Raw genomic sequence first — 72,089 nt, 5'->3', positions numbered from 1 at the left:
GTCAGAAAGTCTGGTTGTCGCGATTGTTTAAATGTGCTGAGATTGGTGGTCATAGCCATTGGCAGCCCTGAGTCCATTCGAGACATTCCACTTTGTTATTATAGATTTAAAACGAATTTCTTTCGAATAGATGTTTGTGTTTAGTCTGTTGACTTTTCCTCCACATCTCAGATTAGCACGGTTGGTGAGAAAGAAGTTCAACATACATACATACATCATGCAAGAGTAACAATGACCATCATAATGTTGGGGGGTAACACTGTGATTAGCGCGCTGCACTGTAACTGCCCCCTGCCCCCAGATCTTTGAGACGTGAGGTATTTTCTGAAGAAAAAAAACGCGGATACATTGGAGTAATGATGTAACGTCCTGTAGCAGTGGATAACCCCCTGGCTAAGTTTCTGTGAAATCTACAGTTGCCTCTGATAAGAGTTAATCAAAATTGGTTTCTTGTTTTTGTCCTGAATACCCCTCAATTGATTTTTCACCACTTTTATAACTGAAGTTTGCACGTGAATGCGACTCGAGCAATATGTAGGAACTTGTGCATGTGCCCCCATTCGCAGACAAACCAAGTGTGAGCATCGCTGGCTACGATGGCGAATGGTACGTGGATAAGGAAGCAGCTTCGTTGACTTGTGAAGCAGACGCGAACCCAAACATCATGCACTACCTTTGGGGCAGGTAAGGGACCACAAGAAACTGTCAATACAGCTACCTCTTGTTTTATAGCGTGTAACTCTGTTGGAGTTAAGGATAGAGCAGACTATAAAACCTCATTCTCACATCCACATATTTCACTAGTTACCATACATTATATTTGCAATACTACCATACATGTATTACAGATAGTGACATCCTATTTAAATAAAAAAAGTAAAAAAAATATTTGTACACGTAGTGAGATGTTTGAATGTGGCGGCGTAACTGGGGCTTGTGGAGGGTAGGAGTTGAGAAAATTGGTGGGATTACTGGAGAGAGAGAGGGCAGGATGATGATGGTAATTAAGATGATGGTAATGGAGATGATGGCGTGTTCGAATGTGTGCACCAGGAAAAGTTCACGTGGACAAGATCTTCAAAATAGCACACGAGAATGAGATGCTGATGCCGCTTCCCACCCTTGTGATTGTTGTCATACTGCTGCACCTCAGGCAGCATTGCTACTGAACTTTGCTGCCTGACTAACGATGAGCTCGCAAACATGTTCCGTACACCATAGTCAACGCGGTAGAGCACGTCATTTCAATTATAGTACGCGAAAAACTAAAATAAGTGTAAATTAGTCAAACCCGCTATTTCACAATCGCGTTACATAAACGCGCATAAAACGCGAGGCGACTGCATTTGCCATTGTTACAGCCCTTTCTCAAACAGTTACTAGATGTAGTTCTTCCACCCCCTATTCCGTGGCTGTTATGCAACATGTTTTGCCATACTGCTAGATTGAAAACTAATTTCTTTAGAACTGCTTGTGTTTAGTTTGTTCTTCTTTCCCCGCACCTCTGATTACCACGGTTGGCTACCAATATGGTCCAAAAAAAGTTTAACATACATACTGTACATCTAATTACATTTCTCTTCGCAGTTTTTGCAGCAGTGTAATCACACGATGCTGACCGTGTGTCGCGCTCCCTGTGGTGCGGTGTGGTTGCTCGTAGGCAAGACGGCTCCCTGCCCAACGGGGCCGTTGTGAGCGGCAACTCCCTGTCCTTTGAGCGGACGCTAGTGGAGTCAGACTCTGGGTCCTTCTCCTGCTGGGCCAATAACTCTGTGGGCTGGGGCGAGGCGGTGGTTATCATTACCATCCGGTCAGGTACAACCACCGCTGCTACAACCACCGCTACTACAACAACTACATCCACTACGCCCATGGCAGCCACAACACCAGGTATCAGCGCAGATACATCAGCAGCTGCTTTCCTTTTTGACTTCCCACTGGGCCCCCACTGTTACAAAAGATGCGTTGATAACCAAAGAAACGAATTGCTGGCCAAAAACTGATGTCACCGTTTTTAAAACAGTAGCCACATTTTAAAGACAGACGGGCAGAAAAAGCTCGCAACTGTGAAATGCAATAAGAAGTGGGTTTGTTTTTTATTTGTTGTGAAGTCTTTAAATCATGAGAACCAATAACAAGCATTACGGCAGGCCAGAAAAGCAAATAGATTTAACAAAACAAACACACACGGAGCACTGTGTTGCATGTACACAGGCTCTCAAAAAACGTATTCGAGACAAAATGGCCACACATTCAATTCTTTTGAACCTGTGGTTTCGCATCATGCATTGAGAGCTTTTATACATACAATGCACATTTTTGGGCTTTAAAAACTCAGAGCATCTCTTACATATAATTCAAGATATTACGCTTAACCTTAATGAAAATCTTGTACGTTTTGATGTGACTTCTTTGTTCACCAGAGTTCCGGGCAACAAGTAAATTAAATTACTCGATACTCTGGAAACGAACACTGGTTTTGCAAAAGATATCCCACGACTAGCTGAACACCTTCTTACGAACACCTATTTCTTGTGGAAAGATGATTTCTATAAACAAAAGGAAGGAGCAGCAATGGGCTCTCCATTGTCTCCTGTGATTGCAAATTTATACGTGGAGTTTTTTTAAGCAAAAGCAATAGCTTCAAGCACACTAAAACTCTTTGCTTGGTTTAGATATGTGGATGACACACTGGTGGTCTGACGACACGGCAAATATACATTTAACGAATTTCTAAATCATCTCAACTTGCAAACCCGCCCATCTAGTTCACCATGGAAGTGTAAGTTGACAGAACTCTCCGATTTCTGGATATTCTGCTCGGGCACGGTCAAAATGGCAAAAAAAAATACACAGCTTTTACCGAAAGAAAATGCACAATGATGCCTATCTGAATGCAGAACCACACCATCACTCTGCACAGAAATCCGCTCTTATCAAGATGCTCATACATCGAGATGAGAAACTGTCAGATGGTGAGAGGTCTGAGAAGCTAAATTAAACATGTTAAACTAGAAATGCTGCAATTTAAATGCATGCCTATACAGATCACCATACATCAATGGGGATTACATGTGTAGTGACTGACTCAGAGACACTAAGAGTAGGAGGCACTCTGTTTATTAACAGCCTTAACAGTTCACACTTAGTAACTACAGCTCCCAGTCAGGACAGCTGGCAGACTGCCTGACTGACGATGCCGAGAAGGTGAAGACAGAGATGGCAACGAAGACTCCAGCAGCAAGACGGGATCACACTCCAAATGACAGCCCCGAGCTCCTGCTCGGGGCCCCCTTTTATCCTCCCAGCGTTGCCTCAATCTGCCCCGGCCACGCCCCTTTTCTAGAACCTACTAGCGTGTTCCCGGGCTTCCCTCATGTGCCCCTTCTGTAACCTTTCCCCTACATCCCTCTCTCTGGTCTATCACATGACCTGCTGTCAGTCAGGGCTGCTGTAACTGCAGATCCCCTCCCCTTCCAGCAACAAGCACTATGCTGCCAATGACCAATTCTACGTCACTATACTTGTGTAGTGGAGTAGGAAGGTGTGTAGCACAAACAGCATGATTACATGATCACACAGACAGTACGGGTTATCTTGGGTCAGTCTGTAATGAAGGCGAATACAGTGCAGGTTATGTTGAGGCAATTAAGCTGGGGTAGCCGTGGACGGCTGCGATTGGTTGGTGCTGTTGCCGGGGCTGGAGAAGCGTCTGGAAGTCTGGCGAGAAACAGGTTCGACGGTCACGCGGAGCGCCGTTGGGACGCGGGTTAATTAATTGGGGGTGTAATGAGAGCGGGTATAAGAGCGGGAGTCGGAGTCAACAGAGGGGAGTTGAGTTGAAGGGAGTGGAGTTGAAGGGTGTTGAGTTGAAGGAGTTGAGCTTGGAGATGGGTTGAAGTTGGAGAGCTTAGGGGAGCTGGAGTGAAGAGTTGGAGGTTGGATTTGCTGAGTGCAAAGTCGCTGTGTGCGAAGTCGCTGTGTGCGAAGACGCTGTGTGTGAAGTCGCTGTGTGCGAAGACGCTGTGTGCGAAGTCGCTGTGTGCAAAGACGCTGTGTGCGGAGTTGCTGAGACGGAGTTAGAGACAAAGCAGTTAACAGTGGAGTGAGCATAGTGATGGTGATAGCGGTGAACAGAGATGAAGCGGTTAGCAGTGGAGTGAGCATAGTGACGGTGATAGCGGTGAACAGAGACAAAGCAATTAGTAGTGGAGTGAGCATAGTGACGGTGATAGCGGTGAACAGAGACAAAGCAGTTAGCAGTGGAGTGAGCATAGCGACGGTGATAGCGGAGAGCGGAGATGAAGAAGTTAATTCTAGATTTGAAGCTTTCGTGACTGTAAGGATCCATTCTCTTTGGTTCTATTCGGTAACGTCATGTAGGTAAAAAATAAAACAAAAATCACGACGTTTCAGCCACAACACAAGTGGCCTTCATCAGGTGAAGGGACCGTACTGTCCAGAGGACAGCATTGGAGTGAAGACAGCCAAGCCCAGGTCGCATCCTTTAAGCTGTGTGAGAGGAAACAAACGCCTTGACAAAGGAATTAGCATAACATGCTGTAGAGGACCGGCATGGGGGGGGGGAGTTTAAAAATGTTGGTGTGAAGAGAAATAAGCTGGGAAACAAAAAACGCCTTGACAAAGGAATTGGCATAAAATGCTGTAGAGGACCGGCATGGGGGGGGGGGCGGGGGGGGGGAGTTTGCAAATGTTGGTGTGAAGGGAAATAAGCTGCTGTGAAAGTTTGGGATACACTACCTGAATAAATATACTGTACCATTGAAAATTAGTTTAATGTTTGGTATGATTTAGAACATCTTTCCAATGATTGCTTAATTTTAAACCATCTTCTCGGTTGAAATTGTGTCTGTGTTTGTAAATCTGAATTGCCTCGTGGATAAATATCTGATAAAAACCCGTGGGTTTGCAGAGGACCTTGGTATCGGAGAAAATTATATCGTGATCACCCACAGCATTGTAACAGTGATCAGCTACGGCAGAAGAATTCGTTCTGCCGTGTTTCAAATCTGATTTGTGCTCGCGAATTCGGTCAGAGACATGTCGTTTCGTCTCCCCGATATAGCAGTCACCACAGGTGCAAATAAATTTGTAAACCCCGGGGTACTGTAAGTCATGAATGACATCCTTTATATATATTTTGTTATTTTGTTGTTTCTCTTCAACGTGACTTTACCGAAAAAACTAAGAATATGAATTACTGCAGTCACGAAAGCTTTAAATCAAGAAGGGATCAGGTCACGGATTTTGTGTACTGTATTGAACCGGACCAGGATCTTGTGTTTGTTTAGAATTTTGGAGATCTTTTTAGTAACGCCTGCTATATATGGAAGTGTGTTGGTTTTGATCGGAGTATCAGGTGGTTGTTTCTGTATGGAGGGAGAAACAGCTTGGCGGATGGTACGGTCAGAGTATCCATTCCTTTTGAGGGCCAGATGTACATGTTTTAATTCACTGGTCAGGTGGTGTTGGTCCGAAATGCAATGAGCCCTGTGGTATAACGTTTTGATGAGATAATTCTTTAGCGTCAGGTGGTGGTGGGAATCAGGTTTCAAGTATGAATCTGTGTGGGTGGGTTTCCTGTAGACAGAATGTCCCAATGAGCCATCAGGTCTCCTCTCGAACAGAACATCCAAGAATGGCAGCTTGCCATCTTTCTCCACTTCCATGGTGAATTTGATAGCGGGGTGTCTGGAATTAATGTGGTCTAGGAAAAGGTCCATAGCCGGGAGGCCATGTGGCCAAATGACGAAAGTGTCGTCTACATATCTCTTCCAGAGGGAAGGTCTGAGAGTGGAAGTCTGGATGGCGTCTGATTCAAATTTCTCCATGAAAATATTGGCTATCACTGGTGACAAGGGGGATCCCATGGGGGTATCCTCATTCTGTTTGTAGAAGGAGCCATTTCAAGAAAAGTAGGTATTGTTGAGGCAGTGCCTAACCAGTGCAGGTGTATCGGGGTCTAGTCCATGTTGGACCAAATTTTCAATTATTTCAATGGTATCAGGTACTGGGACCTTGGTGAACAAAGAGACCACATCGAAGCTGACAAGGATATCGTCAGGGGACAGTACAACGTCTTTGAATCATAGAGACCAATTGGGCTGAGTTAAGTACTGCTGAGGGCTTGTTGTCAGTGAAAGGTAGCAAGGTATCTGACAGAAAAAGGGCCAGTCTATAGGTAGGGGAGTTGATCGTGGATATGATGGGTCATAGTGGGTGCCTTCTTTATGAATCTTGGGAAGACCATAGAATCTAGGGGGTTTTGCATTAGAAGGTTTTAGGGAGGGACGTTTAGTTGGGTCGATTAGGGAGGTCGAACTTGTGATGATCTTGTTGGTTTTTATCGCTAGGCTATTTTTGAGTAACTTCCATCGTTGAGCAGATTTTGGATTTTGTTGTTGTATGAATCTTTATCTATAATATCAGTAGCGATTCCCTTATCGGCTGAGAGGATGACTATGTCACTTCTGTTTTTTTAAATTCGCGAGTTCACAGCGTTCATTTTTGCTGATGTTGCTAATGGGTTTCTTAGCATTCTTAAGAATAGTGGCTATTTCAGCTCTCGCGACATCTGCTTGGATGTGTCCTACGCCTTTGAGGGCTACATCGACCTGAGAGATGATATCATCTACTGGTATGTGTTTTGGGGTGACAGCAAAATTTAGCCCCCTAGCCAGTACTGTTTTCAGATTGTCCGAAATTGGGGTGCTACTCTGATTAATGACGATTTTGTTGACGTCTAGTTTTGTTATATGTGGAACTGTGTTCTTCTTTGATAGGTGGTTGAATGTAGAAATCAGCTTAAAGGACGCGACCTGGGCTTGGCTGTCTTCACTCCAACGCTGTCCTCTGGACAGTACGGTCCCTTCACCTAATGAAGGCCACTTGTGTTGTGGCCGAAACGTCGTGATTTTTGTTGTTTTATTTTTTACCTACATGACTTTACCGAATAGAACCAAAGAGTATGAAGAAGTTAGCGGCGGAGTAAGCGAAGTAATCGTGTGGAGTGGAGAGACAAAGGTGGCGAGCGAGTCGAGTGAAGCACGGCGAGCGAGCCATGGCGACCAGGATACTGTGGAATGTGGAGGACATGCTGAGAGTTGTAAATAAAGCGGTGTTCGAAGAAAGGCAGAAGTTGTCCGAGTGAAATCGAACACTACATTTGGTGTCAGAATGTCTACGAACCACACCGACATGTGGAAGACGTCGGTCAAGAGAAGGGACGTGCTGACGGACTCGTCCGACGACAACGAGGTGAACGTGATTGCCGCATCGGGGCAAGTGGGTGCCGCTCCCCCGGTGGGCGGAACGAGCGTTGCCGACGGGGCTAAGCCAGCCCGCTGCCGTTCTCGCGCCGCCGGGAAACGTCGACGACGGAGCCGCACCTCCCATGGCGCTGCACGCGGGGCAGCAGGACGCACAGCACGCCGCTGTTTCGCCGCCAGCGCGAGGAAGAGCACCGAAGCTGGAGGAGAGAGAATGCCGCCGCCGCTAATGTGGGTGCTGGGGCGGGAAAATTGTGCGCATCGTGCGCGTGCGATCGCCATCGTGGCGGCCGGTCGGGACGCGGTTCCCGCCGAAACGCCGTTCCCGCCATTCTCAACGCCTGTGGAGGAAGATGTTCAGCCGTCTTGGTGGCATCCTGTCGCAAGAGGATGCCGTGGTTCAAGTTCCTCACAGCCTCTCAGGCGAGTCGTGACACAACGCACCCGGCCCTAAACACACACCTCATCCATCTTGCGTGTGCCGGGTTATTGTTTTTGCATATGGGATTTTGTTGACCGTTGGGCTGCTGAACGAGGTTCTGGCTGTGTGAATGTAGGATGAACGGAATGTCTGTGCTCGTGTGTGTGGTTACGGCATCGGGAGTGTTATCTGATGGGGATGTTAATGATTAATTCGTGTGTCAAGCGCGATTGTTATTGTGTATACTGTATGGAGCTTTGCTTGCGATTGGTTATGTGAGACTGTGAGAAACTTTGATCGTTATTGTTGCCAAGGTATAGATTGTATCGGACTGTATATGCTGCGTGTACTGTATTACCTCATTCGGCGATTCGTGGGATTGTGTATAGTTGTTTTGCTCTCAACTCGGTTGGTACAGCTGTGTGCTACAATGCGAGTATCTGACATAATGAGTACTGATGCGGGATGTGAAGTGTATTGTGGTGACCGTTGGGTATTTGAGATCGTCACAAATTGTGCGTGCCTGTTCGACATTGGCGATGGTGACATGCTGCCATTGATTTGGCAGTTCTAGCTGTCAAATCTCTTGGGGCGCAGATCCTGACCAGGATGGCCTAGTACGTGTTGAGTGTCTAACACGGGTGTGTGGTCCCATCATGCTATGAATGATGGTTTGACCAGATGGCCCAGAGGTTGAGGCCCTCCGTGGTGCGTCTGAAGCTATACGATGGAGCTATAGGCTCGCCCTGGCGGCCCAGAGTTCGAGACACTCCGAGGTGCGTTGAAACAGTGGGCTGGAGATGTATCCCTCAGTTGTCAGGGTGCATGTTGTGCAGTGAGGTAACGATGTGTCTTCTAAACTCGGTTGGGGCAGCTGATTGCGGCAACGCGAGTCTTGGAGAAACACTGGTTTAAAATTCCCCCGCTATGGCCGATTTGTGCGATGAATGGCGGCAATGCGCAGAGGCATCGGAGGGTGCGAAATTCGCTGTCTGTCATAATTCCCAGAGCAGTATACTGGGATGGGAGTGTGGGGAGAACCGCGGAGATATGCGGGTGCGCGGGGATTGCGGCATTGCCGTCCAAGCATGCGGCTGACATTTTGTGTATGCATGGGTATTTGTGTGATTTTGGGCTGATTGTAGAATGTGTATTTGGTTCCTTCCGCCGGGCGGAATTGATCATCTCCACTTCCCTGGCCAGGTGACTGTTGTGTCCGACGAGCCGAGGCGAGTGTTCATCGAGTGATGCCTCAGGAGGGTTGATTTCTCTCGTCACAGGATTCCTGCACCTGCCGCCCTTGGAGTCGCCGGTTGTGCTGGCTGGATGTGGACTTGAAGGGGGAGTGGAGCACGTGCTCGCCTCCCCTGTGGGCTCGGCCACGCGAACTCATTGAAGACTGGCCGCTGGAACTTGCTCCCGATGAAGAACTTTCTATTGACTTTTACGCCTCGTACGGCTGTTGTACATATGTTTCCGTGATGCATTGGTGTTGTTGTTATGTTGTTGTTCATTGTTATGTCCGAGGTACTCCACCACCCAGAGGTCGAAGTGTCGTCGAAGCCGGGACGGCTAGATTTTTTTATCACGGGGGGGGGGGGGTGATGTAGTGGAGTAGGAAGGTGCGTAGCACAAACAGCGTGATTACATGATCACACAGACAGTACGGGTTATCTTGGGTCAGTCTGTAGTGAAGGCGAATACAGTGCAGGTTATGTTGGGGCAATTAAGCTGGGGTAGCCGTGGACGGCTGCGATTGGTTGGTGCTGTTGCCGGGGTTGGAGAGGGGTCTGGAAGTCTGGCGAGAAACAGGTGCGACGGTCATGCGGAGCGCCGTTGGGACGCGGGTTAATTAATTGGGGGTGTAATGACAGCGGGTATAAGAGCGGGAGTCGGAGTCAACAGAGGGGAGTTGAGTTGAAGGGAGTGGAGTTGAAGGGAGTTGAGTTGAGGAGTTGAACTTGGAGATGGGTTGACGTTGGAGAGCTTAGGGGAGCTGGAGTGAAGAGTTGGAGGTTGGAGTTGCTGAGTGCAAAGTCGCTGTGTGCGAAGACGCTGTGTGTTAAGTCTCTGTGTGCTGAGTTGCTGAGATGGAGTTAGAGACGAAGGAGTTAGAAGTGGAGTGAGCATAGTGACGGTGATAGCGGTGAACAGAGACGAAGCAGTTAACAGTGGAGTGAGCATAGTGACGGTGATAGCGGTGAACAGAGACAAAGCAATTAACAGTGGAGTGAGCATAGTGACGGTGATAGCGGTGAACAGAGACGAAGCAATTAGCAGTGGAGTGAGCATAGTGACGGTGATAGCGGAGAGCGGAGACGAAAAAGTTAGCGGCGGAGTAAGCGAAGTAATCGTGGGGAGTGGAGAGACAAAGGTGGCGAGCGAGTCGAGTGAAGCACGGCGAGCGAGCCGTGGCGACCAGGATTCTGTGAAATGTGGAGGACATGCTGAGAGTTGTAAATAAAGCGGTGTTCGAAGAAAGACAGAAGTTGTCCGAGTGAAATCGAACACTACACTTGTATGCAGACAATACCTGTATTGCACACAAACGACAGGAGGTACAAGAATAATGCATATGCATAATGTACTTGCATAATGTACGTTGATTACCATATGAATAACCCAACCAAAAATGAACACCCATTGTAACTTATATGCAAACATTAATTTCCTCCTTCACACGTGAAGGGCTCACAGAAGGACAACTGCATATCTGCTATAGAAATAATAAAGACCCTCCGTGTCATAGCGCAGCTCAATCTCTCAGCATGAAGTCTGCTCAAATCTCAATAATGATACAGCCGCTTATCATATCGAATAACATTTAAAGTACAAACATCTACCCAAAATATCTGTAATACCTTCTAAATTTCCTAGTTCCTGATAATACTACTTAAACGAACAAATACGTACTCGTATAATAAATTCAAATTTTACATCGAATTATATGAATGTGTAAATTAGATATGTCATATTTTACTGATGGTAAACATAAACACGATTATTCTTTCCTATGCAACGAAACCTCTGCAAAATACCTATTCTGCTCACCCCGTTAGCTAAATGTTAAAATCAAGCTCTAAGTCAGCCATTTTGTGCCGTCCTAATGAACAGCACAACGCAATGATGGCAAATGTTTTCAACTATTACAAAAACATCCTCGATTTTCAACACCAAAACACTATTATCATCTTCCAACTCTGCTATATCGATTGATTCTAGTTGGATTAATCAAAATAAATAAGTTATTAACACTCGTATATATATAAAACACTGTAGCAACAACAAAAAGTGTTCCTGGGTAGTAAGAGTTATTTTCTAATTACTTATGACTCAAAAGTACAGAAAATGGCTATCATTCCCCACAAACTTTGCTTTTGTGACCAGGACACAAAAGCAAAGTGAATAATCCACTCCATTAACAACACTGTGTAACAAATGTATTATGTTTTTGTCCTGGGTAATGTTATTTCCTAATTGCTTATGCCTCAAAAGTACAGAAAATGGCTATTCCCCACAAACTTTCTTTTTGTGACCAGGACAGTGATATTTAGAAATTTGAATGAGAAAACGTGTGCATTTGTGTCACTCCTTCACATAAAAGTCCTGGTTACAAAAGCAAACTTTGTGGGGAGGGGAATAATAGCAATTTTCAATACTTTTGAGGCATAAGCAATTAGAAAATAACACTTTCTACCCAGGGACAAAAATCGTGTAATTAGGTAGCTTGCTACGAAGCCGACGCCATCTTATTCATTTCACGCGCAAAAACGCCAAACAATATACTAGTTTAACACATAGGCTTTCGCGACCAATATCATCCATAAATCAGATTTTTTTGGGGAAAGATCGTGTAAATATATAAATGTGTCATTAAACCTGCCACCACCCGACACAGCCAATCATTAAACACCCCCCCTCCCCCCATTTCGTGCAAATTTGCATGTTGTTTACCTGACAAACCTTACTAATTGGCTGTGTCGGGTGATGGCGGTGTGGGGGCCAACGTCCACCTCCCCGCTCCCCGTGAGCGTGCGGGGCGTGACGTCAACCCCCTCCATTCCCCCCTCCTCCTCTCCGGCCGTCTCTCTCCGCGCCCCCGCTGATCGGGTGATCAGTTCTGAGCTCTGAGCCAGATGACATATTTTTGATGCGAGTGTGAGAAAAGTTAGCTTAAACGAGCCCTCTCGTGTGTACGTGTAACCATAGTAAACTGATAACTGATGGTAAAACCCACAGCTCACAAACGGCTATTTCAAAGGTGGACTTTGACACTCGCATCTCCAATCTGCTGTGGGAGGCCGCTCAGCAAACACAGGTGAACGAGTGTCAACCTTAAGACGAGATAAATCGGCGCACGTCACGGATCTATTTAAAATAGGGACGCCACGATGGCTAGGATACGTTAACTACCTTGCCTGGTATACAGGAGGTCGTGGGTTTGATCCCCACCCTTGATGCCTGCTGTATATTTGGAATTTTCGTGTGTCTCTCCCCATGGTTGTGACATTTTCTACGGGTCCTCCGGTTTTTCCCTCCACATTTAAAATCGGTGTGCGTTGGTAGAATATTTGGCTACTATAATTTCCACATGATAAGCCAGTTCATTGCGCTATCATTTGTGGCAATGTCGCTTCTGAAAAATAGCTATACAGCTCAATAGGCGATCTGCCCCTGCCAAACACTTACTCCCAATGCGAGGCTGACTCATTACACCTTGCAGAGGATTGCTCTGCTGAACAAATAGTTTTGCGGTTTAATTTGCAAATGCGAGGTCGCGTTTTAAGTCAATCTTTAAAAAAAATCATGGAAGCTGGTTCGTCGGTGCGAGTATTCGTAAGTAAATAAAAAACTTTTTAAAATTTTTACCATGAGCTATATCGCTCTTTTTCAGAAGCGACCTGGCCACAAATGATAGCTCAATGAAGTGGTTTATCATGTGGACATTTAAAGCAGCAACTGTGGGTGTTCGTAAGCGCAGGTGTTCATAAGTCGAGGTTAGTCTATAGCATTGTTTTAAGCTATTTATAAAAAAAGGTGGAGCTGGCATGTTGTAATGGCGAGCCACACTTGGACTTGCAATCCAGCTCGGCAGTTGAAACCGGGGGGCAAGTTAAATCCCCGCCTCCCCGCCCACCTCTGTCAACCCAGCAGCAGTACAAATGGGTAACCGATTGGCAACATCACGTGCGGAGAGGCAAAGTGTGGGTACTCCCCACCTGTCCACCAAGACGTCTCACCGGCACCGAAGACTAGGCCAACGTACTTACCGGAAGGGGCTCTCAAGTGGCGGGGGGAGGGAGGCGCTTCCGCCAGCCGTGGCGTGGGCGAGCAAATTGCATGGCTGCACCATTACCCGATTTAACCTTCAGGCAATATTAACAATTGCCCGCAAATGTGTGTGTCTTTTGTAGGTGGTGGTGATAATGGTGGTGATGATGGCGGTGTTGAGCCCTGGGTCATAGCTGTCGCCGTCATTGTGCCACTGTTGGTTTTGGCTGCAGTGGCTGGATCCGTCTTTTTTATTTTGCAAGAAGAAGGGGACTCAAGCAACGTGAGTTCCCAATGATTGATTTAGATCGAGGTGATGAGTATGGTACTGCTCATGGACAAGAGGGGTTGGTTGGGCCAGTGTTGTCAACTCCTTGAAGCAGAATGTAGCAAAACGAACCCGAAAAAGGTGCCGGATGGTCGCTAGGGCAGTGTTGCCACCGATTAATTGTATTTTACCAGGTAAGGCCCACTGAGCTATATAGCTCTTTTTCAGAAGCAACCTGGCTATCACAAATGAAGTGGCTTGTCACGTGGAAATTTACAGCAGGCAAAAACTCTAAACGCGTCATGTTGATTTTAAAATGTGGAAGGAAAAATCGGAGGACATGGAAAAAAATTGCACGCAACCACGGGGAGATGGAGAGAACGCAAACTCTAAATATACAGCAGGCGTCAGGGTCGGGATTGAACCCACAACCTCCTGGTATACAGGAGGTCAAAAAGGCTTTCTAAAGTAATAAGAAGAGTTCACAATATCAGAAAAGTCATTAATGTTGACATCTGCACCCATCGGTGCACATCCGTCAATGATGCTATGGGCGGCGATGTGTCCCAGCAGGTAGCGAATTCGTCGCTTCCTATTGCAGAGGTTCATAGTTTGAATCCAGCGGCCTCCCATATTTTTAGTACCTTGGCAGGTGCGAGTGTATTAACCATGACGGTCCCGCACACCGCTAAGCTTCACTGTGGACGAATCGGCTCGAGTTATTGTTGTCATCGATGTCTAATGTTTATCTGCAGGAACAAGCGACAACATGGCCGGGACGCTCCAGTAGGTTCCGCACACCAACCGGTAAGCGGCCGTCCGTGCTCGGCACAAACGACGATGAGCCGGAATGATTCCAAGCCACGATGATTCCCAGCCGGAGTGATTCCCAGCCGCAGCGATTCCCAATCGCTGAAAAACGAGCGTCGAAATGTCGCGATGCTTGCCGCCCGTTTTTACAACCCTGCTGAAAAATTCGAGACTATAAATTTAAATAAATAATCTAACGGTTATTCTCCTTCCAATATTTCTCTCGCCATAATAGAAATAAAAAATGAAAGTGTTTTTGTTGCACGCCCCATTGAACGCAAGGCCTTCAATGCATGTTTGTATATTGAACTACTTTCTCACCGTATGCAGCCAACCGTGCTAATCGGTTGGTTAAGCCAGGGGTCGGCAACAAAAATAACAATCAGAGACTATTTTTTTTCGAATTTGGTAAATAAAAACTCCCTATTTCAAGAGCTGCAATGTATTTGGTGAATACGAGACAGTGATCCTTAATAACGTCACGAAGCAGCAGTCCTTAAATAGCCGCATGTTGCTGACCCCTGGGTTCGAAAAATCCAGAGACAGACCCAGTTTGAAGCTGGCTATGTGTAGACTGCCAGTGCACTCTGATAGAAAATCATAATCATTATTCATCTTGGAAAAATCCGATGAGCTTTGAAGCTATTTTTCACAGATGTCCAGTGGGGTGGGTGATGTCAACCTTCTCGTGGCCCACCCTGTTGTGTGAACGAAGTTTACAGGAAGTTCATCACGAATGACATCACTAAGGAAACCATTTGTCACCCGTCGGCCTCTGGGTTATAGTAGAAACAAGAAGCCTGGCAACAAAGGTCCTCCTCAGGGCCAAACAAGCCGATCTATCGGCCCCTTGGTTTGTCTATGTCAACTAAATGTTGAGGGTCTATCCCGAGCGAAGACAGATGTCCTCGCAAAGGTCCTTCAGCAAGAAAACATCGACATCCTTACTATCAATGGGACACATGTGGAGGAAAGAAGTTCTCTTCGATTGCAGATTCCAGGGTACATCGTCGCTGCTTCTAAGAGCCACGCTAAAGATGGTCTGGTTACTTACATCGCGCATCACATCAAAGACGCAAGGGAAGTCATTTAGACAGACAACGACTTCACAATTGGTACAATAATCGCTGGTGTTACTGTGTACAATGTCTATAAATCGCCAACAACAACCTGGCACCTACCACCATTGCCAGCGGTACAACATCCCGTAATCTATATAGGTGACTTCATTAGCCATCACACGATGTGGGGCTACCCGGTGAACGACCTGGCAGGTGAACAAATCCTTGATTGGGCATCTGCGCAAAGAGCTCTTCCTCATTTGTGATGCCAAGCAACAAGGCAAATTCCACTCTGCACAATGGAATAGGGAATACAACTCAGACATGTGCTTTGTAACTACAGATTAAGAATGGCTCAGCCTTTGCCCACCACTTGAAAAGTTCTGCCTTGCTTCCTACCAGTACAAGCCAATAGTCATCCATGTTGGTGACGACATCCCAGTAATAACCAATCACACTAAGACCCTGCTGGAACTTTGGGTGGGCAAAATGGCCTGGTTTTACGGCTGCTGTGGAAAATAATATCCACCACATCTTACTAACCCTGAACTTTTGAGCAGTTCATCATGCTCGTGAAGAAAGCTGCCAGAGATGCGATTCTGCAGGGATATTGGAGGAAACAGCTAATGGGATAGTTGTGCGCTTCTCGATAATGCAAAAACAATCGAAAGTCAAATACAAGAATGTGCCGTAAAACAAGCCACAAAAGATACACTCTCCACCAGTGACCAAAACTCTCCAGTGTCTGCAGCTGTACTTCCAGAAGAAATAGATGCCGCACAAGCGGCAGGTAAAGCCACAGGAATAGATGTTTTTTACCCGCAATTCCTAAAAGACCTCAGCAGCAAAGGAAGAACCTGGCTGGCAAACCCTTTTTCAAAAATCACTGCCACCAGCAGGCTACCAAGATTTTGGAGAAAAGCAAAAGTCATTGTTCTCCTTAAGCAAAGAAAACCTGATGATGACCCGCACAACTATAGGCCAATCTCTCTTCTTATATAGTAGCGACATGCCGGTCACATTAAGCAGCAAGTTCATTTACGCTGATGATCTAGCACTGGTCAGCCAAGCAACGACACTCAAGACATCTTGAACACCGACCTCAAGAAATTGGAAGATTATTTCTACTCTTTGGTTTTATTCGGTAAAGTCACGTAGGTAAAAACAAATGAAAATAAAATTAAATAACCAATTAAAACACGATGTTTAGGAGGCAACACAAGCTTCCGTCTTCAGGTGGAAACAGTCACAGCAAAAAATCGCTGCACCAAGTGGCGAGGCTCTGGGAACCTCGGGCTTAAATACAGGTTAAGGGAGGGGGAGTGGGAGGAGCCATGTAGGGGGACCTTGGTGGGGTGCGGGGCTGAGTTAATCCGTCTTTTGTTGTGTAGAGGGTGCGGGGGATGGGTCACTGTGTGTGTGCAATAGAAACGGAAAAATAGAAAAATTAAAGATCGGCAAAAATGTGCTGTATTTAAGCCCAAGGTTCCCAGAGCCTCGCCACTTGGTGCAGCGATTTTTTGCTGTGACTGTTTCCACCTGAAGACGGAAGCTTGTGTTGCCTCCGAAACGTCGTGTTTTAATTGTTTATTTTATTTTATTTTAATTAGTTTTTACCTACGTGACTTTACCGAATAAAACCAAAGAGTATGAATTCTTGGAGTCACGAAAGCTTCAAATCTAGATTATTTCTACTCCTGGCGACTTAAGCCAAACCCAAAGAGGACAGCATCCTCACCATTCCATCTCAACAATGCGGAGGCAAATGGTACACTTAAGATTGAGTTTTGTGCTAAAATCATCGCCCGTGATGCACTCCCAATATACCTTGGTGTGGTGCTCGATCAGTCTCACTTTCAGGAGACACATTAAGCAGTGAAACAACAAGATAAAACCGGCATGAATATCATCCATAAACTGGTGGGAATTAGGTTGGGGCTGTGATGCACGAACACCATGAACTGATATACGGAAGCCACTGGGCGCTATGACACTTGTAAATAATCTAGATTGACACACTCATTTCTTTGGGACTTCTTTTTTCATGTAGTTTGTTGTCCTTCCCCCGCACCTCCGATTAGCATGGTTGGCTATTTATGGTGCGAAAGAAGTTCAACATACATACATGAATAAGTACCTGCAAAATGTTCTGGTGACATTCAATCAGTAAAAAACGTACACCACCACCTTCATCATCATAAACTTTTCCTTTCCTATAGTAGCTTAACATTTGTAAGGGTTGCCGAGAAGAAAATCCTATTCAGGAATAAATAAATAAATAAGCATCTACTTATACAGTTTAACAGCTCTGTATGATTTCAAATAGCGCTCGACTGTAAACTAGCTAAACTTTTTATATTACCAGGTAAGGACCACTGAGCTTTATAGCTTTTTTTCAGAAGCGACTTGGCTATCACAAATAATAGCTCAAAGAAGTGATTTATCATCATTGTGTAAATTTATAGCAGCCAAATATTCTAAACGCACGTTTCTAACTGTGGAGGAAAAAAACAGAGAACGCGGAGAAAAATCCATGCAAACTCCAAATACACAGCTGGTGTCAGGGTCCAAATCTAACCCATGAACTCCTGTATACCAGGCGAGGTAGTTAAAATCTCGCCACCGCAAATGCTAAACTCTCATTGGAGAGGAAATGTCAGAGGGGGGAGGAGCTGACTTCGAGCATGCCCAATGGAATTTGAAGGTGGAGAACGTTCAAATCGGATTGGTTGTCAGGGAAAACTGAATGGAATTTTTAGGGGGTTCGGTTGGTGACCGTCTTAGAGGAGATTAATGGGATCAAATGATTGGCCTACGCCAGAGATGGACTCCTTCATGGTGTCGTCTCACCAGTGTTAGGCCAGAGAATACAAAAAGGTGTAATGGCATGAAGGAATGCCAATATCAAAGTATCAATAAGCTCGGGTTGAACAGTTATAGATAAGTACAACAAATGTTTATTGTACAAAAGCAGATTTCATCTGTCGCATCGAAGTGAACCAACATCGTTGGGAAAGCATGTTTAAAATTTTAAACTATGTTTTCCTTTTAATGCTGACCCTTCTAACCCCACCGCCCTATGCCTATTCTCAGCAGCAGCAGCAACATCAGCAGCAGGACGACCATCATCAGTACGAATACATCGACGAGAAATTCCCATCCCACAATCTGGAGTCACAACAGTCACCCCCTGGCAGTGCCGAATTCTACAATGCGCATGCAGAAATCACTTCCAACTGGTATGTACAAGCATTCCAAACAGTGTTATGTCGATTGAAATATCAGACTTTTATCTATGATAGAGGTTTTTTTAGGGTTATATTTAGCATAAATATAAATGTGTCGTTAAACCCGCCACCAACGACACAGCCAATTAGGTAAGGTTTGTGACGTAAACAAAACATGCCAATTCGTTACTAGTTTGGCACTAATCGGTTGTGTGTTAGAGAATAAACCCACTACAAATACAATTCGAGTACCGTTTTGCTGGTAATTACAACAACAACCAGCATCATCAGGGGACAGTCAGAGTTGTGGAGAAATCCTGTTATGGGTTTACTCTGATCTATTATTGTTATTATTCTTTTTTTATTTTACGTTTTCTTTTTTAAGAGGCACAGTAGATCCAACAGAAAGGGGCTTCTGAGTGCAGTACAAATAAAAACAAAATCTCTAAGTTTATCTTAACGTATGGCGAAGTGAGTAGGTTTTTAGTATAGACGGAGTTTGACTTTTATATTTGGAGGGAGGGGTGGACAGGGTTTCGCTTTGTCCCCCACATAAGGAATTGTGGCTACATGTAATTTTTTTTTAAAAATCTTAATTGTAAACTACTGAAAATAAATGTATAAAGGTGTCCAGTTTTGCGCGGGGGGGGGGGGGGTGGTATTTCCCCACCCCCCGTTCCACCTTGTTATAGTTCTCTATATCTAAATGGGAAATAATCTCAGCGATTAGGAGCAGTTTCTTCGAGCAAGGGAGAGTTCCAAATCTTGAGGGCTCACAAAAGAAGCGAAGCGTGGGCGCTTTGCTTAGTCAGATAATTTTTTTTAACCTACAGCATTTTAATTGTTGAAGTGGTATGTAGTGTATAATGTACCATATATAATATTTGACACTGAAATCAAGCAAAACTACATTTTTGTCATGCGCACGGTGCTGATGGCCAGTCTGGTTCCAGCCTTTGGAGCGGTTTTGCCGGGTTCACCGGATCGGCCCACGGACCACCTGATAATGTTGGAAGCCGGATAACTAATGATCAATTACTTAAAGGTTTTCCATTTTTGTGCATTAATCTTCGAAAAAAATATATCAACTCTTTTTAGGAACAACCACAGAGAACATCTGTATGAGAACAACCTGAATTCTACTGAATCGGTGGGTGAATTTATAAGCTAAACTTACTCCCTGCCTCGGCCATGAACAGTGTCTGAGCAATGTGATATCCATGTGTGCGTGTTCGTACATACAGTAGACTCGATTATCCGCGTGTGGTTTATCTGATTTGCGGATTAACCATGCCCCTGAGATTTTGACATACATTAATAACGCGTGGATTTTCCATTAATACCTACATTAATAATCTAAAAACCAGTTATACATTGTCATTCTTGGAAATGTTTATTACATTTCACGTGCTTAGACTGAACAAAAATATCTGCTCTGAGTAATCCGAAATTCATGTAATCACACCAACACTATAGTCGTTGCATATCTTTACAACAGTGGGCGGAGGTTGATTGATGTTGATAGGCGTGGTTCTAGGGGCACTTAGTGGGTCAAGTCTTCTGCTGGGTGGGAGCAGGAAAGTGTTATTACTGAGCACGCGCATCGATCGGGTCGATATTCCTTCTTAAATGAAAGAGTATTTTCTTAACTTTACCTATATTAGTGGATTTTAGCATAGAGATCCGCTGAAAATTGTATATATTTTTTGGATTAACCACGATTTTGAATTATCGGCGGCCATCTACTGAACACACTCCTATAGTGTGGCGGTTAGCGCGCTACTCTATGAACCCGACCATCCGATCTCCGCTCGCAGCGAACACCGGTAACGATTATCTGTACCAGTCCTTGGCCTCCTCTATGTTTACTTGGCGTCAAATGAGTACCTGGTGCAGGGGTGTTTGAACATCACCGCTAGGGAGTAAAAGGCGGCCGAGTGTGGTGCTGGCCACCCATCCGCTCGTGTGCTGTGCTGGCCTTCATAGGTGCTGCTCGCTAACAGCACTTGCTACAACAATCTGTGAAGCCTACACTTGGGAATCTTTGTCCTTATGCATGCATAAAAATTCCCTGTTTAGTAATCATAGATAGCCATGGAGAGAGCTGTAAAGTGAGCATCTATTTGGGATGAGGTGCAAGTGGTGATTAGCACCACAATCAGCTCCCCAGTGGTAAAATAGAAATATGCACTAATTTATTTTATGGCAGCGTTGACCTAGGGGAGGTCCAGGACAGTTTCAGATTTCACCGCGAACAATTGAACCATGGCCAAACAGATTTCAGTGCTGCAAACCATTTGCACCACCGGCACAGACACACAGGGGGAAAATAATCATCCACTCATAACATTTGAGTAATTTGTACCGACATTCAACATCTAATTGCGTGCGTTTTTCCACCTAATACCTACGCCATTGCAGAACCCACAAAACCAAGAGGGCGATCACTACCAGGTAAGCCTCACGCTAAGTAAGGATGCCTTCGTTGAATATTATTTCGTTCATTCGTGTCTCAATCCGTTTGTCCTGGTGAGGGTCCCGTAGGCAGCGTGTTAAGTAAGGTTGGTCCAGACCTCCATTTCCCTGGCGACAGACTCGAGCATTACATTACTATACACTACTACACTATACACTACACTATACAATACTATACACTACACTACTATACATTACCATACAGTACTCCACTATACATTACTATACATTACTATACGCTACGACACTATACACTAGCATACACGACTACATATTACAAAACACTACTACACAATACACTAATATACACTACTATAAACAGCATCTAGCTCTTCCTGGATAGTTTCCAGGTGTTCCCAGGCTAGCCGAGCGATATAATCTCGCCAGAGTGTCCTGGGCCGGCCTCGGGGTCTTTGCCCAGTGAATACACTATGTAACACGATTTTTGTCCCGAGTAGTAAGTGTTATTTTTTAATTGCTTATGCGTAAAAAGTATAGAAAATTTATATTATTCCCCACAAACTTTGCTTTTGTGGGGAATAATAGCCATGGTTCGGGACAAACCAATTGAGAAGAGTAGAACCATGCCACCCACATTTGAGCTGGGAGAAAATGGAACTTGATTTCAGTACGAAATTGTACATTATACCTGTAGCGATGAACTCAAATTAATCAACAAAAATGCAATTATCTCTCCTTTTCATTTCACAGCCTCTGAAGCCGTCCACAGAGAAAACTTACGATAAATTAAACCATCACACATACGAGAATGTATGAGACTGAGCACTTTCAGCACATTGCACTAAAACAACACGTTTAAAACCAATGTACACGAGTTAATTAGGAGTTTAATTTATTCGAGAATTGTGACGTGCCCACGTAATAAGCACTTTGGAGGTGGAATTGGTGCATACAATAGGATCGTGTTCGGTGATGGTTCTATCTTTAAGTCGTCCAAAGTGAGGTACCGGGGAAGGACAATAAAATAAAAACACGAAAAGCAGTTCTAAAGAAATGCGTTTTAAATCTAGGCTTATCCGTGTGGACTTTGGGCATGGATCTCCTTGTGTACGTGGTGGGTTTATTCTGGCTCTCCAATTTTTTGCCCATATCATGAAAATAAAATGTACTCAAATTTGCTAAACATCTCAAGCAGAACTATGCGAGCATCACTTGTAAGCAGTTTGAGATGCAGGTAGACCAGCACAGCGCGTGTTACAACTTTAATGACTCTCGGACAACACGAACTGTAGAGGGTTGCTTTATTTCGCTTCACGCGGATTACTTGGTCAGGGATGACACGCAAGTGGTGACGAGGCGAAGACAGCGTAGACGCGACGAAAGCGACGAAAGTGATGACGCAAAGACAGCGACGATGCGAAGACAGTGACGGCGTGAAGACAGTCGACCCCGATCCCACGGCAGCCCCGAACCTCGCCTATCTCCCCTTTTTATCCAAGGCGTGGCCCTCACTCCGCCCCCGGCCACAACGCCATTCTCGACCTCTCTAGAACTTCCCAGATGGTTCCCTTCTTCTCATAACTCCCCTATGTTAATATTCACCCATGTAATTACTCCCTGTAACACACAGACACACACAGACATGTAATTATCGGTGATCAGCTGTATTTGAGTCTGTATTGAAAACTCACTTTTCAAACTGGCCTCCACCCCCTAATTTTGTTTTTATTTCCTCCTTTCCATACATGGCCAAATTGGGATATGTATACAGATTAAATGTGTCTTGTAAATGTAACTATTTATCATTATTATTAACTGAACAATACATGATATAGGTCCTGGGCTTGGCCAGTTCCAAGTCGAGTTGCGAGTGATGGAGGACGGTGCAGGGTTGGATTGTAGATCCCCGATATTCTGCTTTTTAAATAAAAATAAAACATTTGTATCGGCATCTATGCCACTGATGTGCTCCGGATGTTTTATACATATGTAATAACCGAGATAACAGACCGCTTACCTGACACAAGCGTACGGTCAGACAAACAATCAGAAAGTAGTCCAAGGCCTCCCATTGGTGCAAAGACGCCTTCACAGTGATTGGTCGGGAGCAAAAATTGAAAGGGATTGGAGGAAAGATTTTAAAGGTAAAAAAGCGGGAAGCAAGGGTAGACTGCAGAAGAACAGTTGAGAACCTTTGGTGGGGAAGGGTCAGGATTGGCCAAAGGGAGTGGGGTGGTTGAAGCTTCCAGAGAGGGGGGCTTGGGAGGTATAAAAGGAGACAGCACAAGGAGAGGGAACGTTGGAAAGAACACGGAGCTCGTCTCATGAACCAAGCCTGGCCATCGTTCGTGCTGTGTCTGAATAAAAGGCTCTTAAGAAGTCACCACATGTGTTGGCGTCACTACACATGTCCAATGAACCAACGAAACTATTGATTCGTGTTTCCTGAAAATGTTATGCTTGCCAGTTGGTATAGCTTTTTCACCATCCACTCCTTCGTGTGCCACAATGCCGGCTTTCATAGGTGCTAGCTAAGAGCACTTGCACCAACAGTCTGTTAGGCTATATGGGGGATCTTTGTATTGCTATTTGCTAAAGGGTCCGGTAGAGGGAGCTCTGATACTATTAGCGTGAGGTTGAGAGCAGCTGAGGTGTGTGCACTTCAGTCGCCAGTACGTTTGGGGTCATACAACGCTAGCCGTGTCCCATCAATAACCAACTCTTCTCCACAGCATCAGTCTCTGGACGTTTCCTATTCAATGTTTTCTACAAAAAAAGTATTAATGTGCATTTTGCAATGCATCAATCGTTTAGCTTGAAAATGTAGAGAAGTCGTGATTTATCTTCGGGACCTTTTTAGCCAGAATCAAAAAGATGAAAAATATGAATAGGTTTTACCCTTTCTGGAAAAAAACAGGAGGTATTAACATGTTCAAACACCATATATATATAAATTTTGCAAGGAAAGAAGTCTGCATTAATCACTAGAGCTATAAGTGTTCTGATACTTGTGTAGAGGATGTTCGGGACATCCTCACACACAAACATCACACAACCACGGGTTACGGGTCACGGGAGGGCTGCCGTGTTCGATACGCAATCCAAGTATTGAGTGGAGGAAGTCTGATCGGATTGGCCCCGGAAGGGTTAGCAGTGGGGAAAACCCGAGAAGGATTGGCAAGGGGGGGGAAACCCTGGGAGGGTTAACAAGGGCGACAAGCCCAAGAAGGGAATGAGTGGTAAAAAAGGGGGGAAGACGAACTCTATAAGGGAGAGGATTTGGAGGGTTTGGGGTTGGTTTACGATGATGAGTGGGAGTATGGTGTGAGTTGCCTTGCAAATAAAGATACTGCTTAACCATCTAAAATCTCCTCTTCACTTGAATTGCCTTCGTACTGTTTGCCTTTTCATGTTCTCTGGTCTGCTGACACTGGTGGTGAGACACGGCCATAAATAAGGCTGTCTTTGGTGTAGGCCAATCAGTTTCAAGGACATTGCGTGTATTATTACAGCGTGTTTGTTTGCATGTTTTGCCACAAGTACGTGTGATTAATGTAAACTTGATGTCTTGTAAAAGGTATCTATTTAGTGGTTGAACATCTTAACACCTATTTTATTGCATGAAAAATTAAAACCTATTCTTAAGCGGTGTTTTCTTTGCTAGAATATACCGCTGCCTGAGTGGCAGTACTAGACAACCAAACTCCACCTAATCTGTAGTCTCATTTGAACTGCCATTAATTAAGCCATTGCAACTGATAGAGGATGCGGGTTGTCCTTCCTGAGGGACACACGTGGCCATATTAACCTGCACCATGATCCATAATAGATGTTTTTGATTGAGTTAGATCGCGTAAATATGAATGTCGTTAAACCCGCCACCACCCGACACGGCATAATTAATAAAGTTTGTCACGTAAACAAAACGTGCCAATTAGTCATGAGTTCAGCACACCGGTGTTGGAGAGGAAACCCACATTTACAATTCGAAAATGACGTTTCACCGGTAATTATAACCAGCCTCATCAGGCGACAGCAAGAATTGTGTCTCGACTTTAAATGGAGGGGGTAAATGTGATGTCGGAACTTGTGAACCAATCAGGTGCGAAGAACAGAGGGGTGGGGTAGAGGCCGACCGAAATTCGGTTTCGGTGCCGAAAGTTGGCAAATGGCCTCTTTCGGCATATTTTCGGTTTCGGCCGAAAGTCAATTTTTTACTTTCGGTCTGGTTTCGGTTTCGGCCGAAACTGATATTGACTTTCGGTCGTCATTCGTCAACCGAAGATCTATTTTTAGAATATAACGCTAGTGCTACGTCTATCACGCTGCCTTTAATTTCCGTAAATTCCGTAATTAGCCTTGGCCAGAAAAAGAGTTTTGCATTAAACCTCGACATTATCAAAATTAATTGAGTGCCCCAGTTGGCATCAGTGTTCTGAAACTGCCGACAGTTGTGTTTGGGAGTATATTTAATATTTCTTTGGTGTTATTTTAGTTTCATGTTTATCATTCGTCCCGTCTGACCAACATAGGATTTTTCCACAGCATAAATTAATCCGGTACACACCTTCTGTTGTAAGCTTTAGTACCAGATATTAGGTTTTGGATTTTTATGTACCGTGCTGAATCTCAATCGGATGTTTATTTTTTTCCACAAATATGGCGAGTTTATTAGTTACTCCTAAATTGAACAGTATTTTTTTAAATATTGTTTTATCAATTTCAGCACTTGTGCTATTTTATTTCATTTTGGCATTCACTGCCCTATTAATTTGTGCATCATTGCAACCATTAAATTGCAGCATTTCTTTAACATGTTTAATCTCCTCAGACTATCACCATCTGACACTTTCTTAGCCTGATATATGAGCATCTTCATGAGAGAGGATTTGCGTGTTATTTTACCATTTTGGTCATGCCCAAGCATAATATCCACGAATGGGAGAGTGTTATTCACCTCCACTTCCATGGTGAACTAGATGGATGGGTTTTGCGAGTTGAGATGATTTAGGAAATTAATTAAGTGTATCTGTAAGTGTATATTTAAATCGGGTCCATGGTAAACTAAAGATCTACCTCTAAGTGGCACGACAGTTTTAGGCAAATCATTTGATAAACTTAGCCGGTTGTTTATAAGTTAAACCCCTAAACATAAGAAGGAAACAACTTAATACTTAAGTTTGGATCATCTTTACAAGTATTATCATGCCTTTCTCCCATTACAGACGGACAGAGATATGGAATTCAACACGTTCAACCTTATTTGGAGATCTTAAAACAACGAGACAAATGACAGCTGAATCTCAAATAAAAGCCACAACCCTGGTAGCGACAATTAATCAAATCGCTAAGCGTGCTTTACTGTTCCGCCCATATGTTTCTGACCGCCCCCACTAGCCCAGCGCATCTCGTGAACGATGTTTTCCGTGTCTCCCTGGTTAATGAGTGACGAGGGTTTATCAATTAAGGAGGTGCGTGGTTAATCACACAGTCCCAAGTCCACGGCGCAGCCATGAGTCCGAGTGAGCTCGGGTGGTGCGCGTCGTGAAAACCAGTCGACCTCCAGGCAGGCCGGATGAGTGGAAATTCAAGAACTTGGTGCTGCCCGTGTGAAATATGAAAGGGCCGTTTCGGCTATTGGTGCTTTACGGTAAGCCTGCTTTGATAAACTCACGACTCCATAGGATTATCTATGGAGTCGCTTTGTCTCACTGACATGTCTCTGACCGAATTTGCGAGCACAAATCAGATTTTAAACACGGCAAAACGAATTCTTCTGCCGTGGCTGATCACTGTTACAACGCTGTGGGGGATCACGATATAATTTTCTCCGATAACAAGTTTCTTTGCAAACCCACGGGTTTTCATCAGAGATTTGTTCATGAAGCAATTCAGATCTACAAACACAGACACAATTTCAACCGAGAGGATGGTTTCAAATTAAGCAACCATTGGAAAGATGTTCTAAATCGAACTAAACATTAAACTAATTTCACTGCTACAGTATATTTTTCAAGTAGTGGTACCCCAAACTTTCGCAGCTCTTATAAATTCCCCCTTTTCACACCATCAATAGGTAAACTCCCCCCTCCCCCCTTTCCCCCCCTCCCCCGCGCCAAACTGCGAGTCCACCGACACGTACACCACCTCTTTCCTAAAATCCGCCAATCAAATGCTAATTTTTATGCTAATTTCTTTGTCAGAACCCCTTGTTTGCTCGCACACAGGTCCGATGTCTGAGCGTGGTTGTGTTTCGCTAAATTCTCCTGTTTGATGAGTACTAGGTGCCTCGGTGAATGTATATGCTCTAACTTTAACATAGCTATTTCTGTGACCAGTTAGAAGCTAATCACTCAGCTATTTCAATGCTAAATTCGATGCTAATTCCTTTGTCAAGGGGTACCTCTGCGGATGTGTATACTTTAACTTAGCTATTTCAATGAGCCATTTCAATGCTAAATTATATGCTAATTCCTTTGTCAAGGCGCGTGGTCTTTTTCTTCTCACACAGCTTAAAGGTCGTGATCTAAGCGTGGCTTCTTCCACTCCAGCGCTGTCCTCCAGACAGTCTCGTCCCTTCACCTGATGAAGGCCGCTTGTGTTGTGGCCGAAACGTCGTGATTTTTTGTTATTTTATTTTCACCTACGTGACTTTACCCAATAGAACCAAAGAGTATGGATCCTAGCAATCACGAAAGCTTTAAATCTAGAATTAATCACAGTACAGTTCGTTCTCCTATAACGTGTGTTGTTTTCATAACGAGAATTGGATATCACGCGATTAATGTATTCGGGAACACATTTTAATAACGCAGATGCGAATTGGATATCACCCGATTGAGTGAATGGAACTACGTCGCATGAGTAAGAATAAGTGGCCGTACGGCTCCCTGGGCATAGCATCACACAAGGTGTGATGCTGTTGGATGCTTCTAGATACTACCCACGTGCCTCAGTCTTTGTTCAGCCTGTGTACGCATCTCACAAGTTATCGCGGACTGTGCTTTACCCCCTATATTATATATTATAGGGCGATTTTTCCATAACGGCGTGTTCTTCAGGAACGCAACTACTACCGCGTTATAGGAGAACACAGCTGTATTTAGAACACACAAAGATCACCCTGGGTGCTAACTCCAATTCCCCCCCTCCCCACCGTAGATTACGAGGTGGATAGTCGCTGTTTATAAAGGATGTTGGTTTATGACCCAGCTGTACATATTCTTAAGTGTCGTCCACTAGTAATGTGCGGTGGGGCTCATCTCCTGGTTCTCTCGTAGCTGCCGCATGAAGCCAAAACTCCCATTAATTAGCATTTACCAAACATCCCAAAGCGGTGGTGGTGGCTATGCACGTGCAATCCAGCACTGTGGATGGGGCGAGGGTTGGTGGATCACAGAAATATTGTGATGTGAAACTCACTATCCATGGGTGTCGAGCCGACATACCCTGGCTCACTAGAATCTAAATTTAACTACGAAACTATTTTACAGCACCAGGGCTCACTGAGCTACATAGCTCTTTTTTCAGCAGCGATCTGTATGTTGAACTTCTTGTATTTATGTTAAACTTCTTTCCCACCGTACGTGCTAATTGGATGTGCAGGGGAAGGACAACAAACTAAACAAAAAAGTAGTTATAAAATAAATTAGTTTTCAATTTAGATTTTAAAGTGCATCTATCCAGTGGCTTAATATTGGAAGAGCGTTCCAGATGGCCACAGAAGTGCATCTGAAAGCACGTGATGCAATGCGCTTTCCGGGATAAGAGACAAGAGTACCATGTGTGTAAGAGTTCACATACAACCTGTCTCTCGAGCCACTGCTGGATGAAGCTCTTCCTATGCCATGTGGGTCCTGATGGGTATTTGACCATAGTTCACCACGCTGGTCAGTACGGGTTAGTGAAGGTCGGGGGAAAGTACAGTATAACAATGGATTTGCTGCACTGCCCTCGGCCAACCACTGCCTACAATACAAGATTGTTATGCATGGTAAAACTATAAACTTTTTCTTTGGTTCTTTCGGTAAAGTCACGTAGAATGAGAATAAAATTATAAATTAATAAAATAAAACACAATAAAATTCTCACCACGTTTCGGCCACAACGCTCCAGCGCTGTCCTCCAGACAGTCTCGTCCCTTCACCTGATGAAGGCCACTTATGTTGTGGCCGAAACGTCGTGAGAATTGTATTGTGTTATTTTATTTTATTATTTTATTTTCATTCTACGTGACTTTACCGAAAGAACCAAAGAAGATGAATCCTTGCAGTCACGAAAGCTTTAAATCGAAATATAAACATTTTATTTTACCAGGTAAGGCAACATTGACCTACGTGGCACTTTATCATAAGTGACCTGATCACAAATAAGAGCTCAATGAAGTGGGCTTATCACGTGGAAAGTTAACGCATTTTGCTAAATGTGGAGGAAAAAAACCGGAGGACCCGGAGGTGAAATCCACGTGCCCACGGTGACAACATGTAAACTCCAAATATACTGCAGGCGTCAGGATCGAACCCATCACCTCCTGTATATCAGGCAAGGTAGTTCACATCTCGCCATAGTGACGCCCACAATGGCGAGATGGTGATCACCCATCCAAGCACTTATCCAGGCTCTAACCTGCTTGGCTTTCATGATCTGATTGGGTCAGGCGCATGTCGTATTATTTGCTCATAGGCGTATATGAACCCATTGTACTGTTCTGCTGTCATTCTAACAGTGCTCTATGATATTGTGTAACTTTAAAAATTGCAATGCAGTCTGAAGGAAAGTTAAATAAAGGTGCAAGTGTGCTCATGTCTGGGTAGAAAGGATGAGCAGATGCTACAAATTGTCAGTTCTGCACAATACAATGATACTATTTTGTTTTACCCACCTTCTAATCTTACACGTAGAATGAATGTGATGGTTTTACCACATGGGTATTGCATGGTATGCAATTTTAAATGTTTAACCATACAAAAAAAGATGTATACAGGTACTCACTGGGGGTTTGAAGACAAGAGTCTGATGGACCGGTCTCTCGTGGGGTCTTTAGACAACAGAATTACAGACTGCTGTGTACTTACCAACCCTTTAAACATTGACTCTGCTTTCTCTGTTCTATCCCTGCAGGTCTGGTGATGGTGGGAACCTCCCAAGTGGAGGTGGATCGGTTTGTGAGTGGGAGCAAGGGGCAAGCGGTCACCCTGAGATGCGTTTACACGGGGTCACAGACTCCTGGGAGTATAACCTGGCAAAAAATAAACAGAGACAACTCCACAGTGAGAATCGCCGTTGCCCTTGCCACCGGTTTCTACATTGACAATGACACCGACTTCTACGGGAGGCTCGACTTCACTAACTTCACCTCTGAACTGAGTGACGGATCCATCCATATTGAAGACCTGAATCTGAGGGACGAGGGAGATTTCAACTGCACCTTCGCCACTTTTCTTTCCTCTGTAGCAACAATCAGTCTCACTGTGAATGGTGAGGCGGGTTTTGTTTTTAAACCGTACGACACTACTCTTTGTTTTTTTCGGTAAAATCACGTAGGTAAAATAAAATAAAAGAAAACAACTAAATTAAATCACGATGTTTCGGAGGCAACACAAGCTTCCGTCTTCAGGTGGAACAGTCACAGCAGAATATCTGTATCAAGTGAAGAGCTCTGAGACAACCGGGATTATATACAGGTTAAGGGGGGAGGAGGAGCCAGAAAGGGACGTGGGTGGGGGGGAGGGCTGAGTTAAACCGCCTTTTGTTATGCTGCAGGGGGTTCGGGGGGAGGCGATGGCGCGCTGCACGAAAGCGAGTACAACTCCATTTTTGTTAGAAAGCAATGGAAATGGCTGTACAATTATAAGGCAGCTAAAGTTTGACATACAACCCACTGAGAGAAATGGAAATGGCTGTACAATTATAAGGCAGCTAACGTTTGACTAGGTTTATGACATCTTTCCAATGGTTGCTCAATTTGAAACCATCCTCTCGATTGAAGTTCTGTCTATGTTTGTATATCTGGATGGCTTCATGGACAAATCTTTGGTAATAACTGGGAGGTTTGCAGATAATTTTGGTATTAGAGAAAACAATGTCATGAGAACCCGCTGTGTTGAAACAATGATCAGCCATGGCCGAAGAATTCGTTCTGCCGTGTTTCAAATCTGATTTGTGCTCGCGGATTCGGTCAGAAATATGTCGTTTCGTCTCCCCGATATAGCAGTCACCGCAGGTACAACTCAATTTGTAAACACCGGGGTACTGTAAGTCAGGAATGACATCCTTTATGGATGGGATCAGATCACGGATTTTGTGTACTGCATTGAACCGGACCTGGATCTTGTGTTTGTTTAGAATTTTGGAAATCTTTTTAGTAACGCCTGCTATGTATGGTAACGTGATGATTTTGATCGAAGTATCAGGTGGTTAAATTTTGATTTAAAGCTTTCGTGACTGCAGCAATTCATATTCTTAGTTTTTTCGGTAAAGTCACGTTGAAGGGAAACAACAAAATAATAAAATATATAAAACAATAAAAAATTCTCACGACGTTTCGACCATAACTCAAACGGTCGTCTTCAGGTGTGTTGGTTTGCATAAATACATTTTTAAACGGCGCATTTATTTATTTATAAAAAACGTTAGCGCCACGCGCAACGATTTGGCAGTTTATTTAGGACTAGTCCATCTATATTCTGAAAAGAGGAGGGGGGAGACGAAATTTTTTTATAATGTATGCTGTCTGAAAGCCACTGTAATCGTGAACAATCAATTAAGACCTGAAATGGTTTATCAAATCTTTCCAATGATTGCTAAGATAGAATCCATCTTCTCGGTAGAAATTGTCTCTGTGCTTATATATGTGGATAGCCTCATGAACGAATCTCTCATGGAAGCCAGATGGCTTACAAAGAACCTCTGTCTTGGAAAAGTCAATGGCATGTGAGCCTACTGAATTAGAATAATGATCTGCCACGGCCGAGGTGTTGGTCCTACCGTGTTTAAGGTCTGCTTTGTGTTCACGAATGCGGTCCGAGACATGGCGTTTGGTTTCTCCAATGTAACTACTACCACAGAGGCAACTTAGTTTGTAGACACCAGGGTATTGTATGTCCGGAATCACATCTTTTACAGACGGAACCAGATCACGGATTTTATGTAATGTGTTGAAACGGACCTGGATCTTGTGTTTATTCAAGATTTTGGAGATCTTTTTTGTGATCCCCGCAATGTAGGGTAAAGTGATGGTTTTGAAAGGCTCCTCAAGAGGGTTCTTCTTCATGGTTTGAGTGATAGCTTTGCGGATTGTATAGTCGGAGTAACCATTAGCCCTAAGAGCTTGGTGTACGTGCTTGAGTTCACTGCTTATGTGTTCCTGGTCGGATATGCATTGGGCTTTATGATACAGAGTCTTGATGAGAGAATTCTTCTGTGATGGATGGTGGTGGGAATCCGGTTTCAGATAAGCATCCGTATGGGTAGCTTTCCTGTAGACAGAGTGGCTCATTGAACCATCAGGTCTCTTTTTAATTAGGACATCCAAAAAAAGGTATCTTGCCATCTATTTCGACTTCCATGGTAAATCTGATGGCTGGGTGTATGGAATTGATGTGGTCGAAGAATTGGTCTAGAGCAGGCCGGCCATGTGGCCAGATGACAAAAGTGTCATCCACGTACCTCTTCCATAAGGTTGGGCGCAGAGTGGCAGTCTGGATGGCGTCAGTCTCAAATTTCTCCATGTCCACATCGGATTGGGAACATGCAGACAATATGACTGCCTCTTCAGCTGCTACTATGTCGACCAAATGTAAGGAAAACCTGATTTCCAAATTTAACCTCCTCTTCAACAAAAGACCGGACCCACACACCAAAAAGTTAGACGTTAACAAAGTCGTAATTAATCGCAGTAACAGTTCTATTTCCGATGGTCTGAAATCCGTTTTAGCTAAAGGTCTAAACTTTGCAGTCACACCTAAACACATACCAGTCAATGATATAATTGCCCAAGTTGACGTTGCTCTCAGGGGCCTGGGTCACATCGCTGCAGACGTAGCAAGATCTGAAATCGCTGCAACCCTCAAAAACGCTAAGATGCCAGCTAGCAACCTCAGCAAAGATGAGCGTTTTGAATTATATAAATTAAAAAAGAGGAATGATATTGTAGTCCTCTCAGCTGACAAAGGCAATGCTACTGTCATCATGGATAAAATAGAATACAACAACAAAATCAAAGAATTACTCGACGATGGTAGTTATACAAAAATAAAAAGAGATCCCACCAACAGCCTCGTCACACAAACCAACAAAATAATTTCTGATTCAACCGCATTAATTGATCAATCTAAACAGTTTTCGTTGAAACCTTCTGCTGCCAGGCCACCAAGATTATACGGCTTACCAAAAATACATAAAGTAGATACACCCCTTCGTCCCATAGTCTCTACTATCGGCTCCCCCACCTACAAACTATCTCGTTTTTTGTCTGAAATCCTGCGTCCTTTCACTGGAAAGACCACCTCTGCGGTACAAAATTCTACTCACCTGGTATCGACAATCAAGGGTATTTCCCTGTCCCCAGACGACCTGCTTGTCAGTTTTGATGTAGTTTCCTTATTCACCAAAGTTCCTGTACCTGACACCATTGCAATCATTGAAGACTTGGTTCATCAAGGACTAAACACTGAGGTACCCCCCCTGGTGAGACACTGTTTAACCAATACATACTTCACTTGGAATGGAACTTTCTACAAACAAACTGAGGGCACCCCAATGGGCTCCCCCCTTTCTCCAGTTATAGCTAACATTTTCATGGAGAAATTTGAGACTGACGCCATCCATACTGCCACTCTGCGCCCAACCTTATGGAAGAGGTACGTGGATGACACCTTTGTCATCTGGCCACATGGCCAGCCTGCTCTAGACCAATTCCGCGACCACATCAATTCCATACACCCAGCCATCAGATTTACCTTGGAGGTCGAAAAAGATGGCAAACTACCCTTTTTGGATGTCTTAATTAAAAAGAGACCTGATGGTTCAATGAGCCACTCTGTCTACAAGAAAGCTACCCATACGGATGCTTATCTGAAACCGGATTCCCACCACCATCCATCACAGAAGAATTCTCTCATCAAGACTCTGTATCATAGAGCCCAATGCATATCCGACCAGGAACACATAAGCAGTGAACTCAAGCACGTACACCAAGCTCTTAGGGCTAATGGTTACTCCGACTATACAATCCGCAAAGCTATTACTCAAACCATGAAGAAGAACCCTCTTGAGGAGCCTTTCAAAACCATCACTTTACCCTACATTGCGGGGATCACAAAAAAGATCTCCAAAATCTTGAATAAACACAAGATCCAGGTCCGTTTCAACACATTACATAAAATCCGTGATCTGGTTCCGTCTGTAAAAGATGTGATTCCGGACATACAATACCCTGGTGTCTACAAACTAAGTTGCCTCTGTGGTAGTAGTTACATTGGAGAAACCAAACGCCATGTCTCGGACCGCATTCGTGAACACAAAGCAGACCTTAAACACGGTAGGACCAACACCTCGGCCGTGGCAGATCATTGTTCTAATTCAGTAGGCTCACATGCCATTGACTTTTCCAAGACAGAGGTTCTTTGTAAGGCATCTGGCTTCAATGAGAGATTCGTTCATGAGGCTATCCACATATACAAGCACAGAGACAATTTCAACCGAGAAGATGGATTCTATCTTAGCAATCATTGGAAAGATTTGATAAACCATTTCAGGTCTTAATTGATTGTTCACGATTGCAGTGGCTTTCAGACAGCATACATTATAAAAAATTTCGTCTCCCCCCTCCTCTTTTCAGAATATAGATGGACTAGTCCTAAATAAATTGCCAAATCGTTGAGTGTGGCGCTAACGTTTTTTATAAATAAATAAATGCGCCGTTTAAAAATGTATTTATGCAAACCAACACACCTGAAGACGACCGTTTGAGTTATGGTCGAAACGTCGTGATAATTTTTTATTGTTATATATATTTTATTATTTTGTTGTTTCCCTTCAACGTGACTTTACCGAAAAAACTACGAATATCAGGTGGTTGTTTCTGTATGGTGGGAGAAACAGCTTGGCGGATGGTACGGTCAGAGTATCCGTTCATCTTGAGGGCTGGATGTACATGTTTTAATTCCCTGGACAAGTGGTGTTGGCCAGAAATGCAATGAGCCCTATGGTATAATGTTTTGATGAGATAATTATTTTGAGCCGGGTGGTGGTGGGAATCAGGCTTCAAGTAGGAATCTGTGTGGATGGACTTCCTGTAAATAGAATGTCCCAAAGAGCCATCAGGTCTCCTCTCAAACAGAACATCCAGGAATGGCAGCTTGCCATCTTTCTCCACTTCCATGGTGAAGTTGATGGATGGGTGTCTGGAATTAATGTGGTCTAGGAAATGGTTCAATGCTGGGAGGCCATGTGGCCAAATGACGAAAGTGTCATCCACATATCTCTTCCATAGGGAACTGCGAAGGGTGGATGTCTGGATGGCGTCTGATTCAAATTTCCCCATGAAAACATTGGCTATCACTGGTGACAAGGGGGAGCCCATAGGGGTACCCTCATTTTGTTTGTAGAAGGTACCATTCCAGGTAAAGTAAGTGTTGGTGAGGCAGTGCCTAACCAGCGCAGGTAAATCAGGGTTCAGTAAATGTTGGACCAAATCTTCAATTATTGTTATGGTGTCAGGCACTGGGACCTTGGTGAACAGAGAGACTACATCAAAGCTGACGAGGATATCGTCAGGAGATAGTACCGTGTCCTTGACCATAGAAACCAATTGGGTTAGTTAAGTACTGCTGAGGTGGTCTTGCCAGTGAAAGGAAGCAGAGTATCCGATAAAAACAGGCTAGCTTGTAGGTAGGGGAGTTGATCGTGGATACGATGGGTCGTAGTGGGGTACCTTCTTTATGGATCTTGGGAAGACCATTGCATCTGGGAGGTCTTACAGCCGTGGGTTTTAGGGAGGGACGTTTTGTTGGTTTGATTAGGGAAGTCGAACTAGTGATGATCTTGTTGGTTTTTGTAATAAACAAACACAAGATCCAGGTCCGGTTCAATACAGTACACAAAATCCGTGATCTGATCCCATCCATAAAGGATGTCATTCCTGACTTACAGTACCCCGGTGTTTACAAATTGAGTTGTACCTGCGGTGACTGCTATATCGGGGAGACGAAACGACATATTTCTGACCGAATCCGTGAGGACAAATTAGATTTGAAACACGGCAGAACGAATTCTTCGGCCGTAGCTGATCATTGTCTCAACACAGCGGGTTCTCATGACATTATTTTCTCCGATACCAAAGTACTATGCAAACCTCCGGGTTATTACCAAAGATTTGTCCATGAAGCCATCCAGATATAGAAACATAGACACAACTTCAACCGAGAGGATGGTTTTAAATTGAGCAACTTCTGGAAAGATGTCATCAACCAAGTCAAACCTTAGCTGGCTTATCATTATACAGCCATTTTTGTTTATACCAGTGGTTGAACTCGCTCTCATGCAGCACGCCATCGCTGTCCCCCCATACCCCCTGCAGCGAAACAAAAGGTGGTTTTACGTGCTAGTGTACCACCGCCTCCCCCTGAACCCCCTACAGAACAACAAAAGGTGGCTTAAGTTAGCCCCCCCTCCCCACCCACGTCCCTTCCTGACTCCTCCCCCCCCCCCTTAACCTGTATATAAACTCGTGTGTCCCAGAGCTGTCCACTTGACACAGCTGATTTTGCTGTGACTGTTCCACCTGAAGACGGAAGCTTGTGTTGCCTCCGAAACGTCGTGATTTAATTTAGTTGTTTTCATTTATTTTATTTTGCTTATTTTAGTTTCATTTTTATTCCGATTCTGCACATATATGTCATCAAAATGGAATCGTTCCATGATGACGTACACATACATCGGAATGGGAAAGTGTCGTTTGTCCCTTCTTGTGAGAGAACGGCCCACGGAAGCGGATAACAAAGCTACGTCCGATATCCCTTTCATTAACCTCTGCTCTACACAGTAGAGGCCTAGCACTTAACTGCTATTTAACCGTCTCTCTGTCTCTGTGCCCCAGCTCCCCCGAACGTCTCCCTGGAGTTGAACCCATCCCAGTTAGTAGACGGCATGGGGCTGGTGACCGTGGCCACATGCGTCGCTCAGGAAGGAAAACCCGCAGCCTCCATCACCTGGAGTGGCCTCCATCAGGGCAGCTCAAATGAGACCATGAAGGAGGAGCCGGACAGTACGGTGACGGTGAGGAGCCGCTACTGGCTGGAGCCTACGTACGAGAGCCACGGGCAGACGCTCACCTGCAAAGTGGAGCACCCGGCCCTCCAGTCTCCAGTGGAGTACTCTACCACCCTCAACATCCACTGTGAGGACGTGGACATGATAAAAAAAGTCAGAAAGTCCGGTTGTCGCGATGTTTGAATGAGCTTGGATTGGTGGCTGTCTCCATTGGCAGCCATGAGTCCATTTTAAATATTCCACGTTGTTAATATAGATTGAAAAATAATTTATTTTGAATTGCTTTTGTGTTTAGTTTGTTGTCCTTCCCTCGCACCTCCAATTATCACGGTTTGCTACATATGGTGCGAAAGACACTCAACTTACATGAATACATCGTGCAAGAGTAACAATGCCCATTATTTACCCAGAAAAGTCTCTTTCATGCTTAGGCGTCTGTTTAGGGAGGGTCCTGTGCAGGGATGTTTGGCCATTTCCCAAAGTGAGTGTTTGTATTTGTGTGGGAGGAAGCCAAAATACTTGGGGAATACCCAAACATACAAGGGGATAATGCTCAAAGTTCCACACAGATAGATTCAGTAATCTATCTGTCCATCGGTCTTTCTGTACTGTTGGGGCGTGGCATCTCTGGCTAAGGTGATCCATAATATAGTTTTTAAGAATCAGTTTGTATCTCCCACAGTTATTGTGTCCCTTCTTAGAGATCAGGCTACTTTAAGTGACGTCTGCTCCACACATTAGAGGACAGCACTTAACTGTTATTCAACCGTCTCTGTGTCTCTGTCACTCTGTGCCCCAGTTCCCCCGAACGTCTCCCTGGAGTTGAACCCATCCCAGTTGGTCGAGGGCATGGGGCTGGTGACCGTGGCCACGTGCGTTGCTCGGGAAGGTCATCCCACAGCCTCCATCACCTGGAGTGGCCTCCATCAGGGCAGATCGAGTGAGACCACAGAGGTGAAGCCCAAAAGCAAGGTGACTGTTAGAAGTGAGTACCAGATGGAGCCCACGCACGAGAGCCAGGGGCGGACCCTCACCTGCAGGGTGGAGCACCCGGCGCTGGAGCCACCTCTAGTGGAGCTCTCGACCACCCTCGACATCCATTGTGAGTGGTGGGCATTATAAATGAATAATAAGTCAGAAAGTCTGGTTGTCGCAACTGTTTGAAGGAGGTTAGATTGATGGTCATCTCCGTTGGCAACCCTGAGCCCATTATAGACATTCCACGTTGTTATTATAGATTGAAAACTAATTTATTTAGAATGTATTTTTGTGTTTAGTTTGTTAACCTTTCCCCTTCATTTAAAATTAGCACGGTTGGCTATGTACGGTGAGAAAAATTCAACATACATACGTACATTGTATGTATGTTGAAGGTGTTTGCTGAAGAATAAAACGCAGATACATTGGAGTAATGATGTAACGCCCTGTGGCAGTGGATAATCACGTGGTTAATGGAATTGATTTGGTGGGTGATTCCTGTTATCCGCAAGTTTTTGTGAAATCTACAGTTGCCGCTGATAAGTTAATGAACATTGGTTTTCTTTTTTTGTCCAGAATAGCCGTCGAATGAGGTTTCACTACTTTTAAAATTGAAGTTTGCTCATAAAGTTTGCTCGTGAATGCGACCAGGGCAACGTGTATGGACTTGCGCATGTGCCTCCATTCGCAGACAAACCGAGAGTAAGCATCACTGGCTATGATGGCAATTGGTACCTGGAGAAGGAAGGAGCCTCGTTGACTTGTGAAGTAGACGCGAACCCTAACATCACGCACTACCTGTGGGACAGGTAAGGGACCGCAATAAATTGTCAATACAGCTACCTCTTGCTTTACGGCGCATAAATCAAAACCGTGTAAGTTAAACGTAATTTTCCAATACAAATCTAGGAAAACAGTTGGAGTTAAGGGTAGAGCACACAATCGAACCTCATTCTCACGTCTACATATTTCACCGGTTACCATACATACATATTATATTTACAATATTACCATACATGGATGATAGATAGTAACAGTTTATTTAAAGAAAACATAAAGTAAAACGAAAATATGTTTACATGTAGTGAGATGTTTGAGTGCGTAACTGGGGCTGGTGGAGGGGAGGAGTAGAGAGAGTTCATTGGGTTTACTGGATAGAGTGAGAGAGTCGCCTTCATCAGATGACGACGGTGGTGGAGATGGTGGCACGTTTGAATGTGTGCGCAAGGCAAAATTTACGGCGGACAAGATCTTTAAAATGGCGCGCGAAAATGAGATGCTAATGCTGCTGCCCACACTTGTGCTTGTTGTCATACTGCTCAACCTCAGGCAGCATTGCTATTGAACTTTGCTGCCTGACTAACGATTAGCTCGCAGCATGTTCCGAACACCATGGCCAACGCGGTAAAGCACGTCATTTCAATGATAGCGTGTGAAAAACAAAACTAAGTGTAAGTTAATCAAACGCGCTATTTCACCATCGCGTTACATGAACGCGCATAAAACGCGAGGCGACTGTAGTTGCCATTGTTAGAGCCCTTTCTCAAACAACGACTTGATGTAGGTCTCCCCCCCCCACCCCCCGCCATTCCGTGGCTGTATTACAACATGTTTTGCCATACTGCTAGATTGAAAACGAATTTCTTTAGAACTGCTTGTGTTTAGTTTGTTCTCCTTTGCCCACACCTCAGAGTACCACGGTTGTCTACATACGGTCCGAAAAAAGTTCAACATACATTCAATTACATTTTTCTTCGCAGTTTCTGAAACAGTGTAATCGCATGATACTGACCATGTGTCGTGCTTCCTGTATTGTGGTGTGGTTGCTCTTAGGCAAGAGGGCTCCCTGCCCAACGGGATGGTTGTGAGCGGCAACTCCCTATCCTTTGAGCGGCCGCTAGTGGAGTCAGACTCTGGGTCGTTCTCCTGCTGGGCCAATAACTCTGTGGGCTGGGGCGAGGCAGTGGTTATCATTACCATCCAGTCAGGTACAACCACCGCTACTACAACCTCCGCTACTAATATAACAACTACTACAACAACTACATCCACTATGCTCGTGAAGCTCTGCGTTGTATGGACAAACACTCTCAAAAGCTTTGTCTGAGACAAAATGGCCGCACGTGCAGTTCTTTTGAACTGGTGGTTTTGCATCAGGCAGAGACAGCTCTTGTTCATGAAATGTAATTTTTTGGTCATTGTTAACACCTCTCAAAGCTTGCTTTGTTGAAGACTGTCTGCTTATTCTTCCTATGGCTGATGTTATTAATGCAGAGTTTACTTTAGTTACAATTCAATTGGTCAAGAAATCTCAATACAGAACCAGTCGAAGCAATTGGCCAGAATTAAACACCCCCCCCCCCCCCCCACCCGGGACGTTCATCTGTATAAGGTAACTATTAGAAGCCAACAACCACATTTCTGTGAATGTGCTCCATCTCACCAGATCTCAGAAACTAAGCATCGTCGAGCCTGCATAAGGTATAATAGTGCAAGTACTGTAACACTCTGTACCAGTGGGTAAGTAATTTGTTGCACAGAACCTGACTTGTACATTCACACTTTTATGCTTCCCACCTTCACCAACTTGCACTGACCACCATGGTGAAGTATGGTTACATAACCCTCAGGAAATCCAGTACAGGTTTGGAGAGGCCTACATCCAGCCATGGATTGACAAAATGGCTGTGCCCTCTTAGTCTGCATCAGATCAGTGGCATTGGTTCAATATAAACAAACTCTGTGCCGGTTTTGAAACTTAGTGTCTCATCAGCGGAATCAGGAGTGTTTGAACAAATGCTGGTTAGCTCTTGCACTTTTTTGGTCACCCATCCAAACAATAACCAGGCTCAACCCAATGTAGCTGTTACACCCAGTCCCTCTCCTCCCGTCGTGAATGCTAACGAGCGGGACAGGTTGGCTAAATAGACAACAGCAACATAAATAAAAAATAACAAAGTTCGGAGACAACGAGTAGGTACTCCATAATGTAGTGTTTTTGTGTTAAATCGTGTAAATGTAAATGTGTCGTTAAACCCACCACCACCTGACACCGTCAATTAGTAAGGTTTTTCACGTAAACAGAATATGACAATTTGTTACTCGTGTAGTGTCAATGATTCAGAGACAGAGTTTATAGGAGGCACCTTCTTTATTAACAACTTCCACGGTCTCGTCCACACACTCTCCACAGTAGCTCAGCCTAGCCTGTACATGACACTAGCCGTCTAACACTGATGGCGCTGACTGAGATATCCAACTACTATCCTTCGTAGTGAAATATCTAGCGGATATGTTAGCGACAATGGCAACGAGATGAGTCCACTCCCAAAACCGGAAGCTTCGAGCTCCCGCTCTTGGCTCCTTTCATTCTACCAGCCCGGCCTGGCTCCGCCCTGACCGTGCCTCCTTCTCGAACCTGCGAGCAGGTTCCAGTGGCCTCGAGATGAGGTCCTCCGTGACCCTTGCCTTAGTTCATCCTCTCTGCCAACACATCGTGCACACGCTCACCGTCGTGTGTATTGTCTGTCCACCACACTTGCCGCTGCTGTCCACAAGCCAGCACTATTACACTACACTAGTACAGCACACCGGTGAGTTGAAGAGAAAATCCACAATATTTACAATCTGAGTATGACGTTTTGCCAGTAATTACAACCAGCATCATCAGGCAGATAGCCAGATTTGTGGAGAAATCCTCCTGTTTCGTTCCATAGATAAAGGGATAGATGTGGTGACGTCACTTGTGAGTTCTTCACTTGCGAAAGGGGGGGGGGAGATTAATGAAAGGCATATAAATTACAATCGGTTCCATTGCCAGTTGGATTATTTATATGGTAATCAATGTACATTATGCATGCACATTATGCAAGTCTATTGTCTGCATATAGGTAATTCCCATTGCGAGTTGAAATGATGTAGAAATTCGTTAAGCGTATCTTTGCCGTGTGGCCAGACCACCAGTGTGTCATCCACGTATCTAAACCAAGCAGATCGGTTTTAACATGCTTGAAGCTATTGCTTCTAAATATTCCATGTACAAATTCGCAATTACAGGAGATAAAGGGGAGTCCATTGCTGCTCCTTCCTTTTGTTTATAGAAATCACCTTTCCACAATAAATAAGTATTCTTTAGACAATGTTCAGCTATGCTCTTTGGTTCTATTCGGTAAAGTCACGTAGGTAAAAAATAAAACAACAAAAATCACGACGTTTCGGCCACAACACAAGCGGCCTTCATCAGGTGAAGGGATCAGGCTGTCTCGAGGACAGCGCTGCAGTGAAACACAGCCACGCTCAGACCGCGACCTTTAAGCTGTGTGCGAGGAAACAAGGTGCCTTGACAAAGGAATTAGCATAAAAATTAGCATTTGATTGGCCGACATAGCATAGAGGTGGTGTACATGCGGGTGCACATGCCGGTTGGCGCGGGGGGGGGCGTTTACCTATTGATGGTGTGAAAAGGGAATTTAAGAGCTGCGAAAGTTTGGGGTACCACTACTTGAAAAATATACTGTACCATTGAAAATTAGTTTAATGTTTGGTTCGATTTAGAGCATCTTTCCAATGGTTGCTTAATTTGAAACCATCTTCTCGGTTGAAATTGTGTCTGTGTTTGTAGATCTGAATTGCCTCGTGAACAAATCTCTGAAAAAAACCCGTGGGTTTGCAAAGAACCTTGGTATCGGAGAAAATTATATCGTGATCACCCACAGCATTGTAACAATGATCAGCTACGGCAGAAGAATTCGTTTTGCCGTGTTTCAAATCTGATTTGTGCTCGTGCATTCGGTCAGAGCCATGTCGCTTTGTCTCCCCGATATAGCAATCACCGCAGGTACAACTCAATTTGTAAACCTCGGGGTACTGGAAGTCAGGAATGACATCCTTCACGGATGGGATCAGATCACGAATTTTGTGTACTGTATTGAACCGGACCTGGATTTTGTGTTTGTTTAGAATTTTGGAAATCTTTTCAGTAACGCCTGCTATATATGGTAGTGTGATGGTTTTGACCGGAGTATCAAGTGGTTGTTTCTGTATGGAGGGAGAAACAGCTTGGCGGATGGTACGGTCAGAGTATCCATTCCTTTTGAGGGCCAGGTGTACATGTTTTAATTCACTGGTCAGGTGGTATTGGTCCAAAATGCAATGAGCCCTATGGTATAAAGTTTTGATTAGATAATTCTTTTGGGCTAGGTGGTGGTGGGAATCAGGTTTCAAGTAGGAATTTGTGTGGGTGGGTTTCCTGTAGACAGAATCCCCCAATGAGCCATCAGATCTCCTCTCAAACAGAACATCTAAGAATGGTAGCTTGCCATCTTTCTCCACTTCCATGGTGAATTTGATGGCGGGATGTCTGGAATTGATGTGGTGTAGGAAAAGGTTCAGAGCTGGGAGGCAGCGCTGTCCTCGAGACAGCCTGATCCCTTCACCTGATGAGGGCCGCTTGTGCTGTGGCCGAAACGTCGTGATTTTTGTTGTTTTATTCTTTACCTACGTGACTTTACCGAATAGAACCAAAGAGTATGGATCCTTGCAGTCACGAAAGCTTTAAATCTAGAAGTGTTCAGCTAGTCGTGGGATATATTTTGCTAAACCTGTGTTCATTACCAGAGTATCGAATCATTTAATTGACTCATTGACCGGAACCCTCGTGAACAGAGAAGTCACATCAAAACTTACGAGAATATCATTAGGATTAAGCTCACTATCTTTAATGATATTTATGAAAATATTCTGAGTTTTTAATTAACGAATTTTGAACTTCCTGTATGTTGAAATGTTCGTACCATACGGGGTCAACCGTGCTAATCGGAGAGGAAGGACAACAAACTAAAAAAAATCAGTTCTAAAATAAATTCGTTTTCAATTTAGATATAAAATCGCATAGCTCCAGTGGCTTCCTAATTTCGGAAATAAGAGTGTCCCTGATGGCTGCGCAAGCGCATCTTAAAGCGTGTGATGCAGTGTGCTTCACGGGATAAGGAACAAGAGTACCATGTGTGTAGGAGTTCAGATACAACCTGTCTCTCGTTGACCTATTTTGCCACTCAATCGATTACATGTAGCAGCGCACTTCACGAAAGGTTTTAGCTTTGTTATGTTTCAGGAGGTTCAAGAGTATTATACATTTTTGATGGAAAACTCGGGCCTCCAGATTAGTTATTTATTTTGGCTTTTGAACAGGTAGCAACTCTGATTTTATTTCAGGCCAATTTGGATTGCAGGTGAAAGTTACAAACATACCTGGAGTGCCGTAGTTTCTGACATGTCCCGACATCTTGTGTCCTCTCTTGCATGATTCTGGGACCACCAGTAAAGAAGGATGGTCAGTTGTTCAATATTGTATGAATTTATATCATAGACAATGGCATCTCGTAAGTTTTCATAATTCTTCACCCGAAGTTGGTTCTCGTTAGGTTTGAAATATATAAGTCTCTCATTTTCACTTTTTGTGTACATATCAACGACAAACTGGTGGAAGAGAGGTCCACATCGCAGCAAGTGCTTTGACTCTTGTTCTTTACCATCAGTCGGAAGGCATAAATCTGCATGGCAGTAACGTTGTGGCCTTGAATTTCCTGGAAGTGGTAGCCATCCTCCTCAAGGGAAACAAAAGATGATATTGCAGAGGATCATAGGCTATGTTACTCTCTCCCATTCTTTCGATAGAATATGCACCAGCAGGAGTTTTCTTATGCAAGACAATATCCCTATTCTGGAATTCATTGCCAACTATGAGAATTGCAAACTCATTTGATGTCGGGAGATTAAAGCAGCACTCATGATCATCAGCAGGTGTCCTGACTGCTCTGATGAGAACTTGTACTCCTCTGTTGTCATGTTTTCAATGGCTGTAGTTTGACATAGGGATTATTTTCATGCAACATGTCCTGCAGAGCCATGACACATCCACATTTTTGTCTCGAATATTGCTCTGTCGCTGCCTTGCTTGTTTCTGTGTTCCTCTGATGAAGTAAATTTGTAAGGAACTTGTGTTGCTCATTGGGAAGAGGCAGCAGGGAGCCAATGTTGTGGTGGACCTAACGTTGAACCTTGAATTTTCCATACACATGTTTCAGTGTCAATGTGGTCTGCCAAAAAGGATGACATTTGGAAAGCAAAGTTATATCTTCTGAGGTTTATAATAAACTACTGAGAATTGGGATGATTGTCCAACACCAATGGCTTGAGTGGCTCTGGCAGCTCAGGCAGTATGAGGTAGATTTACTTTGCTGTCTCTGCAGTGGGTGCCTTTTGTCTCTCCCTTCCACTTTTTGGCTCCACGTGTGGTTCAGAGCATTGTCATTCCTTCAATACAGACCAAGGCATGTGACTCACACTGAATGTCTGGGTCATGAAAGAATGCTGCTCCTTTCAACTGCTGCCAAATTCTGGTTCTAGATGCCGCCTATCTTATCCTCTTATCTTTCAGACGTGCCTGTGTTACCTCAGGATTTTCAGCCGCCATTGAAGTGGAGGCTTTTGTCCTCTTGTCTGTCAGACGTATCTCTCTGGCTTCAGGTGCCTCAGCTGCCCTAGAAGTTGAGGCTCTTGTCCTGCCATAGAAATGTGTAATTTGAAACTATCGTCTCACAACGGCCGACATGTGAAATCAGGAGCGTTTATGAAAAAAATAAAGAGAATCTCGGTGAGCGTTTACGTTTTATATTGTCTCCTTATTTTTGTAAAGGGTTTTTGGGTATCTGACATCAGCCATGTTACTGTCTTACAGGCGGTGGTGGTGATGGTGGTGGTGGCATTGAGCCATGGGTTATAGCCATTGCCACCGTAGTGTCGCTGATGGCATTGGTGGCAGCGGTGGGAGCCGTTTACTACTTCTACTTCCACAAGAACGGGAAACCTCTTAAGTGAGTTCCTGGCAACAAAACACTTATATAGTCGTCACTCAGTTCACAGTGGCCATCGGTTAACGATTTTTGCGGTTCTCGTTTTGGTTCCCATAGGAGCCCCGTGGTAAAGTTGACAAATGGTATGTGTTAACGTTATGCCCCAGGGTGCCAATATAGGCCAATCTGTGTGCTCATAAGTGCGGATGAGCAGAGTCCTCAGCCAATCATCGACGCGAATCTATCAACGTTTAGACTTCGACTTGCTTTGATTAACATTACGTTTTCTGTTTCAGAATGAATGTAATTCCTATATTCGATTAACAGTTATGTCAGTTAATAGTAGTTTTCGTTGAACGGATTAAAAAACGTTACCGTAGTAGGTAAATGCATATTTAATGAGAAACGTCACGACAACTGAATTTAGCCCCGTCTGTCAGGTCTACCTCTATTAATCCATGTTCTTCAAGTCAATCTTAGTATTTCTTCCTGACCACAACTCCCAACCGTCAAACCCCCCATTGGCTGCCCAATCATCAGCTGAGCCAACCATTAATATCGCAGGCGTAAAACAGAATTACAAATGTTGGTAAAAAATGATTCATCTTGTTATTTTCCAATCCACCGCTGGGGGGTGACTTGCACATACTTCACAAAATCTGTCAGTGCGGGTTGGTGAAGGTGGGCAACATAAATAGGGGAGTATAGAAGTACTGTACAACACGAGATTTCGCAGCACCCGCCTCTAATATGCACTACGTGGCCCAGGGGAAGCAGCCCTCCATTGTTGAGTAATTGAGGTGCATCCCAGCATACCGAAGCTGCCGAATAATCGATAATCGACTGTATGCCCACATCATAGGAGCAAGGAGATGGTAAAGATAAATATGCCTGCCTATCGCCTGAGTTTGTAAACTTTACGAGTTGGGGTAAAACACACGGTGATGACCCATGGCACTATCTGACAGTGCAGTGATGCATGTCAAAAGCGTCCCTTATCGATATATAGCAGACTCTCGATTATGATGGGGAGGATGGCTGCGGATAATTAAAAATCGTTGATAATCCAAAGTTTCATAAATTAAAACTCAAAAAATCAGTGATGCATGTCAAAAGCGTCCCTTATCGATATATAGCAGACTCTCGATTATGATGGGGAGGATGGCTGCGGATAATTAAAAATCGTTGATAATCCAAAGTTTCATAAATTAAAACTCATAAAATCAGTGATCAGCTAAATCACTCAAAATTAAGCACAACTGACAATTTCGATTTAGATAGAATACTAACAATTGACCAAACGATGCGCGTGCCCAGTGGTAACACTTACCTGCTCCCGCACCTACTAAATAGATAGCAGAACCACGCCAATCAACATCAATCAGATAGATAGATAGATCCTTTATTGTCATTGTCACCAGTACAACGAAATTTAAAGTGATCACCAGTCAGTGCATCATTCATAAATTTAAATAAATAAAACAAGAAATAAAAATAAAATAAAGTCAAAGATAATCAATAAATTTTATATAAAAACTGCCCAAGTATACCCACATAAAGGTACATTTAGTCATTGCACATCCCTATTTTACAGTCAATTGTAAACAGTATTACATAATAATTAATTAGCAGTATTGAGTGTGGTAATTGCTGTAGGATAAAAGCTGTGTTTGAATGTTTGTCCCTGTTTTGACTGATCTGAATCGTCTGCCTGATAACAGCTCAAACAGAGAGTGTCCAAGGTGAGAAGAATCCTTTCTAATGTTCTGTGCTTTTTTGATGCAACGGGAACTGTGTAGTTGTTCCAGTGTGGGGAGTGGGCAGCTGGCGATTTTTTGGGTCGTGTTGATGACCCTCTGCAGCGCTTTCCTCTGAGCCACTGTGCAGCTGGTGTACCATACACAGATGCAGTATGTAAAAATACTCTCGATGGAGGCTCGGTAGGACACCAGTAGTTTCTGTTTGATGTTATTCTTTCTGAGTATTCTCAGGCAGTAAAGTCTCTGCTGGGCCATTTTCAGTAGCTCAGAGGTGTTGGCGCTCCAGGTCAGGCCCTCCCCAATGTGGACTCCCAGGAAGCGGAAGTCTGCCATCCTCTACACACAGTCCCCGCTGATGAATAGTGGTTGAGTGTCCGTTTTCTTTCTCCTGTAGTCTATTATGAGCTCCTTGGTCTTTGCGGTGTTAAGGAGCAGGTTGTTGCCCCTGCACCACGTTGTCAGCTGCTCCACCTCGTCCCTGTAGGCAGACTCATCCCCCCCAGAGATGAGCCCCACCACTGTGGTGTCATCAGCAAACTTCACAATGGTGTTGCTATGGTGGACGGGGGCACAGTCATGTGTGTAGAGGCAGTAGAGCAGGGGGCTCAGTACACAGCCCTGGGGGGAGCCAGTACTGAGGCTCAGGGCTGTGGATGTATGACGGCCCACTCTGACCCTCTGTCTGCGGCCCGAGAGGAAGCTATGTATCCACATGCAGGTGGAATGTGGAAGCCCCAGGTCGCCCAGTTTTACCACCAGTTTGTGTGGGAGGATGGTGTTGAACGCAGAACTGTAATCCACGAAGAGCATCCGCACATAGCTCCCCTGCTGCTCCAGGTGTGACAGTGCAGCATGCAGTGCTGTGGCCACGGCGTCCTCCGTGGATCGGTTCACTCTGTAGGCAAACTGGTGGGGGTCAAGGCTTCGGGGCAATGTTGCAATGATGTGACTCCGGACCAGTTTTTCAAAGCATTTCATCACCACTGGCGTCAGTGCTACTGGCCGGTAGTCGTTGAGGCTGGAAATGTGGGGTTTTTTTCGGCAGGGGGACTATGGTGGAGGACTTTAGGCAGGGTGGTACCGTGGACTGTTCCAGAGACAGGTTGAAAATCCTTGTGAAGACTCCAGCCAGCTCGTCAGCACAGTCCCTCAGCACACGTCCTGGGACGCCATCAGGTCCTGCAGCCTTCCTCGGGTTGACGGCCCACAGCGTGCGCCTCACTTCGTGCTCCCCTACTGTGAGGTTCAAGCTGCTGTGGACCGTGGGATTTGGTGATGCTGTCCCTGGTGGTGTCACCTCAAAGAGGGCAAAGAAGAGGTTCAACTCCTCTGCCAGAGCAGTGTCACCATCAGCAGCTCCGAGGTTGGCCCTGTAGTTGGTGAGGTGCTGGACTCCCTGCCATACCTGCCTGCTGTCGTTACTGTCCAGGCGTTCCTCAATCATCCTCCTGTAGTCTGCTTTGGCCTCACGGATGCCTCTCTTCAGGTTAGCTCGGGTTGTACTGTACAGAGCTTTATCTCGGGATTTGAAGGCGATGTTCCTCTCCTTCAGCAGCTGCTGGACCTCCCGGGTCAGCCAGGGCTTCCGGTTGTGGTAGACCCGAATGCGTTTGTCCACAGTGACAGTGTCTATGCAGTTTTTAATGTAGCACAATATACTATCTGTGAACACCTCCAGGTCCTGATGTTCGAAGACCCCCCAGTTGGTCCTATCAAAGCAGTCCTGCAGCTGTTGGGTGGCACCCTCAGGCCAGGTGGCGACAGTTTTTGGTATGGTAGGAGCCGTTTTCTTGATGGGGGCGTATGCAGGGATCAAAAGCAGGGGACAAATGGTCAGACTGGCCCAGGTGTGGTAGTGGTCTAGCCCTGTCGCCTAGTTTGATGTTGGTGTAGACCTTGTCCAGAGTCTTAGTTCCCCTAGTAGCACACTTAACATGCTGGTGGAATTTAGGGAGTGCTGCCTTTAAGTCTGCATGGTTGCAATCCCCTGCTATAATCTGCACAGCGTTAGGATACTTGCTCTGCTGAATGCTAGTGCTGCCATGTAAAAGTCCAATAGCTGAGTTAGCATTAGCATCCGGTGGGAAGTAAACAGCAGTTATCATGACCACAGTAAACTCTCTTGGGAGGTGAATGGGCCTGCATTTAACAGTCACATACTCCAGATCGGGTGAGCAGTGGCTGTCTACAGTCACTGTGTTAGTACACCAGCTGTTATTCACGTACACACAGAGCCCCCTCCTCTGCTCTTACCGGAGTCTACTGTTCTGTCATGGCGCTGTGCTGTATAGCCTGCTAGCTCAATAGCAGAGTACGGGATGGATGAATGAAGCCAGTTTCTGTGAAAAGCAGAATGCAGCTGTCCTTCACTACATTGTTCGCTGTAGTCTGTAGCCTCAGTTCATCCATTTTGTTCACGAGGGATCTGGCATTCGTGAGAAATAGGCTGGGTAGCGGTGGTTTGAGTGGCTGCCTCCGTAGCCTGGCTAGCGCACCGGCCCTGCAGCCTCGCTTCTGCCTTCTCTCTCTACGCCGCCTTCGCCTCCTCCCCGCCGGGATGATAATCCATGGAGAGCCGGGGCTCCTCGCTAACGCCACCGGAATCTTGTGAAGACGGAGAAACTCACTTGTAACACTCCGTTCGTAACATAGTCCGATCTAAAGGAGATCGTGCCGGCTAAAGGTGTTACTCGCCCGACAAAATGTACACAAAACAAGACATAATGCATACATAAACAACAATACAAGAAACCGACCTGGTAGACACTGAGCTGCTGAAACTGTGTGCGCCGCCATCGTGCTGTCAGACTCTGCCCACTGTTGTAACTATATGCAACTACTGTACTGTAGAGGCGATCACATGGATTTTGGATTAACCGAAGCAACATATTTATTCGTTTTAAATAAGTAACTTGTAATACACATTACCAAGAATAACAATGTATAAAGGTTTTTAGATGATTAATTTGGGCTTAAGAGAACATCCATGAGTTATTAATTAATGTCAAAATCTCAGGTGCGTGGTTAGTTCCTAAATCACATAAAGCGCATGCAGATAATCGAGTCGACTGTATAGATTTAACATGTGCAAGTCTCCTGTCTGTCCATCACGCTTCAAATCACGCGCACGGTACATCATACAAAAACATGAAACGTGTTTCTCTTGGCGAGGACATTGCCACAAATCAACTTGGCAAAATTTACATATTACCTTGGAAATTCCAAACAAATTAAAGTCCAACACAAACAAATCATAGCCGAAATATTCGAAGAGAGCGACTCATGTTACATTAGTGGAGTCATCCTGAAGTTGGGTTCCCCATCAATTCATACTTAAACGTCATCATCCCTTACGCCATACCGAATGGCTTCAGCCCATATAGGGTGACATCACCCGTTAGGGGCTGAATGACGACGTGGTGAAATCACCGCATGTAACGCCGACTCCTCACTCAACGTGTGTGCCGGGGAACAAGGACTTGTTGAAGTTATATCCCTCGCAAATACACGGGCAATGCTCGTGTACATGTCTAATACACGGCAGATGCCATATATCAATAAGGAGTCTCTTCTTCAATCCACTCTCTGACCCATACTTGATGGCGCTTCATGCTCTGTGACGAGCGGTTCGCCGAGTGTCAATCGCCCTACACATACGGATTCACCTCTCAAGAGTTGAGATATGCCATAAATTAAATTCTGGATGTTGGCAAATGGACCAATGCAATTGGCTATTCAAATATTAGACAATGAACAGCCGACTGCAGCTGTATACATTGTTTGTTTGTGGGACAATGATTATGAATGAAATGACACTGCTCATTGTAGAATGGACACTGTAATTAAAACTAATACGGCATATATATACACACACAACATTGCGATTTTACGTTTCACAATCCCTGCAGGGGAAAGGGTGAATATGAAAATGACCAGCAAAGAGCACCAGTTGAAACGGTAAGTGTTCAATTAAGTGACATGCATTGACACATATTACAACAGCACAAAGGCACTTCCACATCTTTGGATAATAAACTACCTGCAAAGTGTTCACGCAAGTGTGGTCCAGTCCATTCATTCAAGGACTACTGTTGTCCCTCGATTTAACAATATTAATTGGTTCCCGGAGAAATTTTTTTATTGAAATTATCGTTAATCGAATATAGGATATTCAAGTTAAAGGCTTAATTTGTTACAAGACAATCGGAAGTTGACCTTTTGCACCCTACAAACATGGTTACAATATTTAAACACATACATTTGCATAATTAAACGTGATCAGAATATATTAAGTATTCAAGAGATAAGTTTATATAAGCAACACACGTCAAACATTGAAAATCTATCAGCCAATTGCTCTCAAAACGCTCAAAAAAGGGCAAGTCGCTGAATGGCTGAGGTTTGCTGAGTCGTCCACTTTAGGAGCACTCCGATTGGCCCAAATTGGCGGGTCCGCGTGATATCGTAAAACACATCGTTAATCGAAAATGTATCGCTAATAGAAACAATGGGACTCTATGATAAGTTGATCGTGAATCGAAACATCGTTAATCGATGGCATCTTAAACAGGGACCACTTTACTTGACACGCCTAACTCAAAATTGAACCAGGACGTTCATCATCACTACTGCCTGTAATTGTGCGGAATGCTTTCGTGTTGTCTGTCGACCAAGTCGCCTCTTGAAAAAAAGAGCTTCTTAGCTCTACGGGCTTTACTCAATGGGAAATATAATGCCAATTCTGCTTTAAAAAATAGGCCTACAGTACAGTTAATATTTTGGGAAAAAGCTCCAACTGCTGGAAGAGCTTCTCACAGGAACTCAATTTAGAGCTATGGAGTACAACTGCAAAAACCTAGGCTCGTTGTGATGCTGAGCTATTTCCGGTAACAATCAGAATGATTCACCATGGATCGTATATTCAGCTACAAAAAGCACACTTTGAATGGCAAATCCAAGATCAACAGACGAAACAACATTTTGTGAAAGCTTAAAAAATTAAAAGTGGGGAGCACATCGATCCACTCTCCACACCACCTTAGCACTTTGTTTCTCTGTGGTTGGATATGCAGGCTCCACCTGGGGTCACTCAAACAATAGTAAACATGTCGATATCCACCCTAAATGATACGTGCAGAATAACAGGGTGCCTGAGAACGAACCCTGTTCCCTCCCTATCTGGCATAGTCCCCTCCCTAACGACAGGAGGAGAGGAGTAGGTAACGTCCCACATCCGCTACATGGCCATCAGCCAGCATCACCGTCGTCATCTCTCAACGAGAAACACATTATTATGCTCCACTGCAACCACTCTGACCACATCACCGGAATCTGCCAGAACTTCCCTCTGGAAAGAATGCGGAAAAATGCATGCGATAAAGCTGCTGAATAGAGCCAATGATGAATCACCCCCAGTTACAGTTTACGTCTGGGCTCCAATTCCATATAGCTCAGATTGTGGAGACTAAACAGACTTAGTGAGTTGCGGCAGATGCAACTGTCTAGAATCAGAATCAGAAAGGGTTTTATTCGCCATGAAAGTTCACACCGACACGGAATTTACTTTGGCAGATTGGTGCATACATTCAACATATAGGAATCTAAAATCTTAAATAAGTTTAAAACAAGTCTTACTATAAATTTTGATTTAAAGCTTTCGTGACTGCAGTAATTCATATTCTTAGTTTTTTCGGTAAAGTCACGTTGAAGAGAAACAACAAAATAATAAAATATATATAAAACAATAAAAAATTCTCACGACGTTTCGACCATAACTCAAACGGTCGTCTTCAGGTGTGTTGGTTCGCATAAATTTATTTTTAAACGGCGCATTTATTTATTTAAAAAAACGTTAGCGCCACGCGCAACGATTTGGCAGTTTACCCAGGACTAGTCCATCTATATTCTGAAAAGAGGAGGGGGGAGACGAAATTTTTTATAATGTATGCTGTCTGAAAGCCACTGTAAGCGTGAACAATCAATTAAGACCTGAAATGGTTTATCAAATCTTTCCAATGATTGCTAAGATAGAATCCATCTTCTCGGTTGAAATTGTCTCTGTGCTTGTATATGTGGATAGCCTCATGAACGAATCTCTCATGGAAGCCAGATGGCTTACAAAGAACCTCTGTCTTGGAAAAGTCAATGGCATGTGAGCCTACTGAATTAGAACAATGATCTGCCACGGCCGAGGTGTTGGTCCTACCGTGTTTAAGGTCTACTTTGTGTTCACGAATGCGGTCCGAGACATGGCGTTTGGTTTCTCCAATGTAACTACTACCACAGAGGCAACTTAGTTTGTAGACACCAGGGTATTGTATGTCCGGAATCACATCTTTTACAGACGGAACCAGATCACGGATTTTATGTAATGTGTTGAAACGGACCTGGATCTTGTGTTTATTCAAGATTTTGGAGATCTTTTTGTGATCCCAGCAATGTAGGGTAAAGTGATGGTTTTGAAAGGCTCCTCAAGAGGGTTTTTCTTCATGGTTTGAGTGATAGCTTTGCGGATTGTATAGTCGGAGTAACCATTAGCCCTAAGAGCGTGGTGTACGTGCTTGAGTTCACTGCTTATGTGTTCCTGGTCGGATATGCATTGGGCTCTATGATACAGAGTCTTGATGAGAGAATTCTTCTGTGATGGATGGTGGTGGGAATCCGGTTTCAGATAAGCATCCGTATGGGTAGCTTTCCTGTAGACAGAGTGGCTCATTGAACCATCAGGTCTCTTTTTAATTAGGACATCCAAAAAAGGTATCTTGCCATCTATTTCGACTTCCATGGTAAATCTGATGGCTGAGTGTATGGAATTGATGTGGTCAAAGAATTGGTCTAGAGCAGGCCGGCCATGTGGCCAGATGACAAAAGTGTCATCCACGTACCTCTTCCATAAGGTTGGGCGCAGAGTGGCAGTCTGGATGGCGTCAGTCTCAAATTTCTCCATGAAAATGTTAGCTATAACTGGAGAAAGGGGGGAGCCCATTGGGGTGCCCTCAGTTTGTTTGTAGAAAGTTCCATTCCAAGTGAAGTATGTATTGGTTAAACAGTGTCTCACCAGGGGGGGTACCTCAGTGTTTAGTCCTTGATGAACTAAGTCTTCAATGATTGCAATGGTGTCAGGTACAGGAACCTTGGTGAATAAGGAAACTACATCAAAACTGACAAGCAGGTCGTCTGGGGACAGGGAAATACCCTTGATTGTCGATACCAGGTGAGTAGAACTTTGTACCGCAAAGGTGGTCTTTCCAGTGAAAGGACGCAGGATTTCAGACAAAAAACGAGCTAGTTTGTAGGTGGGGGAGCCGATAGTAGAGTCTATGGGACGAAGGGGTGTATCTACTTTATGTATTTTTGGTAAGCCGTATAATCTTGGTGGCCTGGCAGCAGAAGGTTTCAACGAAAACTGTTTAGATTGATCAATTAATTCGGTTGAATCAGAAATTATTTTGTTGGTTTGTGTGACGAGGCTGTTGGTGGGATCTCTTTTTATTTTTGTATAACTACCATCGTCGAGTAATTCTTTAATTTTGTTGTTGTATTCTATTTTATCCATGATGACAGTAGCATTGCCTTTGTCAGCTGAGAGGACTACATTATCATTCCTCATTTTTAATTTATATAATTCAAAACGCTCATCTTTACTGAGGTTGCTAGCTGGCATCTTAGCGTTTTTGAGGGTTGCAGCGATTTCAGATCTTGCTACGTCTGCAGCGATGTGACCCAGGCCCCTGAGAGCAACGTCTACTTGGGCAATTATATCATTAACTGGTATGTGTTTAGGTGTGACTGCAAAGTTTAGACCTTTAGCTAAAACGGATTTCAGACCAACGGAAATAGAACTGTTACTGCGATTAATTACGACTTTATTAACGTCTAACTTTTTGGTGTGTGGGTCCGGTCTTTTGTTGAAGAGGAGGTTAAATTTGGAAATCAGGTTTTCCTTACATTTGGTCGACATAGTAGCAGCTGAAGAGGCAGTCATATTGTCTACATGTTCCCAATCCGATGTGGACATTGTTGCCGTCAATGATAAGTGTGATTTGTAGAGTGTCTTGTCTAACTGATCTAGTTCGGTGCGTATAAGTCTGATTTTTTCTGAGATAAGAGCTAAGCTAGTTTTGAAAAGAATTCGTTTCGCATTAGAAGAAGTTACAGCAGCAGAGGTCAGTGTAAATGCGATTGGTATTACCCCAGAGTCGCGGCATCTCTTCAGGAAGGTGAGAGACTCGATCAGCTGAGCTTTCTTATCCCGGAGTTTGTTGAAGGATCTTAAAGTTACGTGAAAACCCTCCCCGTAGAGGCGATTAAATGTTGATTTAAAGCTTTCGTGACTGCAGTACTTCATATTCTTACTTTTTTCGGTAAAGTCACGTTGAAGAGAAACAACAAAATAATAAAATATATATAAAACAATAAATAATTCTCACGACGTTTCGACCATAACTCAAACGGCCGTCTTCAGGTGTGTTGGTTCGCATACATTTATTTTTAAACGGCGCATTTATTTATTTATAAATAATTTCGTCTCCCCCCTCCTCTTTTCAGAATATAGATGGACTAGTCCTGGGTAAACTGCCAAATCGTTGCGCGTGGCGCTAACGTTTTTTATAAATAAATAAATGCGCCGTTTAAAAATAAATGTATGCGAACCAACACACCTGAAGACGACCGTTTGAGTTATGGTCGAAACGTCGTGAGAATTTTTTTTATTGTTTTATATATATATTTTATTATTTTGTTGTTTCTCTTCAACGTGACTTTACCGAAAAAACTAAGAATAAGTCTTACTATAATAAGGGTTAGAAGTCTAACTAATACCAAGGGGCAGAAGTATATAAAATTGAATAAATATCGAATATAAAATAGCTTTAAGATATAATTTAAAAATAAATAATACAAATAGGATAACAGAGTTAATATCGGCAAGGTGTCATTATGTAGATAAAATGTTAAAATCAGTGTAAGCCCTTGGCCTTGTTTAACAGGCCAGCAGCAGATGGGAAGAAACTGTTTTCATGGCATGAGGTATTGGTCCTGATGGACCGAAGCCTTCTGCCGGAGGGGAGTAGCTGAAACAGAGAGTGTCCAGGGTGGGAGGAATCGGCCATAATCTTCCTCGCTCGCCTCATGGTCCTTGTCGTGTGCAGGTCCTCGAAGGTTGGTAGATTGCAGGAAATTAGCTTCTCAGCAGTGTGGATGATACGCTGCAGTCTGCTCTTGTCCTTGGCAGTGGCAGCAGCGTACCAGACGGTTATGGAGGAGGTGAGGATGGATTCAATGATCGCTGTATAGAATTGCACCATCATTGTCTTTGGCAGGTTGAATTTCTTCAGCTGCCGTAGAAAGTACATCCTCTGTTGAGCTCTCTTGGTGAGGGAGCTGATGTTCAGTTCCCACTTGAGGTCCCGGGAGAGAATAGTGCCCAGGAAGCGGAAGGACTCTACAATTTTGACTGGGGAGTCTAACAGGGTGATGGGGGTGAGTGGGGCTGTATTCTTCCTGAAGTCAACAACCATCTCAACTGTCTTCTTTGGTTCTTTCGGTAAAGTCACGTAGAATGAGAATAAAATAATAAATTGAAAAAATAAAACAACACAATAATATTCTCACGACGTTTCGGCCACAACACAAGCGGCCTTCATCAGGTGAAGGGACGAGACTGTCTGGTAGGACAGCGCTGGAGTGAAAGAGCCACGTTCAGATCACGACCTTTAAGCTGTGTGAGAGGAAACCAAGCGCCTTGACAAAGGAATTAGCATATAATTAAGCATTGAAATGGCTGAGTGATTAGCTTGTGACTGGTCACAGAAATAGCTATGTTAAAAGTTAAAGCATACACATCCACCCATTTTTTCGCCATATAGCATTGTGATATATAACGACTTATTGTTGGTAGCTTAGCTGATTGGAGAATATAGAGTTTATTGATAACATTAAGGTAATTTATATTTTAGTTTTTAATTGGTTCACTATATAGTACTGTGAATAGCTCAGATGTGTAGGCCTTGACTTCAACATAGTCATTTCTGTGACCAGTCACTAGCTAATCACTCAGTTATTTCAATGCTAAATTCGCCTAGTTATTTCAATGCTAAATTCTCCTGTTTGATTTGTACTAAGTGCCTCGGTGAATGTGTATGCTCTGACTTCAACGTAGCTATTTCTGTGACCAGTTACAAGCTAATCACTCAGCTATTTCAATGCTAAATTCTATGCTAATTCCTTTGTCAAGGGGTGCCTCTGCGGATGTGTAGCTATTTCAATGCTAAATTCTATGCTAATTCCTTTGTCAAGGGGTGCCTCTGCGGATGTGCATGCTTTAACTTTTAACATAGCTATTTCTGTGACCAGTCACAAGCTAATCACTCAGCCATTTCAATGCTAAATTATATGCTAATTCCTTTGTCAAGGCGCTTGGTTTCCTCTCACACAGCTTAAAGGTCGTGATCTGAACGTGGCTCTTTCACTCCAGCGCTGTCCTACCAGACAGTCTCGTCCCTTCACCTGATGAAGGCCGCTTGTGTTGTGGCCGAAACGTCGTGAGAATATTATTGTGTTATTTTATTTTATCAATTTATTATTTTATTCTCATTCTACGTGACTTTACCGAAAGAACCAAAGAAGATGAATCATTGCAGTCACGAAAGCTTTAAATCGACATCTCAACTGTCTTTAGAACATTTAGCTCTAAGTTGTTCTGGCTACACCAGGTCACCAGGTTGTCAGCTTCCCACCTATAGTCAGACTCATCCCCACAAGAGATCAGCCCAATGAGGGTGGTGTCGTCCGCAAACTTCAAGAGTTTGACGAACAGATGATTGGAGGTGCAAGTGTTGGTATACAGGGAGAAGAGCAGTGGGGAAAGGACGCAGCCCTGAGGAGTTCCGGTGCTGATGGACCTGGAGTCAGAGACTTGTGTTCCCAGCTTAACGCACTGCTTCCTGTCAGACAGGAAGTCTGTGATCCACCTGCAGGTGGAGTAGGGCACGTTCAGCTGGAAGAGCTTGTCCTGAAGCAGGGCAGGGATGATGGTGTTGAAGGCAGAGCTGAAGTCCACAAACAGGATCCTGGCGTAGGATGCTGGGGCGTCCAGATGCTGTAGGGTGAAGTGGAGGGCCATGTTAACTGCGTCGTCCACAGACCTTTTGGCTCTGTAGGCAAACTGAAGGGGGTCCAGGAGAGGGTCTGTGATGGCTTTGAGGTATGCCAGGACCAGGCGCTCAAAAGACTTCATTACCACAGATGTAAGGGCGACCGGTCTGTAATCATTTAGTCCTGTTGGCCTTAGCTTTTTGGGCACAGGGATGATGGTGGAGGACTTGAGATAGGCTGGTACATGGCATGTCTCCAGGGAGGTGTTAAAGATGTTGGTGAACACCGGAGACAGCTGGTCAGCACAGTGCCTGAGGGTGGCTGGAGAGACAGAGTCCGGCCCGGCTGCTTTGCGTGGATTCTGCCTCTTGAAAAGTCTATTAACTTCTCCCTCTTGAAAGGAGAGAGTCGTCTCTGTAGTATGGGTGGGGGATGGGGCCTCTTGGGTGGGAAGGGGTGGTTCAGGACAGTTCAATTGTCTTTCAAATCTACAGTAGAACTCGTTCAGGTCGTTGGCTAGGCGGGAGTCGTTAGTGGTGTGGGGGGCTCTGGGTTTGTAGTTGGTGATCTGCCTGAGCCCTCTCCAGACAGAAGCCGCATCGTTAGTAGAGAACTGGTGTTTTAGTCTCTCTGAGTACAGTCGTTTAGCCTCTCTCACCGCTTTGCTAAACCTGTTCTTCGACTCCTTGAATCTGTCTATATCTCCACTCCTAAACGCTTCCTCCTTCTCCAACCTCAACCTTCTGAGCTTTGCTGAGAACCAGGGCTTATTGGTGTTAAAGTTCACCCTGGTACGTGTTGGGATACAGCAGTCCTCACAGAAGCTGATGTAGGACGTCACAGCCTCTGTGAGTTCATCCAGACTATTGGTAGCAGTCGTTAACATATCCCAGTCAGTACAGTCTAAGCACGCCCGAAAATCTTCCACAGCCTCACTGGTCCACTGTTTAGATGTCCTCACAGCAGGTTTACAGAGTTTTAGTTTCTGCCTGTATGCAGGAATCAGGTGGACCATGGCATGGTCAGAGTGTCCTAGTGCTGCTCGGGGGACGGCGTGGTAGGCTCTACTGACTGTAGTGTAGCAGTGATCCAGAGTGTTCCCTTCTCTGGTTGGGCATTTAATGAATTGTATGTATTTGGGGAGTTCGTGGCTGAGATTACCTTTGTTAAAGTCGCCAAGTACGATAACCAACGAATCTGGATTTGCTCGCTCCACACTCAGAATCTGATCGGCGAGCATGCGTTGGGCCTCTTTAACCTGAGGACAAGGCGGCAAATAAACTCCGACCAAAATGAGCGACGCGAACTCGCGAGGCGAGTAAAACGGTTTACAAGTTATAAAAATTGATTCAAGGAGTGGAGAACAATGTTGCAGAATCACTGTGACATCTACACATCAGCCACTGTTAATGTAAAAACAAATACCACTGCCTTTCGTCTTGCCGGAGAGTGCTATGTCACGATCCGATCTTACAAGATGGAATCCTGCTAGTTGTAGCGAAGTGTCCGGAATCAAATCACACAGCCATGTCTCCGTGAAGCACAAAACAGAAGATAAAAGAAAGGCTTTGTTTTTTACCATCAGTAGCTGAAGTTCATCCATTTTGTTGTACAGTGAACGTACGTTGGAGAGGAAAAAGCTCGGAAGCACTGTTCGGATCCCGCATCTGCGTAGCCGTACTAGAGCCCCCGACCGTTTACCCCTTGGGCGGCGTTTCGCTGCTTGAGCAAAGCCTAGCGCGACATTGACTAGAAAGCCTACTAATTCTGCCGCTGGAAGCAGAAAAGTAGGAATTAAATCCACAGGAGTTGTTTCCCTCATATTTAAAAGTTCGTCTCTTGTTAGAGAACTCCGAAAATATTGGCAAAATACTGAATTGACAGACAAAACAAGACAAAACAGGGCGCTCCGACCGGCTGAGGCTACCATCATCGGCGCCATCTTCGCACCAGCACGGGTGTGCTGAACAGCAGGACTCTCTCATCAGCACTGGTGTGTTGAACAGCAGGCTCCTCTCACCAGCACGGGTGTGATGAATAGTAGGCCTCTCTCACCATCACGGGTGTGCTTAACAGCAGGCCCCTCTCACCAACACGGGTGTGATGAACAGCAGGCCCCTCTCACCAGCACGGGTGTGTTGAACAGCAGGCCTCTCTCACCAGCACGGGGGTGTTGAACAGCAGGCCCCTCTCACCAACACGGGGGTGATGAACAGCAGGCCTCTCTCACCAGCACGGGTGTGTTGAACAGCAGGCCCCTCTCACCAGCACGGGTGTGCTGAACAGCAGGCCCCTCTCACCAGCACGGGTGTGATGAACAGTAGGCCTCTCTCACTTGCACGGGTGTGCTGAACAGCAGGCGCCTCTCACCAGCACGGGTGTGTCGAACAGCAGGCCTTTCTCACCAACACAGGTGTGATGAACAGCAGGCCCCTCTCACCAGCACGGGTGTGTTGAACAGCAGGCCCCTCTCACCAGCACGGGTGTGCTGAACAGCAGGCCCCTCTCACCAGCACGGGTGTGCTGAACAGCAGGCCTCTCTCACCAATACGGGTGTGATGAACAGCAGGCCCCTCTCACCAGCACGGGTGTGCTGAACAGCAGGCCCCTCTCACCAGCACGGGTGTGCTGAACAGCAGGCCCCTCTCACCAGCACGGGTGTGCTGAACAGTAGGCCCCTCAACACGGGTGTGCTGAACAGGAGGCCTCTCTCACCAGCACGGGTGTGCTGAACAGCAGGCCCCTCAACAGCAGGCCCTTCTCACCAGCACGGGTGTGCTGAACAGCAGGCCCCTCAACACGGGTGTGCTGAACAGCAGGCCTCTCTCACCAGCACGGGTGTGCTGAACAGCAGGCCCCTCAACAGTAGGCCTCTCTCACCAACACGGATGTGATGAACAGCAGGCCCCTCTCACCAGCACGGGTGTACTGAACAGCAGGCCCCTCTCACCACCACGGGTGTGCTGAACAGTAGGCCCCTCTCAAGACAAAACTGGACAAAACAGGGCGCACCAACCGGCCGAGGCTGCCATCATTGGCGCCATCTTCCTAATGGAATCATGGGGGCGGCTTGTACACGAACAACCAATGTGCTTGTCAGGAGAACCAAACTACACAGACCGTCTCTTGAGATACTCTGCAGCACCCATAATGCACTCATCAAGATTTGACAATACCAACACCAGAAGTGGTGGCCTGGACAGAATATTGGGAAAACACCATATAGGTTGGACAGCAGACACGACGAAGGAGAAGACCAGTCAAAATGAGTGGCTTCTACTCATAAGTAGGTCAACTTTGCTGCTTGTCCTCTGCTTTGAAGAGCCTATTTTCCTTCCACGGCCCTTCAACCAGAGTGAAACGTCGGACATCATGCCGAACACCACACACACAATAACCGCCATTCGACACTAAGTGGCGGTGACATCACCACGGTGTTTATGCTAGGCTATGTACACTTTAAAGCCACGTGAAGTGTCGAACGACCGCTGGCAGGACGTCACGGGACAGACCCAGCAGGAGCCATGGGTTGATTGACTGAGATGACTGGCTGATGCACCACCTGTGTGCCCTACTGTGCCAACCCACAAGTACAATGAAGAACAAAAACATTGGATGACAACGGAGTGGTGCTACATCACTTCCTGCCATATAATTTCTGTGACCCGATATTCCTGGAATGTGACTTTTTGGTGGAATGAGTGGAACGCCATGGGTTGCGAGATTTGATATGGAATTAGTCATTGCCGATTGACTAGCTATCAGCAAGACCAACGCCTCCACCCCACTGTAGTTGACCGAATTATCACGCACGATTTATACCTAGGCTTTCACGACCAAATGCTATGATGTAAGTAAGTTTCTTTTTGGGTTACATCGGGAGCCTTTGGTAACAGCTGATAATGCTGGATGTATTGCCCAGAGGGAAAATATTGTATATAATTGTCACAATGTAGCTTGGGGTTTTTCAACATTGCGGTTTGCTGCTAAACCAAATCGATTGGAATATTTGCTAAATTGACAACTCGATTTGATTGGCGACCGGAGTTCTATTCCCATTCACAACACCAGGGTCAATTATCTGAATGAATCCTGGGCCTCCTCTACGCCGACTCAGCCTCAAATGAGTACCTGGTGTGGTGGTGTGCAATCATCGCCACTGGGGAGTCAAAGGCGGCCAGGTGTGGTGCTAGCTACCTACCCCCTCATTTGTCGTGCTGGCCTTTATAGGTGCTCGCTAACAGAACTTGCCCCAACAGTCTGTTGAAGCTATACGGGGGATATTTGTCTTTGTGTGCAATCTTGGGGATTCATTGAGCAAGCCAGCATCATGAATCAAGGTAAGTGAAAATAAAACAGATGTATTTTTATATTTGTTACTTTATTTAACGTTTGTTTTACTATACAATATTTCTGAGAGTATTACATGCAAATGTACAATATACTTATTTGTGAGTTTAACAATGCTTCGCCTTTTTGTGTTGAACCAAACACACACCTTATAACACTGACAGTACGTGCATTTAAATGCAGCACATTTTTGTATCCCGACTTACGATCCGTTCGACTTGGGAACCAGCCTCAGGAGGAATGGAACCCTATTCGTAAGTCGATGACTGCCTCGTACCTCTCAATTCTATCTCTTCCCCCTCTCATTCAGCCGCAACACAAAGAGCATCCGTACGAATACATCGACAGCAGTGCTGCCATCCGTACGAATACATCGACAGCAGGCTGCCATCCCGCAATGTGGTGTTAGAACGGCCACCCTTGGGTGGTGTCACAGCAATGCCTGAATATGACACTGTGCCTGAAGAGCTCTCTTCCTGGTATGTTCTAGCATTCAATCCGTTTTTCTATTTCAACTTTAAAAGCAGCCTTTCATATGTTCGTTTGGATGGAAAGAGCTCACCAAATATTGTGTGTGAATTGGACGACTCACAAATGTATCATTAACAGTTAGGTTTGATCAATAATTTGTCGAAAGTATACAAGGTTATTAATTGTCATTTCGCGATACAAAAAATGAGATCTAGGAAGGGAGTTACCGTGTACCCCCTAGTGATCTCCATTGGCACTTAAGCTGTTTATTCTTCACAGGAACTGTAGATTATACATATATACACTGTGGTCTTTAGCAATATGCCAGGCGTGTTGCCACGGTTAGGAAGCTCAACGCATAACTGGAAGGTTGTAAGTTCAAATACTTCCAAAAAGAGCTTTAGAGTTCATCGTAAATCTTCCAGGATAAATATTCTGATTGTGTGTCTATAAAATTAGTGCCACTTTGCCAGCTTCAGAGTTATGGTGATTTATATCCGTGAAATATTGAGTTTTCTGGGTTAGATCGTGTAAATATATAAATGTGTCGTTAAACCCGCCACCACCCGACACAGCCAACTAATAAGGGTTGTCACGTAAACAGAACATGGTGCGTTGAAGAGCAAAGCCGCAACATTTACAATCTGAGTTCGACGTTTCGCCAGTCATTACAACCAGCATCATCAGGCGGCAGCCAGATTTGTGGAGACATCCTCCTCCTGTTTCGTTCCTAAAAGAGGAGTAGATGTGATGACGTCACTTGTGAGCCCTTCGTGAGCGAAGTGGGGGGAGGGATTAATGAATGCATGTAAATGACAATGGGTATCTCTTTCCAATTGGGTTATTTCTATGGTAATCAACTACATCTTTTTTGCTTTGTAAATGTAATGCTCTTAAGTTCATTGCAAAAAAACATTAGATCGTAATGGTTTGAAGTCGTGTACTTTGTTACATTTTTCCCAATGTTGCAAATACGTTGGCAATTGGAAGTGCTACAATTTGATCAAACAAAGTCAATGTAGAAGTTGACATGGTTATTTGTCTTCAGAAAATTATAGCGGAAGACGACAATGAGCTACTCATACTGTTTGTGTTGTTATGTAACTATTAGAATGACGCGTAGATTTTACAATTTTTTTCATTAATTCACCTTTAAAAGAAAACTTTACTCTTTCAGGAACCGCATGCAACATCTGGATGAGACAATAGTGAATTCTACCGAAACGGTGGGTGAAATTATTCTGCTGCCTGCCCCTTCCAACACAGTGAATATAATTAGAAACGTGAATGTCGTTGAGATCCAACCAGTTTACTCAGCTTCATTGCATCCCATGTCTCTTACTAAATACCTCGTGAATCCTAAAATGCGTTTGCTCTCTTCTCTATTCATGGTGCAAAAGTTTTCAGGATCCTGAGTTTGGGTGCGTGCAGAAGATGCTAAGAATGTCATATCAGTAATTTAGCCGGATAAAGGGTCGGGAGACAGGGATCCAGGATAAGCGGCATAACCCCTACAGACGAGATGGGAGCCGAAATCGGAGGGGTGGAAGGAAAACACGCTCATGTCAGGCACGTTTCAGTTACATCCCTCCCTTCCCTTGTTACATCCCCCCCCCCCTTAAAATTAAAATACCTTTGCCCATTTCTTTGGGACCCCATCTCATTTGGGGCAGCGTGGGGTCCCACTCCCCATCTCTCTATCCCCTGCTTTTCACAACGGGTTAATTTTATGTTGACGGTGTGTGTACGTGCGTCACGACGCGATGTAACGGGCGCCCGCGCATTGCCTGAATAAAAATATAATTAAATCTTGTAAACGATAGTGTAGAAAATATATAATAATTTCATGTCAGGATCGCATATGCAACTTGTAAGTTCATATTGAAAGAAAAAAAAAGTGTTTTAGACAATCACGGAGGTTGCGATTGATGGGGGCGCATGTGCAAGATGGTCGGGGGGTGGGGGTGGTCAGGATATAATTGATACGGGCATTAGAGTGACACCCAGAGGCCAAAAACCACTAGATAGACTCCAAAGCCAGATGGCAGGATGCAGTAAGAGCAGACCTTGCAGGTTCAGTGTTCACTGCGGAAACAGCTGAAATATTTGGCAGCGAGAGATTATAATCTATGCCAGAGAATGGTGGCATGAATATGAAATCTTCCTCCTCGATGTTTTCGCTATTGTGACCTCTTAACCTTGATATGCCTACCAACTCTCTTACATACTATGGTATATGTAGACCAATTTACCGTTGAACCTGGGTGTAACCAGCGGCCACTTTTGAGTCGTCGCTTCCTTACTCTCTTGCCGAACAGGGTAGAGTCTGTTCTCCAATAAAGCAGGAGTTGTTGCGTTCGTGAAGAACACTGCGTTATGGAAAAATTGCGTTTTAATAAATAATATATGGTAAAGCACAGTCCGTGATAACGTGTGAGATGCGCACATAGGTCGAACAAAGACTGAGGCACGTGGGTAGCATCTAGAAGCATCCAGCAGCATCCCGCTTATATGATGCTACACCGATGCAGCCGTACAAACCGCTTATTCCTACTCGCGCGACGTCGTTCCGTTCACTCCATTGCGTTATATAAAATTTGCATCCGTGTTATGAAAAATGTGTTCTCTAACAAATTAATTGCATGATATGGAATTCGCGTTACGAAAACACGCATGACACAGCACATAGAACAAACTGTAATCCTGCGTGCTTCTGTGACTACGTGGGTCAATGCTCGCACCAATTGAATACCCTGTGCCTTAAGAGCTCCTATGCATTACTCCTGCATAAACATGCAGGAATAATGCTTGCTGCGTTGATAACATTTGCTTTTTAAACTTCTGTTCCAAAGAACATTGTGTGTGAATTGAACCCCTAATCGTGTACTTTCCGTGAAATATCCCATTGCAGAACCCACCAAACCAAAAGGCCAGTAGTCACTACGAGGTAAGCGCTTCATACACAGCGAGAAATCTGTTAACTAACGATGACTTGGAACAATGTAAAATAATTACATTTAGATGGACTATACTCTTTGGTTCTTTCGGTAAAGTCACGTAGGTATAAAATAAAATCTCACGTAGGTATGAAATAAAAAAAACAACTTCAAATCTATATTTAGATGGACTTGAAAATAGGCAATGCCAAAGCTAAATGTTAAAGTGTCTCTGCTCAGACAAAGCATGGCTCGTAAGCTCGTTGATGATCTCCATTGGTGGCCCCGAGTCACGTGGCGCCAATTCCACGTTTGTTTGTATGTATGTTGGACTTATTTCGCACCACAAGTAGCCAACCGTACTAATTGTAGGTGCGGGTGGAAAGACAACAAACTTAACACAACAAGCAGTTTTAAAGAAATTCGTTTGCAATCTAGATGACAATTCAAAAGTGCCATAGCTCCCAGTAGCTTCCTGATATTGGAAGGAAAACGACGTTCCAGACGGCCACAGAAGCGCATCCAAAAGCGCACCCGATGGTTGATGAGAATAGTCGATGACGTCTGCCGCTACAATGTGGAAGTTCTCCATGTGGATGTTTTTTTTAAATACCGGATAATCAATTATTCATTATTTACAATTTATTATTTTTGTACATTCTTGAAAGACATTGTTTTTAGGTGTTGTGTGTATGTATTTTTATTTGTTTAAAAGTTTGTCTACTCTATGAATTTGGCACAAATAAACGTACAAATAGACAAAAATAAATATTCTATGTTTAAAGGTTACTGTATTTACTGTACCGTACTTACCACTCCAATCTTGAAGACTCTGCACCCGGTGATGTACGTACTATATTCATGTTTCAACAACTTGTGTTTGACGATCGCCGGACTGATGTAGCCTTTCGACCAGTGCTCCTGCGAATGCCGAATTACACACACTTTGTGCCTGATGGCATCGTGCATATTTTATGTTTTTATTAACTGTAGTTATTGGTCATAAAAATGTATATGCGTCCATTATTTTCATTGTTTAAGTTTGTATATGTAGTGTGTAATATATTGTATAGAATATTTGACACTGAAATCAAGCGTAGCTACTTTTGTCATCCACGTGGTTCCGATCGCCGGATTGGTTACGGCCTTTTGAGCGGTTTTGCCAGTTCGGCCTGGGACCGCCGGATAATGTTGAAAGCCAGAAAATCGATTATTGTATTTTATCGACGCGTCGCTTAATGAGAATGCAAGTGTTGTTTTCTATTTTATTTTGCAGCTTCTGACGCCGCATGCGGAGAGCGTCTACGACAAATTAAACCACCCCACGTACATGAACGCCTGAAAGTGACCACCTCGGGAACCATGCGCGCACTTAATAACGACGGCATTCAGCACTCACATGGAATTAAAAATCCAAGAGCCCATGGGGTTGAATCACAGATTACATTTATCCGTGGTAACGACATACAAAGACAAAGATCCCACGTATAGCCTTAAATACTGTGGGGGCAAGTGCTGTTAGTGAGCACCTATGAAGGTCGGCACGACACACGAGGGGGTGGGTTGCCAACACCACGCCCGGCCACAGATAAACACACACATGTGACATACACACAACAACAACAACCGCCATTCGCCACTAAGTGGCGGTGACGTCACCTTGACGCTTCTGTCAGGCTATGTGCACATTGAGGCCATGTGAAATATCGAACGCCCCCTGGCAGAAGGTCATGGGGCATACCCAGGTGCCACGGGTTGAATGACTGAGATGACTGGCCGATGCACCACCTGTGACCCTACTGTGCCAACTTGCTGTGCTTTAGCCACCCGGCGCTCCGCTCGTAGTTGTGAGCGTCGCTCCTCCCCCCTCCATTGTTGTTAGAGGGCGACTGCCTCCGACACCCCAGTAGCATCCTTCACGAGCCTCCTCCACAGAGGCCGATCTTGACACCGCTGGTACCAGTCATCGGCAAGTCCACTCAGCTCCACAGCCTCCTGTACCACATCGATCCATCTCTTCTCTAGCCCGTGCCGTGCTCGCTTAGCCCCTTCGATCTGGCCAAACAAAAGCTGTTTAGGCATGCGGTGGCTGGGTATGCGGGCTACATGACCCAGCCAAACCAGCCTTGCCTGCCGGAGGAGCTCACCGATGGGACTTTTTCCAGATCTTTCAAGTATTTGTGAGCTCCTCACACAATCCAGCCTAGTTAAACACAGTATTTATCGTAGGCACACCAGCCTAAATGTTTCTAACCGACGAAGATGTTCCATTAGGGGGGACCATGTTTTGCAAGCATAGCGAAGGGAGGGAATGACTGTGGCCGAGAAGACCTGAAGCTTCGTGCTGACCGACAGAATGAAATGATAATGCTGTTCAACTAAATTGGTGTAAGACCTCTGCTGTTAAACGGGAGCCGGTCATGAGCACACTGCCCAGGTATGGGAAACTCTCCACTCTCTCCACAACTGCCCTATCACCAATTGGGAGTTGGGGGTGGAGTGTCTGATAGTACAAAATACCCAGGTAGGTCCTTAGTTTTGGTGGGGCTGATGGTAAGGCCCCACCTCTTAGTGGCAAGCTCCAGGTTCAGTAGCAGCACCTCCAACTCCTCCTCTGAGTGAGCAGCAATTACCAGATCATTGGCATACATAGCATAGTTGAGCAATACGGACCCATCCCTTGACTGCACCCAGGCATTGATCAGCCTCCCATTAAATCTGTACCATATGGAAATTCCTCCAGTACAGCTATTGAAGGCTTCACGAACTATGTGGTCTAAATAGTTGTTAAATAATGTGGGAGCCAGAGGACATCCCTGTCGCACCCCAAGGTATACAGGGAATGGCTCCGACTCCCAGCCACGTAGTTTTACCTGGGCTCGCTCACCATCATGAAGGTCCTTAATGATCGTAAGCAGAGGGTCAGGGACTCAAAAAGCACAAAAAATAACAACCCAGAGCCCAGGCCTACTGATGGTATCATAGGCCTTGACCAGATCATTAAAGCAGAGATGTAGGTCTTATTGGAATTCCCTACACCTCTGCTGTAGCAGACAGACAGAAAATATGGCATCTGTGCAGAACCGCCCTTTCCTGAAACCGCATTGGAGCTCGGCAAGCCTCTCCTCAGCGTGCCTAGCAAGGCAATGTTGAATAATTCTTGCCAGGACCTTTCCCGGCACACTGAGGAGTGAGATGCCCCTGTAGTTGTTACAGTCTGTGCGGCCCCCCTTCTTAAAGAGGGGGGCCACCAGGGCATCCTTCCAATCCTGCGGAACCCATCCAGTGGTCCAGACTGTTGTTATGATGTGATATAGGGCAGTTTGTGCACAAACGCCACCCTCCCTCAGCATTTTGCTTGAGAGATAATCTCTGCTCAGTACCTTTCCTGGTCTCAGACTCTGGATCGCCTTTAGGACTTCCTCAACAGATGGCACCTCAGCCAGCCACTCTTAGGGGGTGACTTCTTCCAATATTTGAGGCACCGCAACCTCGGCAGGGTTATCCCCACTTTGTCCCTGAGGGATTTTCCCTCCCCCAGGACATGACAGAATGCTCAGCAAATCTGCAAACCTTTTCCTGGGGGTCGGAGATTGGGTCACCGTTCTTTACCCTAATGATGGTAATAGGTGTGGCGCTGCAGGTTACTTTTTTGATGGAGTTAAATAGAGATTTGTGATCACGGGCCACTGAGGCAGACTCCATCTCCTCAGCAACCCGCGACCACCACCCATCCTTGCAGCGCCTCACGGCTCTCCGAACTTCCGAGCGAAGGCTGCGGTAATCCTCCTCATTCTACGATGTGGGATGCTGTAGCCAATTAGAGAGGGGCTGTCGGTTCATCACAGCCAGCCTGAACACCTCCTCTGTCAGCCAAGCAGCCATTGCAGCTGCATGAGCCACAGTCCTAAACCTCGCCCATTTCCCCTCGACATCAGGAGGAGTGGGGGACGACGCCAACCCCAGCCGCAAGCGATGATGAAATTCTCGCTTGCAACTTTCATCAGCTCGCTGAGACCATGCCACTAAGGATTTGAATGGGTCCTGGGTGTACACCCAACACCGGAGTGGAATAATGGCAGGCACATCTTACAGATGACAAGTCAATGGTCAGTGGGCAGATCAGCTCCATGGTAAGTCCTGGTGTCAAGGACATGGGCCCGCATTCCCTGTTCCGTCACTCTGTAATCCAGCAGATGTTATTACTTGAACCTGGCATGCATCCATGATGTTGTGTGGATGCGCCGATGCCGGAAAAGCATGTTAGTAATGACAAGCCCATGGGCTGCACAAAAATCTAGCGGCCTCCTGCCGTTGTTTTTGAGCTGAATTAGCCCATGCCTTCCAATCACTCCAGACCAGGTGCCAGCATCATGACCAACTAGGGCATTGAAGTCACCCAACAAGATGACTATCCAGAGGGGCCACTTTAGCTAGCACCTGTGACAGGAGGTCATAGAAGGCATCTGACTCATCGGCCTCACCTGCACCCCTCTATGGATGTTCATCTTCGGTGGCAGCATAGTAAACACGACCACTACTCCTCGCCTCTGATTGATGGGAAGGCGAGGACAAAGTAGCCTGGGGCTGACAGCTTCCAACACCTCACCGCCATTCTCCCATGCCCCCTTCATTCTTTTGTTCAGAAGAAGAGCCACTCCCTGTTGTTTGGCAGTCTTCTTCCCCGAGTAGAGGACTGTCCACCCGTTATGGTGGCAGGAGCCAGAGCCAGTCCACCGGACCTCCTGAATACCACAGAGATCCAGGCGGTACTGCTCCAGCTCCCGACAAAGGAGTGGTAGCCTCTCCTCCGCAGTGAGCATTCGAACATTCCACATGGCTACACGTAGTGGTTTTTTGTTTCTGGAGAAGCCCCGAGGGTAAAGATTCAGTCTCCTGGCTCCGCCAAATGGGGTTTGGCCAGGAGAGGTCATAGAAGCTTGTCCCCCAGGGTCTCCGGCACAAGGTTATTAATAAAAAAAATTCAGTCGTGGTTTGGTGGTAATTAATTGAAGGTAGAGGGGTTACCAGACCCTCGCACCCTTCCAGGGCCCCCATTTGGCCGCTGCGGTGGTTACAAACGCAATGAGGGGAATGGCCAATTTTATGTGGCCCTCCCCCTATGGCACTGCCCACCACAGCATTGCCATCTGGCACCACGAGGAGATAGGGGCTTGTTTTTGCCAAACTACACACATACACATATGGGTGATCAGCTGTATTTGAGTCTGTATTGAAAACTCACTTCTTCAAACTGGCCTTCACTCCCTAATTCTGTTTTTATTTCCTCCTTTCCATACATGGCCAAATTGTGATATGTATACAGATTAAATGCGTCTTGTAAATGTAACTATTTATCATTATTATTAACTGGACAATACATGACATAGGTCCTGGGCTTGGCCAGTTCCGAGTCGAGTGGCGAGTGATGTAGGACGGTGCAGGGTTGGATTGTAGATTCCCGATATTCGGCTTTTTAAATAAAACATTTGTATCGGCATCTATGCCACTGATGTGCTCCGGATGTTTTATACATATGTAATGACCGAGATATCAGACCGCTTACCTGACACAAGCGTACGGTCAGACAAA

General features: G+C 44.9%; 2 protein-coding genes and 2 long non-coding RNA genes across 9 annotated transcripts in view; all 4 read left to right on the top strand.

Moving 5' to 3' along the window:
- The window catches only part of LOC142906250 (nectin-3-like), a 30,406-nt gene extending 7,240 nt beyond the window's left edge, over positions 1-23,166 (top strand). The window contains exons 5-12 of one of the 6 annotated variants that reach the window (XM_076053657.1): positions 567-684; positions 1,661-1,815; positions 13,125-13,264; positions 14,005-14,056; positions 18,214-18,359; positions 19,446-19,497; positions 20,769-20,801; positions 21,534-23,166. In XM_076053657.1, coding sequence (XP_075909772.1) covers positions 567-684; positions 1,661-1,815; positions 13,125-13,264; positions 14,005-14,056; positions 18,214-18,359; positions 19,446-19,472 — 638 coding nt within the window. In that variant the 3' untranslated portion in view covers positions 19,473-19,497; positions 20,769-20,801; positions 21,534-23,166. Of the gene's footprint in view, positions 1-566; positions 685-1,660; positions 1,891-6,803; positions 10,199-13,124; positions 13,265-14,004; positions 14,057-18,213; positions 18,360-19,445; positions 19,498-20,768; positions 20,802-21,533 lie in introns of those variants that run through there. The other 5 variants (XM_076053656.1, XM_076053655.1, XM_076053659.1 and 2 more) reach the window with 5 other exon arrangements.
- Positions 23,167-36,713: 13,547 nt separating this feature from the next.
- On the top strand, positions 36,714-41,482 carry LOC142906271 (nectin-3-like). The gene is made up of 5 exons (XM_076053750.1): positions 36,714-37,182; positions 37,855-38,157; positions 38,725-38,842; positions 39,867-40,021; positions 41,412-41,482. The coding sequence occupies exons 1-5, from the start codon at positions 36,933-36,935 to the stop codon at positions 41,480-41,482; spliced, it is 897 nt and encodes a 298-aa protein (XP_075909865.1). The 5' UTR covers positions 36,714-36,932.
- Positions 41,483-45,389: 3,907 nt separating this feature from the next.
- On the top strand, positions 45,390-63,440 carry LOC142906249 (uncharacterized). The gene is made up of 3 exons (XR_012930076.1): positions 45,390-45,907; positions 51,555-51,603; positions 63,401-63,440. It is a non-coding gene; the product is annotated as an uncharacterized LOC142906249 (long non-coding RNA).
- A 29-nt stretch (positions 63,441-63,469) lies between these two features.
- LOC142906248 (uncharacterized) lies at positions 63,470-68,844 on the top strand. Its single transcript, XR_012930075.1, has 4 exons — positions 63,470-63,569; positions 64,739-64,787; positions 66,473-66,508; positions 67,774-68,844. It is a non-coding gene; the product is annotated as an uncharacterized LOC142906248 (long non-coding RNA).
- The last annotated feature ends 3,245 nt before the right edge of the window (positions 68,845-72,089 follow it).

The sequence above is a fragment of the Petromyzon marinus genome, chromosome 62 (assembly GCF_048934315.1).
Source record: "Petromyzon marinus isolate PM22_M1 ecotype Great Lakes invasive population chromosome 62, UKy_Petmar_22M1.pri1.0, whole genome shotgun sequence".
Taxonomy (NCBI): domain Eukaryota; kingdom Metazoa; phylum Chordata; class Hyperoartia; order Petromyzontiformes; family Petromyzontidae; genus Petromyzon; species Petromyzon marinus.
The sequence above is the reverse complement of the archived record's forward strand: the minus strand, read 5'-3'. Positions and strand labels throughout refer to the sequence as shown.

Coding starts and splice junctions, on each gene's coding strand:
- LOC142906271 (XM_076053750.1), top strand. CDS start 36,933: ATGGGGCTGGTGACCGTGGCCACATGCGTCGCTCAGGAAGGAAAACCC. Junction 37,183..37,854: donor TACCACCCTCAACATCCACT/GTGAGGACGTGG, acceptor TCTGTGCCCCAG/TTCCCCCGAACGTCTCCCTG. Junction 38,843..39,866: donor ACGCACTACCTGTGGGACAG/GTAAGGGACCGC, acceptor GGTTGCTCTTAG/GCAAGAGGGCTCCCTGCCCA.